Raw genomic sequence first — 72,089 nt, forward strand, 5'->3', positions numbered from 1 at the left:
TATTATTCTAAATTTATCTGGGTCCATTATTAATTAAATTTATGTATGTAATTTAATCTGAACTTGTCTCTTTGACGATTATCGGGAACTCGAGGACTTTGACAGGTAAGTATTATTATGGATAATTATATGAATCTGTTTTTATTATAAATCGTAGTGTACCTAATGTATTGTGCTTTGTAGTGTAGCGGCTATCTAATATGTGTAAATATCTTTTACAACAATAACTTATCGCGTTGGCTCGTTGCCCTTTTCGTAAAATGATGATAAAATAATAAAATATATCGAACTTTGCACTCCGCGTGCTCTTATGTCTGCAAAATGTTTATCAAACTTAAATGGCTCGACTTTGGTCGATGTGCGCTTAACGCTTATAAAATCTTTATAAAATATTTCTTAATAAAACACTCTTAAAATTATATCATTCGAATACATAATAAAAAAGGGTTACAGTTGTGTATACACCTGCTGGTGTACCTGATCCGCACTCTGTCCTGCTGGGCTGGAGTTCTGCGATTGCGGCACTTGCCGCACCTCCTCCTCCGCTGCAAAGAGTTGGCTTCCCGGAGACGTGCTCACCACGAATGGCGCTACACCGTCGCCAACAACCTCTGGACCTCCTTGTCGTCGACCTCCATGTATTGTTCAGTCTCGTGTTACGTGCGAGCAAAATTCAACCAATCTTAAAATAGCCAAGAATGTAATCAATATTGATTAATTATCCGATTTCTGATGGGGAGACGATTCCCAGGCCGCGGCTCACAGGGCATAAAATTACACCTAGTGATAAGACCTTCCTCCTCCTCCAAGACGTAAAGACAATAGAAGTGGTGAGAAGCTCGCGCGGGGGGTTCTTGCCACTTGAATATAAATAAGCGCGAAAAATCATCGATAGTCAGTAGTAGTTGTTGGGAGTCAGTAGTTCAATTGTCAATCAGTTAATCATTTCCTTGCGACAATCTTTACTTGAGCTAATTAAATTCTGACTTCTGCAAATCTCAAGACAGATCTTAATTTAAACCAGATCTTAAATAATTGTTATAAGAAAATTCTTCCCCAAATAAAGGTAATTTTAATTCTTGAAACCAATTTTTTAAATAAATCCTTTAATTCCACAACCCTTAACTGTCGCTGCCAAATAGCGTGGCAACAGAAATTTCCTGATTCTTCCTGATTCTTGTCGCTGCCAAATAGCGTGGCAACAGGAGTTTTCCTTTAATCTAGTTTTATCGCACAACCTGGTCCAAATCCCGGGTAAATTACTTGAATGTTTTGACCCAAAAACGGACCAATTTACATTAACTTGACAGAACGTGACATAAATTTTTGGTGACAGCGGTGGGATACTAAAGGTTGTGTAAAAAAAAAAAGAACAAAGTAAACAGTGACAAAAGTAAATTAAACTAAGATGAATCGTACGCTACGTACTCCACCTTCCGAAACGGAAACAGCAACGGGTACTGGGACAGGAGAGATGGACATCGATGAGTTACGAAGGACCTTGGCTCATCAACAGCAAGTAATTCAACAATTACAACAATCACAAAGTTCACGACCACCGAGTTCAGGAATGGCGGTCATAAATGAAGGAACACTAGGTAATTATTTGCACTTTTCAATCAGAGATGCATTAGAAGCAGTGCCAAATTTTGATGGAGGAAATATTTCTTTTGTATATTTTGTCGAGGGTTGTGAGGAAGCACTCAGCATGATCACGCCGACACAAGAAATAAACTTAGTTCGTGCAGTACGTAACAAATTAAAAGGGGACGCACATAGATCAATTCTCGGGAAAACTTTCAATAAAATGCAAGAATTAGTAGAATTTTTGAGAACTAAATACGGGCCTAGGGAGACAGTTTATGAAGCTCAGGGACGATTAGCTTATTTATATCAGAAAAAGGACGAAAAAGTAGTCACGTATGCAAATCGTATCCGGGAATTAGGGAAACGAATACTTGATGCACAAAGAAGGGAATCAGGACAGATAAGTCCAGAATTTCGAAATTCAATTGAAAATCACCTAAAAACAAGCTTCTTACGCGGTTTAAATAACGAAATTATAATATCAAAAGAAGGAACGTTCGAAGAGGTTGAGAGTCGCGCAATCGATGCTGAAAGGGAATTAGAGACAATTAAAATGATAAGGAACGTTGTGCTTGCTGAGAATACACCCGGTGAAAAGCGAGCATCAACACGACGTATAGAAGCTGAAGTCGTAACCTGTCAATTTTGTCATAAGAAAGGCCATACAGCAGATCGGTGCTGGCAAATCAATAAATTTCAGGGAAATAGTAAGAACGGAAATCAAAGTACATCTGGCTATCCGCAGAACAATACTAATAATAATGTTAATAATAATAATAGTAATAATCAAAAACAACCAATAACTTCAGGGTTACAACAAAACACAAATAATCAAAATTTAAATGCAACAATAATATGCAGGTATTGCAAAAAATCCGGGCATACATTAGAAGAATGTCGCAGGCGTATATATAATAATAATCTCCGTCAGAATTCACCAAATCAGGGAAACGAACAGATTCCCGTGAGGACAGGGGCGACCCCGGGAAATGCCAAAATACGTCCCACACGAGTAGTATCGGGGGAACCAGAATCAGACATCGAAGAGTAAATATAGCTGACATTGAAGATGTACCCTCTGTGAAGTTAAATAGTTCAAATTTTACGGGAAATTTAAAATTCTTAGTGGACAGTGGATCAGGCCCAAATATAATTAAAGAAAATTTTATTACACCTGAAACCATAGTGGACAGAAATGAAATTTTGAAACTTAGTGGAATCACAGCGCATCATGTAACCACCTTAGGGCTGGCACAGATAGATATCTTAGGATGTCCAGTTGTATTTCATTTGGTCGAAGATAATTTTCCGATACCACAAAATGGGATCTTGGGTTCAGATTTCTTTAAACAATTTCAAGTAAAAGTTAATTATGAGCAAAATCAATTAGAATGGAATGATACTTATATTCCCTTTGAAGAAAAGGAAGAAACTTTCATTATTCCTCCAAGATGTATTTCGCAAATGTATATTAGAGTCGCAAATTCAGAACTAAAAGAAGGATATGTACCGCGATTAAACGTGACAAAGGGCATTTATTTAGGAGATGCTTTAGTTACGGTAAAAGACGACAGGGCATATCTGCAAGTAATTAATACGAATGATAAAGAAGAAAGAATATATGTACCCACAATCAAAATATATGAGTTTGAAACAATTAAAAAGCAAATTTCTAATTCCAAATCAAATACAAACTTGGACTGCTTAGGTAGTTCCATTCATAATTCTAATTCCAATACAAACTCGGACTGCTTAGGTAGTTCCATTCATAATTCTAATTCCAATACAAACTCGGACTGCTTAGGTAGTTCCATTTATAATTCTAATTCCAATACAAACTCGGACTGCTTAGGTAGTTCCATTCATAATTCTAATTCCAATACAAACTCGGACTGCTTAGGTAGTTCCATTCATAATTCCAATTCAAACTCAAACTCAAATCCTAACTCAAACTCTGATTTCAACTCAAGTTCAAACTCTGATACAATTCTAATTCCGAATTCTCAAAGCTTTAACTCAAGTTCAAGATCTTGTTTTCACGTAAATAAAGAAGAAAGGAAAATAAAAATAATTAAAGCATTAAGACTAGAACATTTAAATAATGAAGAACGATCACATGTTGAAGAATTAATTGAAAAAAGTTCAGATTGTTTTCACTTGCCTGGAGAAAAACTTGAACATACAAATGTTTTAAAACATCGAATTCCAACGGTAAATGAAATACCAATACATACACGACAATACAGATTTCCAGTAATTCATAAAGACGAAATAAATAAGCAGGTAAATGAATTATTAGATCAGAATATAATTAAGGCGTCAAAATCTCCATATAACACGCCTGTGTGGATAGTACCTAAGAAGCCAGACTCAAAGGGGAATAAACGGTGGAGAATGGTGTTAGATTTCCGCGACCTAAATGATAAGACAGTAGGTGACGCATATCCACTTCCAAACATAACGGAGATATTGGATCAGCTGGGCGGCGCGAAATATTTCTCGGTGTTTGACCTTGCTTCAGGTTTTCATCAAATCAAAATGCATCCAGCAGATAGTCATAAAACAGCATTTTCAACGCCTTATGGACATTATGAATTCGATCGAATGCCTTTCGGATTAAAGAATGCACCGGCAACCTTTCAAAGATTAATGGATTTAGTACTTACAGGAATGCAAGGTAACGAAATTTTTGTGTATTTAGACGACATAGTATTATACTCAAGTTCTCTTACAGAACATGCAATTAAATTCGAAAAATTAATTAAAAGATTACGCGAAGCAAATTTAAAGCTACAACCAGATAAATGCGAATTTTTGAGAAAGGAAGTTACTTATTTAGAACACATAATAGGGGAAAATGGAGTCCGTCCAGACCCTAAAAAGATAGAAGCAGTACAAAATTTTCCAATTCCAAAGAGTGCCAAAAACATAAAACAATTTCTTGGATTGGCTGGATATTATCGTAGATTTATTCAAGGATTTTCGAAAATAGCTAAACCATTAACTAATTTATTAAAAAAGGACATTGACTTTAAATGGGGGAACAAGGAGCAAGAAAGCTTTGATATATTGAGAAATGCATTATGTCATGAACCAATATTGCAATATCCTGATTTTACTAAACATTTTCTTTTAACAACTGATGCATCTGGAACCGCAATTGGTGCAATTTTAAGTCAGGGACAAATAGGGAAAGATCAACCAATAAGTTACGCTTCGAGGGTATTAAATGAAGCTGAGAAAAATTATTCTACAATTGAAAAAGAATTATTAGCAATAGTTTACGCTGTGCAACATTTTAGGCCTTATCTTTATGGTAAAAAATTTAAATTAATAACCGATCATAAACCATTAACCTGGCTTCATAAATTGAAAGATCCTACTTCACGATTAGCGAGATGGAGAATTAAATTATCTGAATACGATTATGAAATAATTTACAAACCCGGAAAAATAAATGCTAATGCTGATGCTTTATCGAGAAACCCTGTAACAAATATATTTCCAATACATCCTTCATTTGACGAAATCGAAGAGTGCCCAGAAGATGATGAAGCAAGACAAAGAAATGCTAATTTTAAACCTTTACCAGTTTCGCCAAGAAGGGGAATGATGATAGAAGAACCAGAGCCGGTAGTTACAGGAATGCAAACACGTAATGCAGAGAAATCGGAAGGGGAAAGCATACCCTTTACTAAAAAGGAATTAGAAGAACCGCCGTTTATTGAACATATAGTCCATGCAGAAATACACAATAATTTAATAAGTCAGATAGATAATAATGAATCTTTAGAAATACACAATAACTCAGTAAATCAGATAGACAATAATGAATCTTTAGAAATGCACAATGACCCAATAAACCAGATAATTAATACTGAATCTTCACCTTTAGAAACGTCAAACATTATAAATAACACTCAAAACGAAACACTTGAAATAGAAAACATTAATAACAATGACATGAATTCTTTAATTAGCGACAATGAAAATATAAATACTTTAAATTCACAAATAACTATACCATCTAATCTTTTAGAAATACTAAATAATTTAACAGGAGAATATGAAAATTATGAGAATTATCAAAACAAGCCTACACATGTAAATCATTGCGAGGACATGAAAATTGTCGAGGAAGGAACCAACAGCGACAACCCGAAAGACGACCAGGAAGATCAGGTTACTGACGATAATGACTCCGAGGAAGAAGAAGAAGTGGAACGAAGCGAAGAAGAAAGAGACAGCGATAGTAAAGAAGATATAGACACAACATTCAATGAACTTACGAATACAGACGAGACCTTTGACAAGACTGAAAAACAAATAATAACGCGAGGACAAAAACACAGTATAATAAATAGTCGTGATCAAATATTTATGAGAAGAGAAAATTATTTATATTTCTTAACTGCAAATGGTAAACCTTGTGACGAAGGATCAAAACAACTTCATAATCAAAATTTGATACCAAAGATTAAACAAAGTAAATCAGGAAACATTGAAATTATTAGAAGGGGAAATAAAATCCATTTAATTTTAATTTGTAAAGAAGATGATAAAGAAAAGATGAATAGAGAAACATTAATTGATCTTACATTTAAATTACGAGAAGTAATAAAAGAAAACTCAATCAAAATAATAAATATTGCAAAAACAAAAGAAATAGATAATATTCAATGGGAGGAAATTTTAAATCAAATTCGAAAAACATTGCTTGGAATTTCAATCAAATTAATAATATGTCATGGGTTAGTAACAATACCGGAAATTCAAAAAAGAAAAGATATTATTGAAGAAGCTCATTCATCGAAAATCGGGGGACATAAAGGAATAACCAAAACTTATAATCGAATTAGACAAAATTTTTATTGGGGAAACATAAAAGCTGATATTCAAAGTTATATTAGTCAATGCTTGCAATGTCAAATTAAAAAATTAGTTAGAGTTAAAACTAAACAGCCCATGCTAATCACTGACACACCATTTTCGTCATTTGAAAAAATATCAATGGATATAGTTGGACCATTACCTGAAACTACCAAAAGAAACTCCTACATCCTAACAATCCAAGATCATCTCACAAAATTTTCCCTAGCTATACCTTTAAAATAAATAACTGCTGTTCAAGTAGCTGATGCGTTATTAAAATACTTTATTTGCATTTTTGGAGCACCTAAAATAATTTTGACTGATCAAGGCACAAACTTCATGAGTAATTTAATGAAAAGATTTACTAAACAATTCAAAATTAAACAATATAGAACAACTGCCTTTTATCCACAAGCAAATGGAGCTTTGGAAAGGTCACATTTAATATTAGTTGAATATTTAAAACAATATGTGAATAAATTTACAGAATGGGATGATTTACTAGAATATGCTACCTTTTCATATAATACAAGTACTCATGAATCCACTGGATATACTCCATATGAGTTGGTATTTGGAAAAACAGCCAGACAACCATCCAGTGAAATTGTTAATGACATTGGAAAAGAAAAGACATATGATGATTATTTATATCAGTTAATGACAAATATTCATGATCTACAAGAATTGGCTCGAGAATGCTTGATTGCATCAAAATTGAAATCAAAATATTATTATGACAAAAAGATTAATCCACAAATTTTTCAAATAAATGATCAAGTTTTTCTTTTAAATGAACCAAAGAAAGGTAAATTAGGAGACCAATATTCTGGTCCACATATAATAACAGATATTTTACCAAATGGAAATATTAAACTGCTTTTTAAAGGAAAGTCAAGAATTGTTCATTCAAATAAAATCAGAAAAGTGAAATATAAATAAGATTAAAGGTGTACCGCGCAACATTTTTAATCTTATAGAATAATATACTAATAAACCTTTTTCTTTAATTGTAATTGATACAGATGAAGATGATCCTGATGAAAATGATAATCTCAATAGCCACCCTATTTCTCAACATTCAAAATATACACGGAATCATTGGATACGACTGCGGAACATCGAACTTCAATGTGACGACTATCTCATTATTGGAAATAGAAGAATGTAACATACCGTTAATAGAACCACATGTAGAAGAAACTAATATTCAATTATTACAACTTGCGAAATTTGACACAATTTATGTAATTCAATGTAAAATCTCAATTTCAAGAACAATTTATTACTGCGGAATGCACTCACATATAGCTACTGTAACAAATGCACAAGCGGAATATATTATAGATACGACGGTAGATCAATGTAAAAATATGCATAGAACTGGAACACTAATTATAAACGTTAATAATGTAATCAACGGGTTAAAGGTAAATCACACAACGTCGCGACCAATCACTTTTGCAGGATCAACAACAACAGACGGACAATGTTTTGGAACACAATATTCAGATCCCTATGGGACATGGCAAAATGTAGTTGTGCAAGGAATAATAACCATTAGTCTAAATTCTCATCAAGCAATAACTAATATAGAAACAAATCAGATACATTTAAAAACAGGGACAACCTGTCAATATTCAGATGGAAATTGTATTGATATTGAAGGAAAATATACTTTCTGGGAAACAATACCCAACGATTATTGTAAATTCAATCATTATGATGTATTATATGAAGGAAAAGCAAATAAGATGGTTAGTAATGTAGATAAAAATTTGCAAATAATTTATTCCTTGTCAACTAAAGATGTTACTTTTGCGTTAACACAAATGGGCGAAGAGCTTCTTTGTGGATATACGTTAATTAAAACAGAGCATCCAAAACTTGTAATTTTAGAAATTAAAAAAGGAGAATCTTTTGCGCATAAGCGCCATATATCAGTAGAAAATTTAGATATTTTTGCTTATGTAAACTCGAAATTCATTTATGTGGAAAGACATATACGCACACAGATGAACCGTTTATACACAGATGTATTGACACAACGCTGCAACTTGGAACGACAAGTAATGAAGAATGCACTGAGCCTAGCGATTCATGCTCCAGATGATTTCGCGTACCAAATTATGAAAGGACCCGGATATATGGCAGTAATCTCTGGAGAAGTTGTACATATAATAAAATGCACACCGGTGGACGTTAAATATCGACAAACGCAGGAATGTTATCAACAATTACCGGTAACTAAAGGAAATGAAACTTATTTCTTAGCGCCAAGGACTCACATCTTGTTTAAAACAGGAACACAGACTACATGCAGCCGTATAATTCCAACAATGTATCTTTTAAATGACGGATGGTATCGAATAACACCAATTTTGGAATACAGCAAATCACCAGCAATAATAAAACCGAACAGTAAACCTACGTGGCAATATAATGATCCTGGACCATTGGCAGCAAGCGGTATTTATACTAATAGTGAACTTGAGAACTTAAGGGATCAAATAATGTTCCCAGCGGAAAGAAACGGAATTTTAAACACAATGGCGCGTGGTGTAAAAGGAGAACCAGTACTAACACAAGGAATATCACTCTCTCACCTTCTGGATGAAAATTCATTGGAAAAAATAACGGAAAACGCTTGGAAGAAAATTTGGGGAACGTTTCTATCTATCGGCAATGCAAGTGCGGGAGTAATTGGATTATACTTCTGCATAAGAACAACTAAATTAATAGTGGATACCATCATACATGGCTATGCACTTCATACTATTTATGGATGGTCAATATATTTAATTGGAGCGCTATGGGACTCAGTGACGAATTTGCTGTTACATCTAGCAAGAGGAACAACACGGAAGGAAAAAGATCAGACATCCTTAGGACAAGAGTCATCAGAAGCAACAAAAACACAAGCAATTTTAACACAAGCAACATTAACACAAGTAATAACAGAAAATGAAAACTCAGAAACAAATACATTACATTCACAACAACATACAAGTAATATTATTTGCTCTGCTCCTGAGATTGAAATAAAAGATAAAACAATTATCCACAATGAAACTCAAAACCTATATCCGCGATTATAAATGAAAAGAAAGATGAACTCTAAAGTCTTTAAAAATCAACAATAGGTATTATTCGAGTCGAGTTTCGGTTTACGTTATAGATAAGAAGGCTGCCCGAGGGACAGCTCGTAAATGTAAGTCAGTCCGAATTCAGACACCGTTAAAGAAGGCTAACGAAAAATCCTTTATAAATCAGTAAAAGAAATCAAGGTATTTATACTAAATAACATTATGTTAAATATATGCTTACACCCGGTTTAAAAATTAACATAAAAATATATATATACATAAATAGTATCAAAATGAGACCGCCGACGCCTGATGAAAGGAGTGAGGAAGAAAGAAATGAGTTCTATGGGCCAATCGACGGGGTACTGCCCGAGAAGCACGAAGATACATATGAAACTATCATGAACGGCGCGTGTCTTCGCGACCCGGAGGGGGAGGATGGAATGATACTGGTCAACTCTTCCTGGCCAAGAACAAAAATGTGCCTAGGCTGTTATCTAGATCAACTGCCATCACTCGAGGAGGATGAGGCAATCCCCGAGGTCAATGGGTATGAAATTAAATGGGGGTACCATTCCCTTAGCTCACAACGTTTCGAGCTCCCACAATCGACTAGATTCTGCTGCTCCATCTGCAAAGAGGTGATTTTGGGCTTGAGACCGGCCCGGCAGTGCCGTGATTGTATTGAAGAGTTCCTTGTACACAAGCAAATGTACGAGAGGGCACGAGCGTTGCGAATAAATTTAGAAATAGAGGTGGTTAAAAGATATTAAAGTATATTTAAAAAAAAAAAAAATAAATAAGTGAATATATAGAATATATATCGATTCTACTAATAATTATATAATTCTATTATTATTATACGCATTATTTTATATATTATTATTATATGCATTATTATAGTTTTAGCTTATAAATTTTAGATCTAGCTTATATTACTCTATCATATATTATTATACGCATTATTTTACTCTATGCATTCATTATATATATCTACACTAACACATTTATTATACTTATATTATTTTCTTTTGCACATTAATTAAAAATTTATTAAACAAGATTTATTTATACATTTTGCATGAAAACCATTACCTAAAATAAATAATGTATAATTTTCGATTCAATTTTTTTTTTTGATAATTCATACGCGGTAACAAACGTACCACGTATGACTTAAGGGGGAAGGTGTTACGTGCGAGCAAAATTCAACCAATCTTAAAATAGCCAAGAATGTAATCAATATTGATTAATTATCCGATTTCTGATGGGGAGACGATTCCCAGGCCGCGGCTCACAGGGCATAAAATTACACCTAGTGATAAGACCTTCCTCCTCCTCCAAGACGTAAAGACAATAGAAGTGGTGAGAAGCTCGCGCGGGGGGTTCTTGCCACTTGAATATAAATAAGCGCGAAAAATCATCGATAGTCAGTAGTAGTTGTTGGGAGTCAGTAGTTCAATTGTCAATCAGTTAATCATTTCCTTGCGACAATCTTTACTTGAGCTAATTAAATTCTGACTTCTGCAAATCTCAAGACAGATCTTAATTTAAACCAGATCTTAAATAATTGTTATAAGAAAATTCTTCCCCAAATAAAGGTAATTTTAATTCTTGAAACCAATTTTTAAATAAATCCTTTAATTCCACAACCCTTAACTGTCGCTGCCAAATAGCGTGGCAACAGAAATTTCCTGATTCTTCCTGATTCTTGTCGCTGCCAAATAGCGTGGCAACAGGAGTTTTCCTTTAATCTAGTTTTATCGCACAACCTGGTCCAAATCCCGGGTAAATTACTTGAATGTTTTGACCCAAAAACGGACCAATTTACATTAACTTGACAGAACGTGACACTCGGCAGCGTCCTGGTTCTCCGTCGGACTCCCCTGAGACCTCTCTGATCGTTTCGCGATCGGTCGGTGCACCTCACTCGGCTGCACCTCTTGCACCTCTGGCTCCTTTTGCACCTCGCTCGCGTTCTCGGGGTCGTGGGACATGATATGCGTCTCCACGGATTATTCCCGGCTTAAATGGGAAACGGGTGCTTTAGCATACGATTCCAGGGTCTCCTCTGGTACCTGAGCGAGGACAGTTTCGCGTTCGCGATACACCCGCGCACGATCACTCAGTATACGAAACGACGCGTCCTCGCGGAAACCGCACGTCTCTTCGACCCGCTGGGATGGCTCGCTCCGGTTATAATCCGCGCCAAGATTTTGATCCAGTCCGCATGGCTGCAGCAGCTGGATTGGGATACTCCGCTCCCTTCCTCCGACGCTCACCGCTGGGAGCTCCTCTTCAAGGAACTCCCTTTGCTCGAGAGTCTCCGCGTGAACCGCTGGCTTGGCACTGGCGCCGAGAACCAGCAAATGGAGCTGCACGGCTTCGCCGACGCATCCGAACGAGGATACGCCGCCGTCGTGTACCTCCGCGTCTCCTCAGACAATTTCCGGGCATCACACCTTCTAGCCGCCAAGAGCAAAGTGGCACCTGTAAAACAAGTGTCTTTGGCGCGCCTCGAACTGTGTGCCGCCGCTTCACTTTCGAATCTCGCAAAACACTACCGCAACACTTTAAGTTTGTTCACAGCACCTGTTTTTCTCTGGTCAGACTCTAAGACCACACTGCAGTGGATTCGAGGGCACTCCTCCCGCTGGAAGACCTTTGTCGCAAACCGCGTGGCTCACATCCAGCTGCAGCTTCCCGACGCTCAATGGCGACACGTCCCGGGGCGGGACAATCCAGCCGACTGCGCTTCCAGGGGGATCGCACCAAGTGAGCTACTGCACCACCCCTTGTGGTGGACGGGTCCAGCCTGGCTCCAGAAGGACTCCTCTCACTGGCCGAACGAGGATTCTGAACTGCCTGCAGACCAGATGCCCGAACAACAAGTAGTGGTGCAAGCCGCCACCGAGAAGGTTGAAGCCGAGCCTGACATGCTCCTCAGGTTCTCATCCCTGCACCGTCTACTGAGAGTCACGGCCTGGTGCTCTCGATGGCGACACTCCGCCGCCCGCACGGCGCTCACGCTTCAACCGGACAAGGTCGACGAGGCACTGTTTCTGTGGCTCCGCGTAGTGCAGGGGCTGCACTACGCCGCCGAAGTCACCGCAGTCACCTCCCACCGCACAGTACCACTAAGAAGTCCACTGGTGCACTTGAATCCGTTCCTGGATAACCACGGCGTGTTACGAGCAGGAGGACGCCTGAAGCACGCACCGCTGTCTCACGATGAGAAGCACCCGATGATTGTTCCACCATCCTCGTGGCTCACTCGATTGCTAATCGACTCCTGCCACCGTCGAACGCTTCACGGGGGAGTGCAGCTCACTCTCGGGCTCCTCCGCCTTCGATTTTGGATCCCTCGAGGTCGGACCGTAGTCAAGCAGATGCTGCACCGCACAGTGGGAAATGACCTGAAGAGTTTGGTTCAAAATAGGATTCCGGCGAAACTACTCGACCGATTTTAACGAATTTTTTTTTTAAATAAAGGTAATAAAATTTGGAAAAAGATTGTCGAGGCGGATTTGGAAAAATGATGCGTATTGCTTTAGTAAAACAACAAATATGAACAATATACGAAATTTTGCATATACGTCCGTATAGATCAAATCTCCGACATAGTTGCAACCTCATATCTTTATGTATTTTGTAATTTCTTGTTAATTCTTCCGTCAATATTTTCATTGTGCTTAATTAAACGAACTCAGATCATACAATAGTCCTATCGAGGATGTGCTAATAACAATTGTGCCTCGGGATTCAGTAGCATAACTTTAGTCTTCCACTTTTTCCTATGATAATTGATTAACGAATCACTGGTTATTAGAAGCTTGCGCGTGATGTCAGTATTTGTGACTACTCTGCTACATTTTCTAGTGTGAAATTCACGGAAACGTTTAAAATCCTTGTTTCGTGCTTCTTGCGCTTCTTCGGATAGTTCCCCAATCGGGAGGAAAGCTGCTTCGATGATTGAAGCACCGTGTAATAAAATTTTATGCACCGTTACTGGCATGTAATACCATTTGTACTTATCAACGTACAACTCGGCTGTTTCGAAACAGTACTCTCCAAATTTCACGGTGTTTATTTCCTCTCCTGATGCCATTGTTTGCAGAATTATTCCAAATCTACGTATTAAATCATTGCTGACGCCAGTAATCTCGGATGCTAATTCTGGATCTCTAAAAAATCGCCTTGCGGTATTTCCAGTGTTGGTAGTTCCCGAGCCGTGTTTGGGAATATCAACGATGAGACCCATTTTTTCATAAAAACCTTCTTGTATCAGTTTCTTTCGACTTTTCAATTGAGCTTTGTGATCTGGTGTACAGGCTGCCCATTTGCAAAAATCAAGCCGATAGCCTATATGTAAAATACATTCCATCAGCCGTATCCATGCATGTAGCGTAGAAAGCCCAAATTCGAAGTATTCCGTCTTTTCCGGCTTTTGCGTTACTTTTGCTAAATCGTTCATCTCAGATGGTTTTGCAGAACAGATATAGCACGTTGCAGCTGAGGAGGTTTCGGAAATAGCTTGGCAAACTTTTCCATCAATCATGGTTAAGGACAAATCATGTGTAACAGTTATTTTGAAGTCACTATTAGGCAACTTAACCTCCGTTGGCACAAGCTTCGATATCTTTTCCTGCAAGGACTGTATTTCGATTCTTGTTCGAACATTAGTTTCCGGTACTTGTTCATACATAATTGGTCTGCACAAACTTGTCGACCCAGGATTTGGATTTTTCCATATCATTAACGGAAGTTCGCAAAAAGTCTGAAGACGCAAAGGCACAATTGATGCCATGAAAACTCCTGCGTCCGATTTTCCCTTCGTTGTAAAGATTTGATTGTACCGACTTTGATCAGATGCGCCATCGCAACCATACTTGTAGAAGCATTTCAAGGTTACATTTTCTGTCGCAAGCATATCAGCACTCAATATATTCGGTACTTGTAGCAGGCGTGTTACCGTAACATCAAGTAAGTCTTGCAACTCTATACGCGCACTCCATTCAGTTATAGCTATACTACCTTCCTTCGGAAGGCATGCTCTTTTAGCGTCTTCGAGTCTTGAGTACAGTGGAAAAACATTTGCGTTCTGACCGTTCAATCGAATACGCAGTGTCTCATATTGATGCTTAGAAAGTTTTGCATCTTCGGCTACCGCTATAGCTTCTTCTTGCGTAAAAGGAACAACTGCTGCAATTTCCGGTTCTTCAACTTCTGCTAAGAGATTTACGATCGCTTCAGCTATCTTTTGTTTTCCGGAAGTACGCAAATTTGTCAGAAACGCATCCTGAATTTCTGTAGGCGAGTAGCTATCAATTATTGACAAGATTTTTCTTCTCTTCGTAGACTTTGAAGCAATCTCATAATCAACTACGGATTTTCTACCTACTTTTGCATCCTGGAAATTCACGATAAAATCTGACATAAGCCATTTCTCATTGCTTGCATTGAATTTCGCCGCATTGTAAAAGGAATTCTTCCATTTCTGTGCAAAAACCGGAAAAAAGCTTCTCGATAACTTCTCTCGCAACACCTTCTCTTTATCCTCATCCAGTGGGTTTCTGATACGAATATACTCTACTAAAACTTCTACATCTTTCTTATCTCCTGACATGTATAAGTCACTTAAGATCTTATTTTGTACATGGATAGTTTCCATATTCACGTCATATATGTGAAAAAAATGTAGGGGAAAATAAAAAAAAAAAGACAAATTCTTAAAAAGGCTGTAAAGAAATATAAGCAGAAGGCTTTTTGCAGAAATGAAATTGCATGAAAAATACAGCAAAAGATAAAAAAATAGGGAATAATTTTTCAAGATAAAGTGAACCGATTAAATATTACGAGAAATGAAAACCGCAGTATAAGAAAAAAAGTATATAGCTCGTCGAAATTCAAGGAGAATAACATAAACGGAAGCCAATATTACCACCAACGAATCGATTTTTTAAACAAAGTTTTATGTGAAAGTTCTTGCTGTTGATCCATTTGTGTATGAAACCGCGAGTGTTTTCGAATGCGAGACACTTTGCGTACTGGTGCCCTCTATTCAGCAAAAATCAAAACTTCCGTGGATTTGTCCATATACTATTCGTATGCAATGTTTGCTATGTACGACTAATCTTATCGCGTATTAAGGATTACACTATATATGCTAACAGCAAACACTATTGTTTTGATATAAGGTAATATTATAACTGCATTAAAAATATGCAACAAAATGTCATGTATGGAAATATATGTTATATTAATCATTTATGGCTAAAATTTGATATGATTTATCTGAGTTCATTAATAGATTCTTTTTAGTTGTGAGGTAGATTATCAGCCCGGTTAAAATTTCTAAGATATATATTTTTAATGTTTGATAAGCATACTTTTGTTATAAATAAATAAAGTCTAAAAAAATGAATATAATTCTTACTAAGCTACATGATAAAAAATTGGAAAAATGTCTGCGAAGCTTTTCGGGTCGCTGATTACAAATCAGGGGTCAGTTATGAAACATTCAAAATGGCGGATCCAATATGGCAATTTGAATTTTCTAAATCTGAGGCACAGATTCGTTATCAGTGATCTCGTAAATCCCCGAGTTACAAATTTCTGTAGTACCTGTTTTTTATGTAAAGAAAAATGTATGCTTCACAGAGTTAAAAGAACGTGGAAAATTTCTAAAACCAAAAATTTACATTACTACTGTATTGTATGTACCATTATTGTGCATCAATAAAACTCTGTAGTTGCAACAGCCAAAGATATGGTTATAGCAACTCAGCATTGGTTCCAGTTATATTCATAGTTGTTGCAATTATATATTTAGTTGTCAGAACTGAACAAAAATAGTTGTCAGAATTAATCTACACAGTTGTCACAACTAGAGGTATACTTGTGACAACTGTAGTAATGTAAGACACAGTGTTAATAATTGAAGACATAGTAAAAGTAAGGCATAGTAAAAAAAAGATCAAATTTATTTGACAAGTTATTTATATTGCATGTGAGACTTTAGTTTTGTATTTAAAACAAAATCATGTAGAATAATAATGTTTGCAATTTGAACAAATTTTTGTGAGAAAATTGTCATATTTTACTGTGAGCACGGCATTTTATGGGTATATTATCTGAAAACCTACATTTTAAATAAGTTCAACGCACAATTTGCCAACTGCAATCGATATTCTTGAAAATCTGGTTCCACTATATGCCATTCTCTCACATCCACGCGGTATATAGGTAATTAGCATATGTTCTCAACTTAAGAATGCACGTTTTCTTTTGTTTATTTACTCCCTACCTTGCACACCCATATAGAGGTATATATTTTAAATACAAATAACATGCCTTTGTCCATAAGCAATACAATCTTATACAATGTATGTCATTTTCATATGGTTTCCTATTCCTTAGCTACTAATAATATAAATAATAATAAGAAATTACGGATATTGAAACATTGTTTAACATACAGATATGAATGTTGACATATTAGGGTGTACTTTCGAATAGATTACATCTCCCTACGTATAAGTTGCAATCTCGTATCTGTATGTATTTTGATGCGTTGATTATGAATATGACCACGAAAATTGGCGACAAGGTCATTTTCAAGACAAAATCTGAATAAAAATGCTTTTTTGCGTTTTTTTTGGCATTTATTTCGAAAAATAAAAATCACAAAAAAATGCGTATATACTCTTTTTTGTAGAGAATTTGATGCTTTATCTATTTTATTTGAAACATTTTTTTGTGTGATTTGTATTTTTGGAAATAAACGCAAAAAACCGCAAAGAAACGCGTTTTTTTCAGTTTTGACCTTGAAATGACCTTGTCGCCAATTTTTATGGTCATATTCATAATCAGCGCATCAAAATACATAAAGATATGAGGTTGCAACTATGTCGGAGATTTATCTATACGGACGTATATGCAAAATTTCGTATATTGTTCATATTTGTTGTTTACTAAAGCAATACGCATCATTTTTCCAAATCCGCCTCGACAATCTTTTTCCAAATTTTATTACCTTTATTTAAAAAAAAAATTCGTTAGAATCGGTCGAGTAGTTTCGCCGGAATCCTATTTTGAACCAAACTCTTCAGGTCATTTCCCACTGTGCACCGGTGCGTCACGTGCACACGATGGCGAGCGGCCACCCCGCAGCCGCTTATGGGAAATCTTCCTCGAGGACGAGTCACTCCAGCGCGCCCGTTCCTCCGGACCGGCTTGGACTACGCCGGCCCCATTCTCATCCGCACGAGCCGGGGACGAGGGCACAAGGCCCACAAGGCCTTCATCGCCGTGTTCGTCTGCCTCTGCTCCAAGGCCGTGCATCTCGATGTGGTCTCCGACTATACGACGGATGCATTTCTGGCAGCACTCCGTCGCTTCACAGCACGTCGAGGCCTCTGTGAGGAGGTTTACTCGGACTGTGGCACCAATTTTGTCGGCGCTGACCGAGTCCTGCAAGACCTCTTCCGCGCGTCATCCGCTGACGGCCGTCGCATCGCCCATTTCGCCACATCCGAAGGTGTGAAATGGCACTTCAATCCGCCTGCCGCACCACACTTCGGCGGGCTCTGGGAGGTAGCGGTGAAGTCCACCAAACATCACCTTCGACGAGTCATCGGAGAGAGCACCCTCACGTTCGAGGAAATGTCCACCTTCCTCGCACAAGTCGAAGCCTGCCTGAACTCCCGACCGCTCCAGGCTTTATCTGACGATCCGGACGACATTTCCGCACTCACACCGGGGCACTTCCTGATCGGCGCCCCTCTGCTGGCCGTGCCCGAACCGTCACTCGAAGAGACTGCCGACGGCACGCTATCCCGGTGGCAGCACATTCAGAAAATGCGCGATCATTTCTGGTCTCGATGGTCGCGCGAATATATCCACGGGATGACAGCCCGGCCGAAGTGGCACAGAACCGAGGACGCTCCTGACGTGGGAGCCTTATGCCTCGTACGCTCCGAGATCACTCCACCGAGTCGATGGCCTCTCGCCCGGATTGTGAGACTGCACCCCGGAGACGACGGCGTGGTCCGAGTTGTAACAGTCCGGATATCCACCTCAGAGCTCGTGCGGCCACTGTGCAAGCTCGTGCTGCTTCCCTGGATCAAGGACCAGCCGCCGCCGACGGATGCGTGAGCCCATCGACACTTACGGTCGCTCAATCGTCGTTATCGGCCTTCCGCCAATGTTTAATTGTCTTCATCGGCCCTCCGCCAATGTTTAATTGTCTCCGTTGGCCTTCTGCCACTGTTTAACGTTCACGTCACTCTCGGTTACTTCCGCCTCAACCAAACTTACACTCGTCAATTGTCATCGCTTAACATCACTTCACTTTCCGCGTAGCTCAGAACACGTCACGTATATCGCGATGTTTATGTGCCTCGCGCGAGATCACCGCGCGTTGTGACACTGCGCAGCCGCACCACGCCGCCATTGCTCGTCAGCACCACGCGCCGGAATCGCGATCATTGCGAGTCGATTGAGAATCGAAAAATCGATACCTTCTGCCGCGACTTCCGTCGCCCCATCGAGCGCACCGTCTCGTTTCGTCACCATATGACGAGGCGGGCGGGATGTTTGAGATCGTAACGATTCGCAGAACAGAAGTGACACATTTAGATTATCTTGCATGTCAGCGCACGCACGCATGTAAAAATGTTCGTCTAATATTTCGCCTTAAATTCGTCGTGGCGATGTTCAGTACAGCATGGATCTTCCTAGCATTCGCATTCTGGAAAGTTCGCCGACATTCGCTCGGCGAAAACAAAATCAAGCAACCTAGCTAACACAAAAGAAAGATCAATGCTATAAACATTGCGGGTAAAAACATGCAACGATCCCTCAGGTCGTCACGTGAAAACGGTGACGTCCGCACGATGACGTAGGGCTCCGATGGCCAATCACCCTCCCGAAATTAGGGGAAATCTGCCTGGAGGGAGTTTCGCCTCGGAGGTGATAAAAGGACCGCCGCTACGCCGCGGGATCGATTTCGCTCGCAGATCACCCGCCTAGTTTTTCGATACGACCGCTTAGATAACTTTCGCTTTGCAATACGCACTCGCCGCTTTCGCCGTGCTAAATTCTGTGCGCGCTCACGGCACTCTGCCTGAAAGGAACTTTTGTAAATACTTGTACATATTTGTTTGGACATTATAAACTTTGTTTCGTATTTCTAACTCTTTATTTTACGTGCGCGTGCTTGTCCTCCTTGTGCTGTCTCTACCCGCGGCCTCCCGCACAATACTTACTTCTCGGCAAAAAGAAATCTAGTCAACAACCGAGTGCTGAGTAAGTTGCAATTCTGTGCACAAAAACATTTGTCTCAGAGGTCTTAACATAATAAAATATGCAGTCATCCTGCATATTGTTTTCAGGCTTAAGTTAGAATTGCTGAACCATGTATCACATCTAACACTTCCTTTAAATGTGCATTGTTTCTTCATATATTTTTTATGTGGATTCCACGGGCGCATCTCCCGCGCAATGACCAATCTAAGGAAGCAGAGTGCAGACAATATTACCCTCGACGCTGTGAGAACTCGCATCCGCATTCTCGACGACCTGTGGGCCAAGTTTGAGTCAAACCACGATCTCATTCGGACATGCTATAGAGATCTCTACATCGAGAGTGAGTACTATAAAACCGAATTTTTTGACACCATCGAGAATGCGTACGTACATCAGCACAGCTTGCTCACCACTTGCGCAAACACCCTGAAAGCCGCGACGCCCCAGGTGCCAGCTGGGCCAGAGCAGAGTGGCGAACGCGCCCCCAAGACATCGCTGCCGCGTATTACATTACCGCATTTTTCGGGCGCGTACGAGGAATGGCCGTCTTTCCGGGATCTCTTCCTGTCGGTCATCGGGGAGAATTCGTCGATCTCGAACACTGAGCGGTTTCATTACCTCCGTTATTGTTTGAAAGGGCCCGTTCATTAACGGTGACCGGAGACAATTACGCCCGTGCATGGGCAATGTTAAGCAAGCATTTTGAGAATAAAAAGGAGTTAATACGCTCCAACTTTGCCACGTTTACCGCCGTGGCGAAGATAAAGGGAGAAACCGCTGAAGAGCTGAGCCGCATCCACAACGCCGTCACAACCGCAGTCAATGCTCAGGAAAGCATCGGGAGGCCCATCGAGTCTCATGGCATGGACCTCTTCAACCATTTAGTGGTTGAGCTCTTCGATCCGCGAACGCGACTTGAGTGGGAGACTTCCACCTGCAACTCCGTCGATCCGCCGGATCACGCGAAACTCACAGACTTTATTTCAAAGCGCATTCTCACTTTGAACGCCGCGTACCCGAAGAACATTGTCAACACCGCGAGTGAGCCATCTCGGTCCGCGAAAACGCACATCGCGAAGCGCACTGAGCCTTCGCAGTGTCCGCTCTGCAACGGGGAGCACTCGCTCATGGGGTACCCCGACTTCAAGGCCAAGCCGGCCAGTGAGAGAAAGACAGTGGCCGAGACAAACAAGCTATGCTTTAACTGTCTCGGCAACCATCCGGTAAGTGGCCGGACTGGAAAAGTGTCAGTCCACCAGGAACTGTATGACGTGCAACTCGCGTCACCACACGATGCTCCACGACGCGTACGGTTCCGCGACGAAACCCGCCGTTGAGGTCAGCACGCTGTCCGCCATCGGAAAGACCGACGACCGCAAAGCGATCCTCCTCGCGACCGCGCGTGTGATCGTCGCCGACCGTCAAGGTGATCCGCACGAAGTTCGGGCTCTCATCGACCAAGGCTCCGAAGTGTCGATCGTGTCGGAGTCTCTGGTGCAACGGCTGCGCCTCCCGCGATCGCGCACCCGAGTGTCTATATTCGGCATCGGTGGCTCACAATCGGGATCCACTCGGGGCAAGGTGTCAATGAGCCTCACGTCGAGGACCACCGGAGCCACGCTCACCGCTGTCGCGTTCGTGCTTCCGCGCCCCTCGCTTTACCAAAGCTCCGCGATCAAGTGCAGCACCACGTGACCTCATCTGCGGGGGTTTCCTCTGGCCGATCCGCTCTTCGCTGCCAACGACCCAGTCGAGCTGCTTCTGGGCGCTGAGGTGTGCTCGGCCATCCTGGAGGATGGTCTCCGCCGAGGAAAACCGCAAACGCCGATCGCGCAGAAAACCACCCTGAGGTGGATTCTGTCAGGGGGCTGCGGTGCGACCTCTCTCCTTGGTCACCGCAGCTCACTCCACGCTCACTCCGCTTTCGTCAAGCTCGCTCCCGAGGAAGAGGAGTGCGAGCAATTCATCGTGCGCCCCCACGAACGCACACCCGCTGAACGGCACGTCGCCCGACTGCCGTTCTCTTCACCTCCGCAGAACCTCGCCGAAACCCGCAAATCCGTCGACGATGTCGTGACCGGCGAAGACCCTGTCGACGACGCGATCGCCGGGCAAACCAAACCGCGCGAACCCTGCACGGCGGGCGGGATCCCGTTGCGTAAATGGGCCGCGAACTCGGAGGACTTTCGCGTCGGGATCCCTCAGAAACACCGTCGTCACCGCGCACTCAAGATCCACGGCTTCGCCGACGCATCCGAGCGAGACTACGCCGCTGCCGGCTACCTCCACATCACGAGGCACGGTTTCACCACACTTCACGCACTCACGGCCAAAAACAAGGTGGCTGCTATCCAGCGGGTGTCCTTCGTACGACGTGAACTATCCGCTTTGCTCACCATGTTAATGCGACACGCTCGCGACACTTCGAGTTTGTCCACATTCAGGTCCACAGCTCCACTCTTCCTCGGGTCAGACGCCCGCGTCGTGACCCTTCACTGGATCAAAGGCCACGCATCCCGGTGGAAGACGTCGTTCGTGCCCAACCGGGTGTCCCTCATCCAGCGGACTCGTCACAAGGCTCAGTGGCGGCACGTTCCCGGACGAGACAACCCGGCCAACGGCGCTTCCCAGGGGATCGCTCCCAGTGAGCTGATCGACCATCCCCTGAGATGGACGGGCCCAACTTGGCTGCAGGAGAACCGAACCTGGTGGCCGGACGAGAGCGACGAGATTCCCGACGCCGAGCTGCCTGAGCGGAAAGTCGTCGTGCAATCCGCCGTCGGGAGGATCGAAACGGAGCCTTACACCCTCCGTCGATTCTCCTCGCTGCACCGTTGTATTTCTGTCCGGCTTCTCGCGTACACTTCTGTTTGTCTTCTCTCGTATTTATCTGTCCGTTTGCTCGCGTTATTAAATGTCCTTTATCGCGTTGTCGTGTCAGTTCGCATCTTTTACTTCTACCGGCCACACTTCGTCGTTTGTGCCATGGCCTTCTGCCACCTACTTCGTTCACAGTGCACTGCTCACTCCACCTCTCACTGCACTCACGGTAACACGGCACTTCACTCGCGGACTTATTCGCATGTTTGCGACTCAACTTACGCACGAATTCACGCTCGCGACGATACACGTGATCACCACGTGCTCCGCGCGTCGTCGCTCACCGCCATCGCGCCGTCGCTCGCGCGAGCCTCGATCCATCGCGGCCATCGAAAATCACTCAACACCGCCGCCGACGGATGCGTGACCCCACCGACACTCTCTGTCGCTCAATTGTTTTTGTCGGCCTTCCGCCAATTTACGTTCACTTCACGGAAGTATTTTTGTAGGCCTTCTGCCATCTTTCAAAGTTCACCGTGCGCACTCGCGTATTTCGGCCGTCCGCCTCAATTCACCGTAATCTCGCGTCACTTCACTTCACGTTTCACGGGCACAGAACATTTCACGTCACTTATTTTGCGATTTGCGTATATATGTTCCTCGCTCGAGATCTTCGCGTGCTATGACACTGCGCAGCCGCGCGCCCCGCAACATGGCCGCTCACACTCGCGCCGGTGTTGCGATCATCGCGAATCGATCAAAAATCGATACTTGCCGCGACTTCAGTCGCTCCATCGAGCGCACCGTGTCGTTTCGTCAACACTTGCCGAGGCGGGCGGGATGTTTGAGATCATGATAATCACGTGTCAGCGCAAGCACGCTTTCGTTGAAATTTAGAGTGAAGTCGCATTAAAGAAATCATTAAAGCAATCGCATAAAGATATCGTATCAAGTATAGCATGGATCTTTTCCTTTATTCGCTTTCCAGAACATTCGCTAACATTACAATAACACTGCCACAGCTAATCAGTCGCACAAACAAAGTCAAGTAACCGCTCTTACACAAAGGAAAGATTCATGCTGTAAACATAGCGATCGAAAACAAGTAACGATCACTTCGAATCGTCAAATAAAAACCGTGACGTAAGCACGATGACGTAGGCCGCCAATGGCCAATCACCCTCTCGAAATTATTTGGTGATCAGCCTGGAGGGAGCCTCGTCTCGGAGGTGATAAAAGACCGCCGCTGCGCCGCGGAACCGCTCTCGCTCGCAGATCACCCACCTAGTATCTTTATACGACCGCTTGTACACCGCTTAACTCCGCATTTCGCTTAACTATTAGCACTCGCTAGATCTCGCCGCTTTTGCTGTGCTAACTTCTGTGCGCGCTCACGGCTTCTTTCCTTCTCTGGAAATTAACGAACACTGTACATATAGACATTGTAAATATAGACTTTTATTTTTCTGCATTTTCTGTACTTGCTCTTTTTGTGGTCGTCCCGTTACCTCGCGCTACACCGCGCTACCGCGTGCTCTCGAGCAATGTTCTATTAAATAGTTTATTAATTTGTCTTTATCGTGAGTCAATGCCAAAAACTCGTGCAGCTGCATTTTGGCACGATGACTTATGATAAAACAAAAGACTATCATTTCGAATTACGTTACACTTCTGACTTACCAACCAAACAGTTGTCACGTGACCTCTTGCATGCGCGTGCGGCCACGGAGCATGCGCATGTGGCCGTGGGACATGTTCGTAGTCGCTACATCTTGTCGGTATGACAGGTCTCATAACCTGATAGTCGTCAACTTTAACTGTTAATATCTCGCTTTGCGGGGCAGAGCGACACTTTTTTCTGCCGGATTCTTTCGTTTCACGCAAAAACGCGTCGATTAAGTTCAACGAAATCGGTGAGGAGGCCCAAATTCTGCATATTTACCGGACATTCTATAGAGGATGCCGCGTCGTATCAGCTGGGTCGTTATTATTCCTAGGTTCGTGGCAAAGATTTTATAAGTCTGCAGGGCCGTGGACATCGTGAACCATTCGTTGCTCAGGCGGAGCGCGTCGAAGGTCAAAACCTCCTCTACGCGCAAGGTTTGGTGGCGCTGCACGTAGTTGGTGGTGTACTGTACAACGTCGCGCAAGTACTGCTGCGCCTCCCGTCCGAGGCGCCGCACGGTTTTGCCGCCGTCCACAAAACCGCAGCACACCGCGTACGACGTCAAAAAGCCCGAATCAAAAGGGCGCGCCATTTTAGCCGTCGAGTTGTAAACTTGGACGTGGGTCACGATATGGTTGGATACCGTCGGGGACGCGTGGTACGCCATGTATCCGTATCGCGAGGTAAAACCTGCGCGGTATCGCTCTGGTTTATCGCCCAATTTAACGGCATCCATGAATAGCGACGTAAGCGAGTCGTCGTCGCTGCCGTCGAGTTTTATCATCACGCCGTCGTCGATCGTTAGGTTGTCGGCTCTGTGTATTTGTATAATGTCGACTTCCGGGTGATCGACGTCGACGATGGAGTTTAAAAATGTTTGCGCCACCGTTTTTTTCAGGCGCATGCCGTGTTCCGCCATGTAGAAACGCGCAATTCGCATTCCGCACAATCTACGGAGATCCGTCCTCGCCAGTTCTCGGGACATCAAGTCGGTGAATCGCGCATAGTCTTTCTGCATAACGCTGTATGTACAGTCGACGTTAAATTGGAGATATCTCAGCCCGGTCTTGGCCGTCTCGCTGAAAGCGTTGAGTTTCGTAGCGGCTTGTCCAACGACGAGCATTATAAACGCCGCCGCGATAGTCGGCAATCGACCGTTCTCTGGCGGCATTTCTACAAAGAACTCGCTCTCTTCGGCGATTTGGAACAACACCCACAAATCACGACCGTCGATCGTACCCAGGCAAAACTCGTACCACTTGTCGGTGGCACGAGCCTCCTCGGGAAACGTCATAGGTGCCGTCGCGAGGTGCTCCCGATTTCGCAGCAGCGGCGTCGGCGGCGTCGTCGTCGTCGTCACGCCGCTATCGTCGTTTTCGTCGTCGGAGGGCAATCGTGCGTTTGGGAACGACAATCTTTTCGACATATACTTGGTCAGTTTTGTATTCGAGCATTGGTGCATCTTGTGCGGTTTTGCGTATATCTTTGTACAGTACGTGGATCGGAACGCTGCCATCGATCGACAGCACACAACAACGGAATCTATATCCAAAGTAGTGACGAGGCCGTTGCCAGTCGGACCGTCGATTTCAATCGCCAGTGGTCGCAGCCAGTTGTCCTCGCGCAGCGAGTTGTCCTCGTTGCCGCTGCTGCCGCTGCTGCGGCTGGTGCTGCGGCTGCCGCTCGCACGCATCTCATCAGCTCGACGCTCGTCGTCGTCGTCGTCCAACCGCGGTGGGCTTTGCCGCTGCGACGTCGTCGCCACCACTTTTTCTCGCTGCTCCCGCTGCTCTTCTTTTTCCTTCTCTTCGTCTTTTGCCCCGTAATAAAAAAGTCTAGGCATAATGGCCTCCTCTTCTTCCGCAAGGTCATCGACGTGGTGGACACTTTCGTCGTCGATACATGTCGTCGTCGACAAAGACGGCGGCGGCGGTGTAGCAACAATTTGCTCTTCCCGTTTGGGCGTCCCGCGTCTCGGAGGAGGCGTTTTCTGGGTACGCTGTTTCCGTCTTACCGGATAATACTTTTGTAGAAACGAACGTTGTTTCTTTGCTAGAAACGATACCGCCGTTGGTGAATGTTGAAACGTCCGCGACTGGGCGGGTCGCGTATAAAAAAGAGGTTGGTCGACTGAAAATGTGATCGTCGACACGACACGTGGCAATTGTCGTTGTTGCGGCGGTGTCTGTAGCCGCTGTCTTAGTGCCTGCGCCGTTTCGGGATAATATCTTTCTATCTCGTCCCAGTTTGGGACAGACGGCGGCGGCGGCGGCATCAGCATCAGATCTCGAGAACGACGAGGACGATCACTCGTCGATCTCGTAGATGGATCGTCGTGTACGAGCGCTTGCGCTCGCCGACGATGCAACCCTATTCGGGGCTCAAGGGGTATTTATCGTAATTATAGTTGTTAGTCATTTTTTGTGTTTGAAACCCACCCGCTGTGGCTCTGGGTGGTAGGGCGCGCCCCACGGCCGACCCGGTCCCGGGACCGGCCGTGCCCCGGTGTACTCACCTGAGGTACCACCCTATGCCTCTGGCCCCCGGAAATAACATCGGGGGCACTGGGCTCCAGCCCCCTACACACCCGTGGGCGAGGCAAGCCTCCTCCCACAGGCTTTCGGGGGTCGCCGGTCTCCGACCCCCGAGGCACCACAGCTGGCGCCGCCACGCAGGGGACCCCTCGGACGAATGGGGCACAAGGAAGCTGCAACCCTTCCAAGGCCTTGCCCGCCGAGGCAGCCAGCGTACCGTGTACTGACGACCCACCCGGCTAGCTTTAGAGGATGTTGCGGTCGTTGGTCTGTGGGTCTCCTCTACGTCTGCCGGCCCGTACATTCGTGCGGCAGCAACAAACCCGCCGGCCCCAACCCCGGAGTACGTTCGGGTGGCCCGACGGGTCACGCGCGCGCCGTACCTTTGGTGGTTCCCTTGGCCCTACACACACAACCTTCTAGGCTACCCCTCCCAGCTCGTTTCTTCAGGGTGTGGTTTTCCATGTGAAACCGCAAGGCGGCAGGCGCTGGTTTTGGTCCGCCCGGGTATTTTATTTCCCCGGTACCCTCCGGCGCAAGCCGGCGAGCGTTCCCCGATCCGCCACCTGGGGAGGCGCCCGATGGGAGACCAGCAACTCCACACGGGTTATCGACATTCTACTCACAGCGATCATTACTAGTCTTCGTTCTTCTTCAATTTTGCGTTCAAAGACATGCTCACGTTTTAAGTTGCTATCACCATCATACATCGGTTAGGTTGTGACCGGATTCTTGACTATCATTCAGATAATCCCTTGAATATAATATAAATTTGCCTCTTACCGGGCTTAAATCGGTCGCCACTGTGTTTTGAGATTAACACAGAAACTATGTTTCGTATTACAAGCCTTAATATGGCCTAAATGCCCTCCTTCCTGTCGTAGATGTCCACGTCGCAGACTGTTCCCGATGGCCGACGTGCCACGCCCTTCCACGCCGCCGTTACCCCTTTACGTCTTGGTTACGCGTACGCGAGACTCTCGAATCGGATAGGATATCTCGGGTTAATTAAGTAATGAGCTTAATAAAGCTAATGAATTGTAATCACTTTGATTAATAATTAACAATGAAATATATTTAATACTTCTCAAGTACATTAAGTACGCACAACGCGAACACTCGCTCGAACAGGATCAACAAAGAAAATAATCATTATAATCTCCAAAAGTTACTTTGATACCACCTCGTTGACACATAATGTGCCCAAGTGCACTTTGGTACTAAACAGCACTGATAACGTTATAATATACATTGTGACCTTGCAGTTTTGCTGCATTGTGGCAGCGCCCCACCGCCGTCACAAGGCGCAGGTTTCGCGCCCGAGGACGGTCCAAAGAGTCGATGCGAGATCTCCAGGGGCATAATTAAGTGCGTTTGCTTGTTCTGATCCCCTTTGTTTCTTTATTTTATATTAATTTCGTGGCGCCTCACCGAGACGAGACACGGATTTTCGCCGAGGGAATACAAGGGACAACGAGAAATAGCACGAGCCAGGAGATTCGAGCCGAGAGATCGATCGACGAAAGCGGACCGCGGCGAGGCTCGCGGGCCGACGGGCATAAGGGAGCGCAGGACACGCGCGCGGCGCGTGACACAGCGGCGGACGGACCCGTAGAAGCAGGGCCCCGGGACGCCAGGGCAGAATGAACTTCACCTGCCCTCCTCACCTGCAGACCGGACTCTGGGATGGACGGCCGCCATTCCCGGACCGAAACGGAGAAGCACGGAGACATTCGCGTCCCGCCCGCTGCCGGGAAGGATTCCGGCGAAATCGCCGCGCGAGCGAGGAACCATTAAGCGCCCTGCGGGAGCCGGGATTGACGGCCCTGCGCAAGGATACGTCGCGAGCCTGCGAGCTCACACCTAATTGATCCGCGCTATAGCGTCGAGGGGCCGCGTACGCCCGGGGTGGGGCGCGCTATCGATTCCGCCATCGAGCGAATTTTTGGCGACACTCTCGGATCGTCCTCTGACGAAATATATCACGTAACGTGGCGCAGTACGTCCAGCTTTCGAGCCGTTTCTGACGACGACGTCCGACCAGACCTTTGGCGGCGAGGAGTTTCGAGGAGAGCAGACTTCCGGTGAGGTTGCCTCGGGTAATTTCGCGTACATGTAAAGCCACGACACCGCTCTCCGGGTCGCGCTCTTGCTCGGGAATAATTTCGGTAATTAGCGTTGTGTGCTCGCCGACAAGGCGTGATTTAGCGATCGACAGCGAAAGCGAGGGGCGCCGGAATGATCTCGTGGCCACGGGATCGCGACCGACAATTACGAGCTCCTGGAGATCACGATAGATGCGTCAATGACGGATTCCGAGATCGCGAATTCGCCATTTCTCGCGACCTTCGCGTTCGCGACCGCGTGTTTCGTTGTGCGTCGTAGTTCGTACGGTCGGGACTTAGATTTCACACGCAACATTAATCGCGTTAGAATATGACTCGCGTCAACCCATTAATTGCGTTAGAATATTAATCGCGTTAGAATATGACTCGCGTTGACCCATTACTTGCGTTAGGATATTAATCGCGTTAGAATATGACTCGCGTTGACTTGGTTGTTTCTCGCGTTAGATTAATTGCGTTCAGATATTATTCACGTTGACTATTACTCGCGTTAGATTATTATTCGCGTCATTATTCGCGTTTCGAGCGTTCCTCGAGTTAGAATAATTGCGTTCAGACATTACTCGCGTTGAAGTATTATTCGCGTCAGAATATGGAATGTCGTTCGCGCCAACGGATTATTTGCGTTAGGATGTTATTTGCGTTGCCTCATTATTGCGCCCATCATTTTTCGCGTTAACTCCGTATTTTCGCGTTAGTTATGGTATTCCGTGTCATGCCGAATGCCCCGGCACATCCTTCTGCGCGTTAGAACGTCGCTGACGATAGCGTGTGTTGCGTTCGGTCCTAATTGCGTTGGGACGTTGCTTGCGCTATGATTATTACTTTCGTTAGATTAAGATAATTTGGCGACAGAATTCCTGCGCGGCTTTGGACGTGGCGTTCACGCGCTCCGAGCGTGACGCACCACCATTTCGCGATATTTCGCGTTTACCTACTTCCTAGTGACTCTATTATTTCGTGTTTACTCCGATTCTCTCGTATTCGGCTGTCTTTTGCCGATACTCTATATTATTTGTAAGTTTAATTTTCTACTATGGTTCTTATTTGGTAACAGCGCATTCCGCGCGTTTACTGTAAAATAACGTAATCTTCCGTTCATTTCTGACGTCCGCGTTACCAGTATTGTTTGTTTCACTTCTGACGTCCGCGTTACCAGTATTGTTCGTTTCATTTCTGACGTCCGCGTTACCAGTATTGTTCGTTTCATTTCTGACGTCCGCGTTATCATTTATTTGCTTGATTATGGTAGTGATGAAAGCCGAACTGGCACTGAATTGTTGTGCCGCGCCTTGACTGGGAGCTCAGGGCCGGCACCGGGTTCTTGAGATCCGCCGAATAGGAGGGAGAGAGGACACTGGCGATATTGAGCTTGTAGTCGAGTTTAATAAAACAAATATTTTTATTGACGCACTCGTTGATTTTTCACTACTCTGACTTGCGGGTTACAATATACTATTGATACGTTGACTCGCGGTACGCGCTCGGTTCTTAGACTGCCCGCCGCTCATTGGAAGGGCGGGCTTTTTATCGCGCTCGGTATTGCTGACTTACAATTAGATGTCAGCGCTTTTGACTTCGGATCAAAGGTCTAGCGGCTGGTACTGTCCGGAATGCCCATATATGGTCATTGCCGAAACTCGTGCTGCTCTGCGCGTCAGCGGTTCTCGTCGCTAGGGTCGGATTTCCTATAGGAGGCAACTCGGAGTTGCCAAGTGCAATAATTGATCTCTAATACGTTGTGCGTCCACAACATCCCTTCCCCCGCGGAAAAAGAAAAACTGAGGTATTCGAAGTTTTTCGTTATTTATTTATTTGTGTTTTTCTTTTTCTTGAGAGGTTACAATCTAATTTTCTTATATGCTAATAAGTATGCTGTGGTTTCACCCTTTAAATTCTTAATGATTCCCTTTTTTCTTTATTACATAAATGATTACAAGTATAATGCTTACTACGGCTACAATTATGGTCGCGGAACCTACAGGATATATAATATTCTTATTTGCAAAAACGCTTGGTTGGTTATTTTCCACTTCTTTTTTAATTTCATCTAGACTTAAACTTAATTTTATTAATTCCGACTGATCTTTGATTACTGGTTCTAACTTTATTTCTTTTTCGGAATCTAATTTGTTGTCAAAAGTTATACTTTTTTTTATGGTATTAGTTACCTCGAAAAAACCTAAAAGTGGGTGGGTAGTATCTTTATTTAAAAAAAAATTAAAACCCAAGTAGTACATACTCGAAAGAAAAACCAAATGGTAGTATCATTAATTTTAAATTCAAAAATATTAATAAAACCCAAATGGTACGTAATATCTTTGTACCTCGAAAAAACCCAAAAGTGGGTGGGTAGTATCTTTATTTTAAAAAAAATTAAAACCCAAGTAGTACATATAACTTTGTGTGTATTCCCACCTCGAAAAAAACAGTGGTAATATTGTACCTCAAAAAAACCTAAGTAACAAGTGGTAGACGTAATCTTTGTATCTCGAAAAATCTCGAAAAAACCTAAGCAGTAGTATCTTTACCTCGAAAAAAAAAAAAGTGGTAGTATTATACCTCGAAAAAACCTAAGTAACAAGTGGTAGACGTAATCTTTGTATCTCGAAAAATCTCGAAAAAACCTAAGCAGTAGTATCTTTATCTCGAAAAAAAAATTAAGTGGTAGTATTATACCTCGAAAAAACCTAAGTAACAAGTGGTAGACGTAATCTTTGTAACTCGAAAAATCTCGAAAAAACCGAAGCAGTATTTTTATTTTTATTTTTATATTCCAAAAAATTATAACTCAAGTGATACACATCACAAAATTACGTTACCTTATCAAAGATGAGTCGCGCTTCAAGTGATCTATTACAATTACAAAAAAGAAATGATCTCTTTTTAAATTACAGCGCCAATTACAGAGAGAACATACACTGAGAAAAAAAATTTGTCAATCCCAAGAAATATTTAGTCCGATATGTTCAACTAAACATTTTAGTTAGTTAACTAAACATTAGTTGAATTTTAATTAATTCTTGATTTAAGAAACGAAATAAATTGTTGAAACAACTAATATTTAGTTAACTAACTAAAATGTTTAGTTGAACGTATCGGACTAAATATTTCTTGGGATTAACAATTTTTTTTTTCAGTGTATATATTGCCTCAAAAAATAATTGTTGTTGCATTACTTTAAAAAATCTTTATATTGTGTCAATTAGAAAAAGAATGTATGATGACAATTTAATAAAATTAAAACATTTTATTTATGTTTAAATACAAAGTTTATTTTCAATAGAATAAAAGATTGAATCATGAAGAATTACAGAGGTAACAGTACAAAATACAAATATTTTATTATATTTAAACCCAACAAGGGAATACAAGGTATTTAAATACAAAGTTTATACATGTATTTTAAAATATTTAATCGCAAAGAATTACAGAGGTAACAGTACAATATAGAAAATAAAAATATTTTATCAAAATACATAAATTTTTCTTATAAAAAAACTTGGCGCTGCTAGAGAGAGAGAGAGAGAGAGAGAGAGAGAGAGAGAGAGAGAGAGAGAGAGAGAGAGAGAGAGAGAGAGAGAGAGAGAGAGAGAGACCTTTTACAAATGTAAATATTACTTATTCTATACTTATTCTATACTTATTCTATACGCTGGAGAGAGAGAGAGAGAGAGAGAGAGAGAGAGAGAGACCTTTTACAAATGTAAATATTACTTATTCTATACCGCTATATCGCTTAAGCTACATTATTCACCGTCTCACACACACACACACACACACACACACACACACACACACGCACACGCACACGCACACGCACACGCACACGCACACGCACACGCACACGCACACGCACACGCACACGCACACGCACACGCACACGCACACGCACACGCACACGCACACGCACACGCGCACACGCGCACACGCGCACACACACACCCATATCACTCGCTCGCACATAGGCCTAGTTTACACCGGTCTTTTGATACGCGTATCAAATAGTATATTTGAGCTGATCAGCCAATAATCAAACTAATTTACTAGTTATTTACTATTTAATACGCGTATCAAGTAATTGGTGTAAACTAGGCCATTCACACCACGCTGACCTAATTTCGAGGTCTAGCAGCGCCAAGTTTTTTTATAAGAAAAATTTATGTATTTTAATAAAATATTTTTATTTTGTATATTGTACTGTTACCACGGTAATTCTTTGCGATTAAATCTTTTAAAAAACATATATAAACTTTGTATTTAAATACCTTGTATTCCCTTGTTGGGTTTAAATATAATAAAATATTTGTATTTTGTACTGTTACCTCTGTAATTCTTCATGATTCAATCTTTTATTCTATTGAAAATAAACTTTGTATTTAAACATAAATAAAATTTTTTAATCTTATAAAATTGTCATCATACATTCTTTTTCTAATTGACACAATATAAAGATTTTTTAAAGTAGTGCAACAACAATTATTTTTTGAGGCAATATATACACTGAGAAAAAAAATTGTTAATCCCAAGAAATATTTAGTCCGATACGTTCAACTAAACATTTTAGTTAGTTAACTAAATATTAGTTGTTTCAACAATTTATTTCGTTTCTTAAATCAAGAATTAATTAAAAGTCAACTAATGTTTAGTTAACCAACTAAAATGTTTAGTTGAACGTATCGGACTAAATATTTCTTGGGATTGACAAATTTTTTTTCTCAGTGTATGTTCTCTCTGTAATTGGCGCTGTAATTTAAAAAGAGATCATTTCTTTTTTGTAATTGTAATAGATCACTTGAAGCGCGACTCATCTTTGATAAGGTAACGTAATTTTGTGATGTGTATCACTTGAGTTATAATTTTTTGGAAATAACAATACTACTGCTTCGGTTTTTTCGAGATTTTTCGAGATACAAAGATTACGTCTACCACTTGTTACTTAGGTTTTTTCGAGATATAATACTACCACTTAATTTTTTTTCGAGGTAAAGATACTACTGTTTAGGTTTTTTCGAGATTTTTCGAGATACAAAGATTACGTCTACCACTTGTTACTTAGGTTTTTTCGAGGTATAATACTACCACTTAATTTTTTTTTCGAGGTAAAGATACTACTGCTTAGGTTTTTTCGAGATTTTTCGAGATACAAAGATTACGTCTACCACTTGTTACTTAGGTTTTTTTGAGGTATAATATTACCACTGTTTTTTTCGAGGTGGGAATACACACAAAGTTATATGTACTACTTGGGTTTTAATTTTTTTTAAATAAAGATACTACCCACCCACTTTTGGGTTTTTTCGAGGTACAAAGATATTACGTACCATTTGGGTTTTATTAATATTTTTGAATTTAAAATTAATGATACTACCATTTGGTTTTTTTTCCGAGTATGTACTACTTGGGTTTTAATTTTTTTTTAAATAAAGATACTACCCACCCACTTTTAGGTTTTTTCGAGGTACAAAGATATTACGTACCATTTGGGTTGTATTAATATTTTTGAATTTAAAATTAATGATACTACCATTTGGTCTTTTTTTCGAGGTAACAACTACGCGTGTACTTGGCGCCTTTTTTTACCTTTTTGAAAAAGGTAATTTTGTACTGATATCATGCATTTTGTAGTGTTACGCATCTTAGAAACAGTATATCTTTATCTTACAAACAGTATGTACAGATTGTAAAGCTCTATAAGCCGTATATATTTTGCGATACAAGACTTATGTCGTGACTTATGATTGCGATTATTCGCAATCTAGCTTGAATAATGCTAATAATATAAACACATTAATTACCACTTAGATTTTATTAATTTAAAATTAATGATACTACCACTTATTGTTAGTTTTTCCGAGGTAACCATGCGTGTACTTGGCGCCTTTTTTTACTTTTTTGAAAAAGGTAATTTTGTACTGATATCATGCATTTTGTAGTGTTACGCATCTTATCTTATAAAGAGTATATCTCTTATAAACAGAATATACAGATTGTAAAGCTAAAGGTGTTACAGACTATTATTTCTAATCTCACCACCACTCTCATGGTCTTTTATAATTAAAATACAATCATTGATATGTAAATTTTAATAAATAAGAGATAAAATACAAGTGAATTTGGTTTAGAATATCATTGCTAATCATGAAAATACATTGCTGGACATTGTTTTTATGTAAAATGTGTATTTATATTAAATAATAGTTGCTTAATTTTTATTATCAACTTTTTGTAAAAATAATATATAAATATTTCTAGCACCCGTAGGCCATCGTTCTTGTTTCTTAATCATTTTTTTCCATCATCAATTTTAGTCCAAGATGTCCCTTCTCTACACATACTTGCATAATCGCCATTCTCAATACATGAACCATCATGAAATATACCATTCATTACTTTATACTGCTGTTTAGCTATTGATACTTTAGCTGTTGATATGCCATTTAAATTAAATTTCTGTGGTATTTTTGTTACTTTATTATCTTGTAATGAAAACAAAACTAAATGAATAATAACTATTTTTTTTGTCAACGTTAATTCATTTTTAAACATTATATCATTTCCTGCACAATGTTCGCATGATTTGTCATGTGATTGACACCAATGTGAAAATGTAGTTTTTAATAAATCATTAAGATCACATTTTTTCTTCAAATTTTTAATAGAAATTAGGACAACTATATTGTTATCAGTAATAATAACTTTTGTATTACCACATGATTTGCACCGACTAGTACAAGTAACTTGATGCTCTACCAGATTTCTTACATAATCATATTTTGTACAAATAGCAGTAAGAAATTCGACGGCATCTCGTTTAATCGAAAAGTATTCTTCTAAACTTTTCCGTATTGCATCAGTATTCAAATTTTGCATATTACTTTCATATCGCTGTGCTAATTTACTTAAATCATCTTGTTTCTTAATATTAAGCAATTTTTTTCTAATAATACTTAAATGCAATAAGCATTGTAATACTGCATTTGCACAGTGCGAATCTTTATCTGTATTTTGAAAAGCACGTATCTCTCAAGCAGTACTTTATCGAGCTTCTTGATGTGACTCTTGAACGGAAGCAATTCTTTTCGACAATGTCCACGGAACATCTTTTACTTTTCGAAAACGTTGTTTTGAAATAGTAATCATTTGTGCTTGTGGTATAAATTGTCGTCTTAGCCGATTATATTCGGTAATAGCTCTATCACTAGCTGTTACAGATAACGGATCAAAATTAATTAAATGCAATCCATCCAGAGATGTTACTCGGGATAACGCAACATATGCTTGACCATGACTAAATACAGAATTACCTATATCTATAACAGCGTTTCGCAAACTTAATCCTTGGCTTTTATGAATGGTGATGCCATAACTCAAAGATAATGGAAATTGTTTTCTAACAACATACGCTTTATCCATATCCATTACTTGAAACTTGACACTTACTCTTTTAATAAAATACTCCAAACCAGACGGTAAAAGAAGTTTTATCTTTTCTACATAATCAGTATCCTGCACAACAGAAATAACTTTAGCAATTGTACCATTTACAAGGCCCAAAGTGACATCAATATTGCGTCTTATCATGACTTTAGCTCCAATTTTAATTGTAATTTGTCTTGAAAGTCCAGCTGTTCTAGTATTATCATCATCATTATCCGTCAATTTCTTTACTACTTGCTTTCTTATATATTTACTACATTCAAACGTATCTTCAGCAATTAATAATATTTCTTTTGAATCAATACGGCTTAACATTGCAGTGTTAAGAACATCGCACATATGACAAGTAGGCAGTAAACAAACGGTATCAGATGGCAAATTATCAATAAAATTACATAATTCGTATAATCTTGTTTCGAAAGACTCGCCTTTAAAAGATATTTTTTTTTTTCGAGAATCTCAAAATCAGATTTTGTCAATAAACCAATACGAACTCTCGAGAGTAATTCACGATAAGATTCATCTCCTTGCTGGCGCATATTGATCGTTAATTCGTCATATTTAAAATTTTCCCACTTTGTAGACGCTATAGAGCCAATATATTTATCAATTTCTTTCTTTGATAATCGAACAAAAACAAAATCTTCACGTACAGGAGGTAATTGAAGCAGATCTCCAAATAAAAGAATATGCTTTTGACCAAACCAACCATCTTCAGTATTGAATATTTGAGATAGTCGTAAATGTATATACGCTAAAGTTAAATTAGATATCATTGACACTTCATCAATTATAATAAGATGAACATCTTTGAGCTCTGCCCGTAAAATTTTCAAAACGTGATCAGATAATTGTGTATACTTGGGAGTATCACCATGTGTAACGAGTAACTGGCACACTCTGTGAACTGTCAAACCATCGATATTGAACGCTGCTATACCAGTAGGTGCTGCTACAACGGTATCCTTGTTGAGAATTTGTTTTATCCAGCATTTAATTGTTTTAATTAAGAAACTTTTGCCAGTACCTCCTTCTCCGCTAACGTATTTTAATAATTGTTTATTATCCGGCGATGTTACGGTGTACAATATATCGGTGCTAGAAGAACTGGGCACCAGAACAAGACTTCTCAAGCGAATTAATCAGGCTTACCTCCGCTACTTTGGACACATCGCCAGACGAGGAGACACAATGGAGAAGCTTGTGGTGGAGGGAAAAGTTAATGGAACGAGACCAAGAGGAAGATCACCAAACAGATGGATAGACCAGCTGCGGCCCCTGGTGGGGAGTTCTATTCACGGGGCGACTCACTTGGCGCTGGATCGGGGGGCTTGGAGAGACAAGTTAAAAGTGTGATCACTGTAGCGTCACCATGAAGCGCCACCACGCCCTGTCAAGGGCAAAAAGGATTGAGGAGAGGATGTTACGGTGTTGATCACATCGTCAAATACTTTTCTTTGATCTGCGTTCAGATTTGAAATCATTTCAGATACATCGATTTCCTGAACTAATTTTTCACCAAGATCCTTAAAATCTTGCATCGCTTCACCAGCCTCAATATTTTGAACACCTATTGGATTATCAGGATTATCTTGAGACTCGTGCTGTTTTTCTAAATTATCTAAACGTTGCTGAACCAATTGCTTCGCAGTTTCAAATGCTTTTTGAAATTGCTCTGATTTTTCACAATAATCCAATGCTTTCTCAAGATCTAACTTTCCCTTGTGAAATGATTCTGCATAAGTATCACATCCATTTTTAAGATCTTCCAGTTTCCGCCATGGTTTAAACATAAGCAGTAATGAAAAGAAATAATTTTCCGGCCGCGTATTGACATCATATTTATAGTGATTAATAATATAGTTACGCTGTCGTGTCGTTTCAGATAATAACCATTATTCATCTTGTAGAATTCAATATTTTTACTTCGTGGTTTGATTTTCGTAATATCATATTGCTGTACAAATTCATATAAACACAAGGATTCAAGTTCTTCCGGTCTCCGTGGATAATGATCATCTATTATAGATGGACAAAATATGTCTGTGGAATCTCCATCAAGAGCTTCAATTTCCTTACAGGTTTTAACTTTTCTATGTCGTATCTGATTAACATCTAACCATCTAATACTCGTATTTCGATCAGTCCCATATAAAGGATTACCTAGCAATGTATCAGCAGCTTCAAGAGCTCCACATTCTCTATTACTCATGGCTCGAAAAGCAATCTTTCAAAGACGGCTCGCCAATGATTCATTTTTCTTATTTTTACTATCAAAGATAACATCAGATATTTCACTTTTTCCTAGTTTATTTATATACTTAGTAATATACCAAGTAAGCAGCGATGCTTTTTCACCGATAAATTGTATATCCATATTTCCTTCCCATGCAGTAAAAATGATAGGATTATAATCATTTATACAGGTTTCAGTATCTATTCGAGGAAGGTCATAAAGCCTACTTCTATTTTTTAATCGTTTCCTACCTGCTATCGAACTTATGACATCTCTCAGAATCAACGTGTCTGTAACTGGACGAGGAAATCCGAAACGACAGACGCGAGTCGTTTTACGTCCTGCTTTTTTAGAACAAAGACAATAATCGTTATGTTTGTGTCGTTGATACATATTGACTCGCCTGTATAACAATGGTGAAAGATTTGGATCTGGCATTTTACAACTTATATGTTGCAAAATAAATTTAGAAACCTCTTCAACAGAAAATTTACCGATAATTGGCGCGTCTTTAATCCAAATTAATAAATGAAAATGTTGTATACCTCTACCTTGGTATTCTCGTCCCCAGAAGTAATGTGTTACTTCTCCGATCGGGTGATCTTTGGAACAAATAAAATCAAGCAGCGCTTTGAATTTATTATCAAGAAACCTCGACGTCGACACGGGATCTTTAGCAACGAGTACACTAATGGGCGTCGAATCGTTAGGCCATCCATTTACTTCACGAATATATGCACCTAAATCATCCCACATCCATTCACCAGGACTAACTGTAAAGAACCATGTCGCAGGTCCGTATTCTTGCGTCATAGCATTTAAATCACTTCTTGGTCTACGCCAGTATTGTTCCGTATTTCTTAAAGTGGCAAATATCGAACTCAAGTCAGATTCCATATCACCTTTCTGCAATGCTTGTAAATATTCTTTAGCCGTATAACGTTCTCGTGAATCAGTTGTATACAATTTATGATAAATACCACGACTTAATTGACGAATGTTCGCATCATTTAACAAGAAAAATAAGAATTGTGGACTTAATCTAAATTGTGAATGTTTGGATGTCAAACAACATTTAATAAATTCATGGCTGTGAAGTTTAATCTGTCTAGTTTCGTGTCGTCCATTAACACCAAAAGGAAATAAATCTGGAAAACACAATAGATCTAAAGCTTTCTCACGATTGTCCAAGGGCAAATCTTGAACTTTTAACATTTGATATAAGGCAGTAGCACTTTCACATGATTTTTTTTCATATAAAGGATAAATAGTGTATTGCTCGTAATAACTATCTTGACTTTCGTCAAGAATCTGGGTTAACATCGCTTCACGCTGATTATTTGAAGTAGCGTCTACGTTATTTTTTGTTTCTTCCATTGGAACTTTTGAGCTCAATTCTTGTTCGTCATTTGATAAAATAGCGTCTATGTTATTTTTTGTTTCTTCCGTTGGAACTTTTGGACTCAATTCTTGTTCGTTATCCGAAACAGATTCACTATCATTTTCCGTCTCTTGTGCTTCAAATTCATTATTATCCAGTTTCTCTAAACATAATCCATCGTGAGTTTCTGAGAGTGTTATATTATTGTAAAAAGGATTGTTACGTTTGAGCCATGTTAAAGCCTTGTGTACCTTTTTACGATCTACGTATTCCTCCCAAACAATTTTGGATTTTGTCGGAACACCTCTAACACGTACGAAGTACATTTCATGATTTTTATTAATTGGATCAGTATCGGAACATAATTTGTTCCATGTCTCTTGTAAAGGTAATGGTAAATGAAACGTTCTACTTTTTACTTTTTGTACCATATTTCTATGAGGCAGTTTTTTGTTAATAACAGTTCCCATTTTAACAACAGTTTGAAAAGCTTTAGCTCTTTGTACAAAAAAAATTTAAAAATTTAAAAATATAAAAATTTTTTCAAACGTGTTAAGAGATGATATTTCTTCGGGTGTATCATGTACAAATCGATTATTTAAAACGCAATACGCAGGCATTAATCCGTTACGGAATTTTCTTACACAATAAAGACATATGTATTGTGGGGTAATGTTATGTCTTTTTAAATGCGCCATTAAATCTCTCCAAATTGGAATATCTAATTGCGTTTTAAGCTTATTAATTTCAGAGACACTTTTCCTATAACAAAGTCTCTCACATGATGCACAAACATATCGAGGTGTGTCCATGCAGCGTTTGGTAAAAGCCTTAAATGCGTTGCTATAGCGAGACATGATATCGTCATCACTCAAAATAGTACAACTCTGCTGATGTTTGTACATATTTGCTTTTTCTTGTTCCAAAGTTATAATTTCATTTAATGTGTCTAAATCAGCGGAAGTTAAAGCCTTCTGCAGATTTAACATTTTCCGATAGAAACTTGTCATTTGATAAATTAAACGTTTAATATGTCTCACCTTTGGAAAATGGGGTGATAATATTTGAACACAAAGAAACATCGCTTTGCAAAGTTTCGTATCAATGTAACAAGCATGTGTGTGACCCTTTTTATTTGAATTTTTTATTGTACATGTATGAATCTTTTGTAACAATTGTGGCATTTTATTTAAAGTACATGTACTTATAGTTTGAAGGAATTTTCCATAACGATCGATTAAAAACGGATCATCAATTTTACACAAAGTATTACATTCCCATGATTTTTTTGTTTGTGCCTGCTGCAAAGGTATTATATTCATAGTTTGACCTTTTACGTTCATTACCAAAGGTTGTGACGAAGTAATGTTACGATATGTGTCGATAAAATAATTTTCAGACGAAGCTGTATGTCGCGATATGCCACATAATGCACGTATTTTATCGTCAATTGTAGAGCATTCTTCGGCAAGAGTCAAACACACTTCTGATTTATTTTTAAGTGAAGCTAATATTTTATGGATATTACGGACAAAACTGTCTCGAATATGCATACACCAACGTACGATTCTTTCGGCTTCTAATCGTCTTTCAATATGATTTCTAATATCAAGTTTCTTTTCAATATCTTCAATTGTCACAGGGCGAAATTTTATTATATAATTTCGTGACCAAAACTTTGCATATTTTCTAGTAATATTTTTACCAATATCGCGATTTTTGTTTGCAAGTACGCATTTAGACTTCTTTCTCTCATAATATCGCTTATTATAAAGCCATTTACGATCAGAATATTTTCTTTGTCTATCTTGTTCTTGCTGAGAATGTATAAGATATCGTTTTCGCTTATTAAGACGATACTTTTCTAAGTTGTCTTTATAATGTTTTCGCTTATTAAGACGATACTTTTCTAAGTTGTCTTTATGTTTTCGCTTATTTTAAGACGACACTTTTGTAAGTTGTCTTTATAATATTTTCTTTGTCTATCTCGTTCTTGCTGAGAATGTATAAGATAATGTTTTCGCTTATTAAGTGAATTCTGATATCGACGCCGTTCTTTAGCACAATCATTTTTTTGACGAGTCTTGTTCCTCTCGACAACGTTTCTTAGCGTGATTAATTTTAGTATTATTAACACAATTGTTTTCTGAATTCTGATATCGACGCCGTTTTTTAGCACGATCATTTTCTGACGAGTCCTGTTCCTTTCGACAACGTTTCTTAGCGCAATTATTTCCAGTTTTACTAACGTTTTTACGGGAATCTTTCTGAGATAAATGTCTATTTATACGTAGAGTAGTCGTTTTAGCCTCTCTATCTCTTATTACTGCTAATGGAAGCACTGCCTGAGCATCACTTTGTGAATCTTGAGGAAAATGTTCAATTGTATTCGATTCGAAAATCTTTAACAAATGTGAACGCATTGCTCTATGATCATATCTAACTTCGTCAGGTTTAATATCAAACAATAACGAAATCGTAAAAGCTATAGCAAAAACTCCGCAATCATTACAGTTTGGTTGATATTGCACAGTAGGAAATTCGACAGGATGTTTCTCAAAGTCGTACGTTGGAAATAATTTTCTCAAGAATACCTCGTGATGTTCGTGCAATTTTTTTTTATTTTGTGAATCATAGATATATATTTTTGTTGTATCGTAATAACTACATACCCAATGTCCAGTTCGATTTCTAAGTTCTGGTTCTGTACAATTTAATGGAGCTGACGAACTGTGCAATATTTGTATATGTTTTCTATCTTCTGGTATACGTTGAATTAATTGAGGCAATTGGATTCGCCATGTTCCGACAGGTCTATAATCTGAACAACTTCGCAAAAGTGTATGAAAATGATCCATATGATCGTCCATAATCCATTCGCCTTGAATAATTATATCTTTTTCTTCAGGGTTTAAAATTACTTTTTTTTCTAAATTCTGTTTGGATCGCTGTCGCTTTATAATAGCGCGATTGTTTAAATCCTGTTGTTCTGCACGAAATTTTGTAGCATAATTACTTTCAAAATGTGTCTCTGCACTTTTAGCAATCGCTTCAGTTTCTGTCGCTTTTATTATCGCTAATGAAAATACTCTTTGAGAAACAGCACATTGTGAATCTTGAGCACGATTATATGGTAAACTCTGATTGCATCGTTGCTGTTTTGTAGCGCGATTTTCTAAATTCTGTTTTTCTGCCCGACATTCTTTAGCGTAATTACTTTCAAAATGTCTTCTCATGCGTTGAGCAGTCGCTTTAGCCTCTCTATCTCTTATCACTGCTAATGGAAGTACTTTTTGGGGATTAGCACATTGCAAATCCTGAGGAAAATGTTCAATAACATTATTTTCCAAAATTTGTATCAAATGTGAACGCATAAACTTATGTTCATACTTTACTTTGTCAGGTTAAATATTGAATAACAATGAAGTAGCAAAAGCTATAGCAAAAACACCACTATCGCTACTGTTCGGTTGACGTTGCACAGTAGCAAATTTGACGGGACGTTTTTTAAAGTCAAATGTTGGAAATAATCTTTCCAAGAATTGCTTATGATCTTTATGCAATCTTTTATTATTTAAGGAATCATATATATATATGGGGCATTCTCCGCGTGTCGGAGTCCTCTCCTGCCCACTTCAATTTTTGACATAATTCAACCAACCAGGGCTTAAAATTTTCGTTGAAGTGTCTACTTTTTAATGCCATGTGGCCTTTTTTGAAAATTCAAAATGGCGGACTGATGCAGCGCCAAGAATGAAGAAAGTAAAAAAAAATTAATTGTATATCTTCTAAAAAAATGCAGAAATGTCACTTGATTCGGATGAAACTCGGTACTAGGGGGTTTTCGAAGTCGTTGATTCCGAATCTGGTCAAAATTTGGAAATTCAAAATGGCGGATTAAATATGGCCGCCCGTAATGCAGAAATGTCACTTGATTCGGATGAAACTCGGTACTAGGGGGTTTTCGAGGTCGCTGATTCCGAATGTGAAGTCGAAATTCGGAAATTCAAGATGGCGGATCCAATATGGCCGACCGAAATGCAGAAATGTCACTTGATTCACGTGAAAAAAACTGTCGTTTCAGTAGCGCCAAAATCTGTTGCTCTGAGACCGACAGGATAGTTTGAATGATTTTATGGTACCTTCTTTAAAAAATACGTGTTCGTAGTTATAAATTCGTATTCAACGACTGAAGAACCACCGGAAAAGCAATTCTGTAAAAGCATGTACGGCTCTCATCGCCTCCTTTCGTGTTATTATTAACTAACTAAACTATCCATTACTTCAAGGAAAAATCGTAATAATAGTTATAACAACCAATGCAAAATTATTGTTAGGGATTTTTGAAGGTCTCTAAATACGAATGTAATATCTAGATCTTAAAAATAATACCGTAAAACTGTTCTAATCATCCTATCGGTGTTACAGCGACAGCTTTTGGCGCTACTGAAGCGACAGTTTTTTTCACGTAAATCAAGTGACATTTCTGCATTCGGTCGGCCATATTGGATCCGCCATTTTGAATTTCCGAATTTCGACTTCACATTCGGAATCAGCGACCTCGAAAACCCCCTAGTACCGAGTTTCATCCGAATCAAGTGACATTTCTGCATTACGGGCGGCCATATTTAATCCGCCATTTTGAATTTCCAAATTTCGACCAGATTCGGAATCAACGACCTCGAAAACCGCCTAGTACCGAGTTTCATCCGAATCAAGTGACATTTCTGCATTTTTTTAGAAGATATACAATTAATTTTTTTTACTTTCTTCATTCTCGGCGCTGCATCAGTCCGCCATATTAAATTTTCACAAAAGGCCACATGGCATTAAAAAGTAGACACTTCAACAAAAATTTTAAGCCCTGGTTGGTTGAATTATGTCAAAAATTGAAGTGGGCAGGAGAGGACTCCGACACGCGGAGAATGCCCCATATATATATTTTTTGTATCATAATAACTACACACCCAATGTGACGAACTATACAATATTTGAATGTGTTTTTTATCTTGTGATATAGGTTGAATCATATCAGGCAATTGTATTTGCCATGTTCCGACAGGTCTATAATCTGAACAACTTTGTAAAAGTCTATAGAAATGATTTATATGTACGTCCGTAAGCCATTTGCCTCGGGTAATTATATCTTTGTCTGCAGGCTTTAAAATAATATTTTGAGTCTTTAGAGGCATTGTATAAAATAGGCGCACAACAGATTTCTTAAAGCGCAATTAATTTTTATAGGCGCAGAGCAGCCGATTTTTATGGGCGCAAAGCAGCCGATTTTTAAAAGCGCAAAGCAGCCAATTTTTATGGGCGCAAAGCAGCCGACTTTTAAAGGCGCAAAGCAGCCAATTTTTAAAGGCGCAGAGCAGCCGATTTTTATGGGCGCAAAGCAGCCGACTTTTAAAGGCGCAGAGCAGCCGATTTTTATCAGCGCAAAGCAGCCAATTTGTAAAGGCGCAGAGCAGCCGATGTCAGTTGGCGCAGAGCAGCCGGTTTTTATCAGCGCAAAGCAGCCGACTTTTAAAGGCGCAAAGCAGCCGAAGTTTAAAGGCGCAAAGCAGTCGATTTGTAAAGGCGCAGAGCAGCCGATGTCAGTAGGCGCAGAGCAGCCGGTTTTTATCAGCGCAAAGCAGCCGACTTTTAAAGGCGCAAAGCAGCCGAAGTTTAAAGGCGCAAAGCAGCCGATGTTTGTAGGCGCAGAGCAGCCGATTTTTATGGGCGCAAAGCAGCCGACTATTAAAGGCGCAAAGCAGCCGACTATTAAAGGCGCAAAGCAGCCGATGTTTGTAGGCGCAGAGCAGCCGATTTTTATGGGCGCAAAGCAGCCGACTATTAAAGGCGCAAAGCAGCCGATGTTTGTAGGGGCGCAGAGCAGCCGATTTTCTGGGCGCAAAGCGAGCCAGACTATTAAAGTAAAGGCGCAAAAGCAGCCAAAAAAAAAAAAAAAGAAAATTAAAAAGGGGGGAAAAAGAAGGAGAGAGAGAGAGAGAAAGAGAGTGGAGAGGAGAGAGGAAAAGGGAAAGAGGAGAGGAGAGAGCAGAGAGAGAGAGAGAGAGAGAGAGAGTAGAGAGAGAGAGAGAGAGGAGGAGAGGAGAGAGAGAGAGAGGAGAGAAGAGAAGAGAGAGAGAGAGGAAGAGAGAGAGAGAGAGAGATGAGAGAGAGAGAGAGAGAGAGAGAGAGAGGAGAGAGAGAGAGAGAGAGAGAGAGAGAGAGAGAGAGCGAGCAAAAAATATATAACGATGGATGCATCAAGCCGCAGTAGTATGATTGAAAGTCTATGTGCAGCGATACATCTGTGTAGCGATCGATACAGTTAACATCTGGTAAATGTGCAAATTAATATTTAAAATTATTGGAATGTGATGTGGTATAAAATATTATGACATCATAATTTTTATATCAAAGGTTTCCACAGTATGGAGGATGCTGTCCGAAAACACTTCGTTGATTTACGCCGTACGATGCATTACCGCGCCTGCTCAAAATGTCATAAAGCATTGTACATGACATTTCCATGCAACATGTGCCCAATTTGCATGAAGTGAAAAAAAAACATTATCGCGAGTGGAACATTATATATGTATATATATATATATAACGTGCGCAACATGGAATGGACAAGTGACGAGAACTCTACAGAGTTTCCAGACTCTGAGGATGAGTATATAATGGGAGGTGTCGCCGATGGTTTGCGTAAAGAAGATCAAGGTGTGAAATTGACGGATGTGCGACGAATATCACCGGTACAGTTTCTTCGCGATCGCGAACTAGGTATACGTGGAACCGGTCAACGCATCGCTAGACAAAGAGTCGTTATCGATACCAATTTTCCTTATAACTGGAGATCTAACGTGAAACAAAAAGTGTATCGACGGTTGCGGGACGAGTGCGTTAGCGAGGAAAAATCACGTGCAGCTCGCCGTGCTGACGTTGTGCCATATTATATTAAGCCTATTGTTGACTATCGCTATTGGGCGACTAAAATTTATCAAAAGCTCGACGATTGTGAAGCAACATACATTAAGATTCATACAGGTATTGGGAAATACGTTGAATTGGTGGTGATGAACAATTCGGTACGTATGTACCCTTGCCGTATCATTGATCCTAATCATCTATTGATGCTTGAAAGAACTTATGAACGTGACCATGATGATGATGATGTTAATAATTGGGAACTTAATCGCTTTAATGCCCCCTTCTTCAGTCTTCATCGTTTTATGCTTACGCACTATTGCGTTCAACATTGCAAACGATATTGTTCAGCGTGTGATCGAGTCACGTGCAAGTGCTCCATCGAAGAATGTGACGTGATCTAAAAAATAGTGCAACGAGTGCTCATAAATTCAAGCATGGTCCTCGCGAGCGAGTACAGGGCAACAGGGGATACAAGTATCAGTGGGTAATCTCACCGTTAATATCGACCGAATCCAAGAAGAAAAAATCCGGAAAAGGATTATTCGCGCCTCGCGCGATGACGCTAACCGACAATAAGATCGACTACGTGCACTGGGATGACCCCAACGAGCTGGTGGATCGTCTGCGATTGCTCGACGTGTAAAGTGTTTGAAATATGTAATACATATAAAGTATATAATAAAAAAATATGAAATACACATATGTAGATTAATATAATACATACGTTACATCCATTAATATAATACATACGTTACATTACATACATACATTTATACATTTATATGTTATACTACTACATATATTACATATATACATATATACATTGATAATTCACACGATTCATGGATACACAAGAATAATGTATTGTAAAAATGTATTACAATATAAAAACATATTATACATACAAATGAGTCATTTATTTTCATAAATATCTAAATGTAATTACAATATATATTTACAATGGTATTTTATAATGCCCCCATGGCAGCGTCTCGGTAGAACCGGGTATAATGTATCGCTTATCATCGTACGGACTTAGAGCTATTTTCGTTTCGGTGTACACCTTGTGTTGTTTGGATCTTATGCACGCCTGCTGTGATTCTTAAAGGCCAACCACTTGTCGTTATCGCTCGGTAACTTGATCGCGCAGTCGTTCATCTCCTGACAGTCGACGGTGTGGGCTTCCAATTTCTCGCTCGTGTAGAAATAGTGCAAACATCTGTAAATAATGAAATTTTTTCTATATTTTTTTACGTAAAAATTATTTTTTATTATTTATTAGAATGTATACTCACCGATCGCAAAAGTATTTCTGACCACGGTGCCTGTTGATTTGCGAGCTCACGAGGCGGGATAGGTTCTTGATCCACGCAAAATGCCCACCATTGTTGTCTCGTGGGTCCTGCACGTACAGCAGATTTACATGTCTGTCCATCTTTCGACCAGTAACCCGTATTGGCAGGATAGCAAGTTCCTTGTTTTTTTTCTCGATGCTGAAGACGTTGATTGATATATCGTTGTGATTTTCAAACTGTTTAATTTGATCCATCGTCATTGGAAACTCAATGTCTGTAAGATTTAGCACCGACGTGTAATGAGGATACGACGATTCCCGTTCTGCATTTCTTTGGGCTGGATGCAGAGCAGCCACCACTGACCATGCGAAACATGCATTATCCATTGATCGCACATTTATCACCGCTCTCTTCAATTTAATTTCTCGCGGTATTTCTACAAAACACATTTTATTACACGATCCTCTTCCTGACACACTTTATTGTACTCACGACTTCCAATTCTCGACTACTGAGCGTATGTCCCAGATTCGTCATTTTATATTCTACTAATAATGCATCGTTTGCTTTTTTATCATATCTAATTTCACCGTGATCTCAGCATCCGTACATTTGCGCCTTCCGAAAAAATGCAAAATTTGCAGTTTTACACGTGTGTGATGAAATCATTGCGGGACACGTATGTTCTTGAAAACGATATCGCGCCATTGACTTTCGGTGATTTGATCTGTATCAATGCAGCAGCCGTACATCGGCGCTATTTGCAAAATTTGCAGTTTTGCACGTGTTCGATGAAATCATCGAGACACGTCGCGACATGTTCTTGAAAATGATATTGCGCCATTGACTTATGTGAAATTGCAAAATTTGCAGTTTTGCATGTGTTCGATGAAATCATCGCGAGACACGTAAAACACGTCTTGAAAAAAAAATCATATTTGATGCTATTGCCCGATGATGAGGCGATCTCATTACGAATGTTCTTGACAAAGATATCACATTTAACATATATGTGGATTGTGGTGGTGGTGGTCACCATGCAGCAGCCGTACATTGGCGCTATTTGCAAGATTCACATTTTTGTATGTATAAATAGTCTACGAGGATTCTAGCGCGCGCAGTCAAGAGTTTGATACGGTTCGAGTACGTCACAAACAGCCTCCAGATACGATGAACACTCACGGTGTGAACTACTACGTTCCGATTCAGGATGAAACGTGCGAGAAACAGCACAATGAGTAAGTACTGCTAATTTTCGTATATACTTGTGCAAAAAAAAACTTTTATAAACATAATTGTATTTTTTCAGTTTTGATAAACCCCGTTATACGCCTCGTATTTTGGGAAGGAGATTTGCCTTGACATCGACAGCGTATAAATTTTTGGATGTTGGAATCAACGTGGGACCTATGTCCTCTGTGGATATACTTATTGGTGATAACCGAGGCAATCGGATAATTCTGCCTCATGCAACGTGGGTGACATTCATCGAAAAACGTGCAGATATTCAGCGACTCGTGCAGTCACCAGCGCCATCATCGCTAGCGTTTCGAGATCTGGAACTCGTTAAAATACGTGACGCAGATATTGTAAAATTGACATCGTGCGACACCAGCTTGTACATGAAACCGTCAACCGTACTCCTCCTGTTCGAACTAGAACATTGCGTCGAGAATGTGTATTTTTAACTATGCCAAAATGTTCATGGCGTAAGTGAAAAATTTAAACAATTTGTAACCATTTTACGCCAAAATTGTATCACCAATAAATGTAATGCAGTTAGAATCTTGCATGAATTTTATGATAAAAATTCAATTATTGATTGTGAACTGTTGGCGTATGCTGCAGATAATATTATACACGATGCATTACATGAGAAATAAATGTATATTAAAATGCATATCACTGTATCTAAAATTATCTTTCCTTCTGTCTACCGTTCCCTTGTCCACCGTCAGCGGTTTAGAATTACAGAGCGGTAACTCTCGATAAGAATGCGCGTGCCGCACTCGTCGCCCGATCATTAAACGTTTTTCTCATCTGTCTCATATAAATTATTAAATATTCTTCCTCTTATTTCCAATAAATAAATCACTTAAAATAATATAAAAATGATCTAACTATAATGGGTGACGGGAGCGAGAAGACGTGCGCGAACGGGGAATTTTTCCAAGCCCGTCCTTTTCGATATGTATGCGTGTTTTTGTAAAGCTTATTACGGATACGACTGCTTCGATACGCTTTGCACCGTGGTTACATTCCTGACAAAAGGACCTTTTGTTATCATCGATTACTCGCGACAAAACGAATCTGTCAAGAGCGCCACCGTGGATGTGCGAATAGAATTTGACTGCAAAGAGAATGTACCGGCAAATACTACCGCCTATTGTCTCATCTTGCATGATCACGTAATCGAATACTGTCCATTGTCGAACGTAGTGCGCAAAATCATGTAAATTGCAATATCAGCGGGTATTGCGATATAAGAAGCACTGATGTACCGCGATAAGATACAGATTGCTCCGTCGTTTCGTCATGATCGTACCAACGTTTGTCGATCTGCAAGGCTTCACCGTCGGGATGAAATTTGTCGTAAAGGAGGTGGCGGTTCTGAGAAACGGGACCGTTTTGGCGCATTACATTTTTACATGTCCCATGCCATGGAGTCTCCTCATGAAATCCGACAAATCATGCGCTTCTTGGTTGATTGCAAATCACCATGGACTACGATGGGAGGATGGAAACGTGTCATACAGCATGGCGAAACATTTAATTACATCGGCCGTGCTTGGAGAGGGCGACGAGACGTCGACTCTTGTGTACGTCAAGGGATGCCAGAAACGAGAATGGCTGGTGGATCTACTTGAGAATAAAGCTAGAAAAAATCTAAACATTGAGACTTTGGATGCCGATTACGAAGATATCGAATCTTTAAATAATCTAGATGTTACTAATACTATAAGATGTGAAAAACATGTTAAGAATTGCGCATTACAAAATGTATTAAAAATATTTAACTGGTGGTCGCGACACCAGAAAAAATTATGATTTTTTAAATAAACTATATATATGTATATATAAAATGTTTTATTTCCTTTTTCCCACATAGTTTGTAGTATAATATAGATGTTTTAGCTGTTCTCAAAAGCTGTTTTAGCTGTTCAAAAGCTGTTTTTAGTTGTTTGATAGTTGTTTGATAGCTGTTTTAGTTGTTTTTAATTGTTTGATAGCTGTTTGATAGTTGTTTTTAGTTGTTTTTAGTTGTTTTTAAAGATGTTTTTAGTTGTTTGATAGTTGTTTGATAGCTGTTTTTAAAGCTGTTTTAGTTGTTTTTTAGTTGTTTGATAGCTGTTTGATAGTTGTTTTTAGTTGTTTTTAAAGATGTTTTAGTTGTTTGATAGCTGTTTTTAAAGATGTTTTAGTTGTTTGATAGCTGTTTTTAGTTGTTTGATAGCTGTTTTTTAGTTGTTTTTAGTTGTTTTTAAAGATGTTTTAGTTGTTTGATAGCTGTTCAATAGCTCTCTTTTTTCTCGCGAGGATTATTTTCGCATAACATAATATGCCACAGATAAATCACGCGCATCCTCGCTTCTCATTATATTCGATAGCGGTTCAGAGTATCCACCCGCGATTGCAAGATGCAACGGTAAGTAGAAGATTATTTTTTATGACAGCTAGTTTTTTTCAATGCCGCAGATAAATCACGTACAACCCTCTCTCTACATTTTTCGTTCCTTATAAATTGAGCTCTACCTCGGGTCAGAGCACCGTCTCTCTTTGCAAACATACGGCTTATTACATGCATTTTGTTACATAACTGCTATATAATGGCTTATATTGAAGATGTGATTCAAATATCTTATCCAACGACTGGGGTGTGTATAACAATTCGCGATTAAAGTGCAAATTTGTAAATATTAACTGGTATATAACTTTTACAGATAGTATGGGTTGATAACATATCTATCGTTGAGGTGCGCGTTACAGACATGGTGAAAATTCGAATTCTTCGTGGCCAGGTATGTATACTTCGTATCTTTATATTTTTAACATTTTTTAATTTTATGTAATCTGATTTCAGCGACGGTTCAGCGATTATATCGTGATGAGGTGAGAATCGATGGCTTCTCGAATTTGGAGCATCAAAGGTGGACTCGCTATTTCAGATCGATTGATCGTGAAGCCAACGATCTAATATGGGAGCAGAGCGGCGAGGAAGACATATTCGATTTACAAATTTTGTTTGGAATGCGTATCTACGAGCCGGAAATTTGGTAAAATTATTTCGAAAATACTTCAAATACATTATTTGAAGAAATGTATAACTTCAAAATATGAAATATAAAATATAAAATAATTTTTAAAATCTGTTTTCCGTTATTTCGCCGATTCCATTCCCTTTAGATAAGCTAGTAATAGTGATGCTTAAATAGGGCAAATAATTTTATAAAAATAGTAAAAAAAAAAGATTATATATGATTCATATAAACATTATAATTTAAATATGTTTAAAAAAGCTTAACATATAATATTATTTATACATTAAATAAGTTTAAATATAATGGAGAATGAATGAACGAGATCACCCGAGTTGGAGCGTGAGAGACCGCGCGAACGAGAAGACGCGCGCGAACGGGGGACGGTGGCGCGAGAGAACATCTACGAGGGGGAGATAACGCGAGCGGGAGCGTGCCGTGTGACGTCACGCGGACCGACGCGGCCATTGCACGCGGACTCCGCGGCGCGGCGAAAACGCGAACGCGGGTCCTTTCACCCCGCGGACCCCTCTCCCGCGGCGCCCGAAAACGCGAACGCGGGTCCCCTCACCCCGCGGACCCCTCCCCCGCGGCGCCGGAAACGCGGGTCCCCTCACCCCGCGGACCTCTCCCCCGCGGCGCCGGAAACGCGGTTCCCCCCTTCCCCGCCCGCGGGGCGGCAAACAACGCGGTTCCCCCCTCCCCCTCCCCGCGGCGCCCGAAAACGCGGTTCCCCCCCCTCCCCCGCCCGCGGCGCAGCAAACAACGCGGTATACCCCCCCCGCGGTATACCCCCTTTCCGGCCCTCCCCCCGCGGTATACCCCCCGACCCTCCCCCCGCGGTATACCCCCCCGCCCCTCACCCCCCCCCCCCTCGAGCACCACCACTTTGGTTAGAACGCCCATAGCTTACCTACTCTTAATTTCAATAATTACTTAATTCTACTTTTGTTCAATTAGTTAAAGGATTATTTCAGTTATCAATAGATTAGACCTACTGGGGATACACTTAAAAAAACATGTCAACAATAATATCTTATGGATGACATAGAAAACTACTGTTTATAAATTATAACATGCATTTTCAAAATACATACCTCAAGACACGCAAACACACAGTTGCATTGAATGCCAGACACAACCTATAAAATATATAAATATTTAATATATATATATATAACTATACGCTGAAAGGGATAATAAATACCCTCTACTTACTTCTTTGCTTTATTATTATCGTGTTTAATATCGATCGATTCACTGCAGTCAATCAGATCGTGTCACTGACACATAAAGTTCAAGCTACAACCATAAAACTTAAGAAATCATGATAATCGCACAAACTATCACAGTCGATAATCCCAGGTCGATAATCGCGTATCGATAAATAATACGTGTTTGCAATTTTAATGATGTGATGTATGGTATGAAACGCATGCGCAATGCGGAATTGGCAGAACGTTTGAAAATTGGTTCGATCATTTTTTACGTTTATTCCGCCGATTTCTTTATGCAGCGGAAAACGTGGAAGCGTAATCTGTGCATGCCAATAATATACATTATTTTGATAGATACAATAAACAAATCTACGAAAAGGGTCTTGTGATTGGCTAGCGTCAATTGCGCTTCCGCGAATTTTACTCCATGGGACATTAGAATAAATTAGAAAATACATTTCAGCAGAGCGCAATTGGCGGAATGTCTGCGATTAAACGGACTTCGTTCCAAAAAATCCGCATTGCTCATACGTTCCGTACCATGAAATCGCACGATAAGGCCGATTTATGAAGGCCGTAACTGTTGATTTAAGCCGTAATTAAACCCTAAGAAATTAATTAATCACAGTCGATTATTCTTCTCACATTCGACTGTCATTGGTCAATTTCTTAGGGTTTACGGCTTAAACCAACGGTTACGGCCTTTATAAATCTACCTTTAAAAACAAAAAACGATCTATTGGCGCTACATGAGCGCGGGTCCGCTCGGCCTCGAGTCGGCCATATTGGTAGCGCGGTAGCCATCGGCCATCGACGTCAGTCCACGATCGCGAGGGTTTCTGTGTGCGTGTTTGACTTCAAAGTGTGCAAGTCGGGAATAAGGATCTATGGCCGTGACAATAATCGCGAGGACGTGGGCAGGGAGTGCAGAGACTGCGTGATTTCGATCAAGGAATCCACGAAAGGAAAGCAGCAGGAGAAGCAAGAAAGAACGGAGGTTGTGGACGGCGCGGCAAGGTGCGAGGACGGCAAGGACGACGCCAACGACGCCGAAGGATCGTCATCGAGGAGAGAGGAGGCAATTGCCTCGATCGAACCAGATTCGACAGTGCCGAACGCGCGACCGGCGAATGGAAAATCTTGATAAATTTAAGGAACTTAATATGAATGTAAGTATACATTTAATAATCTCAAAATCTCGGGTACTTGCAACTCGTCGCGTCGCGTAATAAAAAAGTCTCGTTCCGCGTGTACTTGGCGTGAGACACTACCGTGTCTCTTGAGATCTCTTGAGATATCTTTTATGCATCTGGCTACGTTCTGATATTCGCTGTCAACTTTGTGAGTTTAATCTAATATTATATACATGACGTAAAATATAGATAGATAGATTCAGTACTGACAATGAATATTAGAACGCCATTAATGCATGCATTTGGCAGCAATATAATACTTTTTTATTTTATTTTTTAGGCAAACGATACAGGAGATGTGGAAATGAATGATAGTGATATATCCGTACAAGATGCAGAAATGGCAGAGTTGAAAGCCGAAAACGAAAATTTACGGCAAAAACTCGCCGCGATAATGGCACAGGTACAGGCACAGGTACCGGCACCAGCACCGGCACACACACCAGCACGGGCACACATACCAGCACCGGCACAGACACCAGCACCGGCACAGACATCAGCACCGGCACAGACATCAGCACCGGCACACACACCAGCACCGGCACAGGCACCGGCACCAGCATCGGCACTGGCACCGGCACCAGCATCGGCACTGGTACTGGCACCAGCATCAGCATCAGCATCGGCACCGGCTCCAGCACCAACATCTTCAACTTCAGCGAAACGTAAGTACAAAAAATCAACAATTTATTACAGTAAATGGTAAATAAAAATTTGTAAAATAAATTTCTGTTTGTTACAGCAAAGAGATGGCAACGAGCAGGGCGTAACCGCCACATATACACAAGAGGAAGGGGAAGAGGAGAAAGGGGAAGAGGAGGAAGGGGAAGAGGAGAAAGGGGAAGAGGAGCAAAAATATATACGCAAACCATTTACTTCAGACTCCTTCTGTTTTCGTGTCGCGGGTTGAAAATTCCGTTTAATCTGTGCCAAATATCCCCAGAAAGTATCCTTTTGTTCCTTCGTAGTAGATGTAATGTTCGTGATGTAAAAGCGATGGCGCCGGTCGGTACATTTAGTAGACCGAAAAAGCAGCAAGTCCACGATCGCTCGTCCTCTCTAACTTACTCGTCAATGCGATACTTTTTTTTCGTTTACACGCGTCTATATATTATGTGCATTGTATTTTTTTGTGTTTCTTTTCTTTATGCGAGTATTTCTTTGTGCGAGTATACTGATACTATTACTATTATTAATACTATACAACTTTTTTTCTACGATGACGTTGATTGGTATACGAAAGCGAACATGTGTTTAAGAGTTTAATGCATACATATCTACGCCTGCAAGAAATTAATTTTAAGTACTTTTTAAGTATATAAGTAAGTTAGCGAGCAAAGTAAGATGAGACGGTAAGAAGTACAGAATTACAATTAAGATTTTTAGTTAACCTTCTAGCTGTTAGGATAAATATAGGAATTGTTTAGCAGAGTATGCAATTTGAAATACATCCAGGTTAATATTGTCCATATGTACGATAAATGTGAACGGTACTCCGTAACTATATTGCGTGTATATAAAATAATAAGATTTTATTTTATATCTATATGACATATATCAATATTTTCAAAATAAAGCGGTATTGTATTTGTCAGGTTTCTGCTGTTATAAAATCCTATTTGCCCTGCTATTTATTGACGATTATTTAATTATAAAATCCTATTTGCCCTGCTATTTATTGACGATTATTTAATACCAATAAGTTATTGCCGCTGTCAATGTCATGTATATCATGTATAAACATATCGAAACAGAATATATTTGATCTGAGATATTTTTTGTATCTTTAATAGCTATGAAAACTTTAATGTCTACGTTAGGATTTAAAAAAATTTAGCAATTATACCGTTCAATAAAGCAAAGTTTTAGCTTTAAGAATCTGTTTTTTGAATTGCAATACGATGATTTTTAAGAGAGTTATGAGCAACCACGATAAAAATACTAAAAAATAAAAAATAATAGTAATCTTTCAAAAGTAGAGATTTCAAGCTTTTTTTAAATTTAAATTTTGTTCATTTTTAACAAAGTTACAGCTGCTTGAATTTTGCCTATTTTTAAAGATGAATTTAATGTTCTTTTAATACCTGACACATTGAAGATAATGAAAGTGCTTCCAGCATGCTCGGATTTTAGATTTCGAGTATCGTTAAATTTTCTTTTCCTGCGTTAAAAACTAAAGCTACGATTTATTTAAACATTATTGGTGCAATAACTAGGTAAAACATCAATTTAAACATACATGTGTAGTTTAGACAGGATATAAATCCAGGTCAGAATTATAAATTTCTTAAATGTACCAGCATTCAATTATACAGTAAATAATATTTATTTACAGTTACAATAGATTATACATATTAAATAAAACTTGGATTTGGTAAGTATGAAATAAATAACAACATGTATAAGAAACGTAGCATATTCACATTGTATGTGTGTGTTCATATGTGTATGGTCAGAGGTACGAATGTATAATACTGACGGGTTATTACTGTTTAAAAATATCTTCTGCCTCATCTACCCCAATGGTAGTTAGCTGACGACATCTTTCTTCTTGTCGTCGTATCCCCGCGGCTCTGCCTCTTGGTCTTCAAACTGTAAATGTGCTCATGTAGCATAGCGTTTGATTCAAAGCTGCACTATGCGATCGTGTTCTTCTCTATTTTGTAGGTATTGCGTGGCTATACTACCTACCAGTGGATCAGCTGTAAAATAAAATTATGTGAAATACACGTAATAATTACTAGATGTTAATTTTGTTTTTGTTAATTAAAAATATTTATTGTGATGGATGCCAAAAATAAAATACGTTTAGATGTAACAATAATCTATAATGTCTATTTCTACCAATGCGGATTTTATCTCGAACTTTAATCTCGGTTTGATATACTTTTTATCTTTTTCTATATGGAGGGGTTAAAGCCATAGTGGTGTAAGTCACTTTTTTTAACCTATCGAGTTAAGTTCATAGATGCAGTCTACACATGCAGATATGTTGAAAAAAGAAGAAAAAAAAGTGGTCAAAAAAATTGACTTACACCACTATGGCTTTAACCTCTCCATATATAGTTCTTAAAACTAGAAAAGGATTTGTTAATGGATAATGTCATGTATAATTTTACGTAATAGTTGTATTTAGTGCAGTAAGCAAATAATTAATATGGAATATTATAATATGAATATATACAACGCATATTTAATACATTTAATATATATTCAAGATAATTGATTGTAAATAATATGAAGCTGAATTAAATTGTATTATATTTTACTACATTTCTTATTTTACACGTTACAAAATAAATAAATGGCTTATTTACACTTGCTATTCTCAAGTATTTTTAAAATCTGCATGTAACAATATTCAGATATACTTCTATAATAACTTATTACAATAGAAAATAAAACGTAAATTAAGAAACATACAGTTTTATATCTTCTTCTATGAATGTCAGAAAATTATCCACGAAGAATATCTAATTCCTCAGGTGTGACGTGCATTCTTAATTTCTTTCTCGCGTATCACATCTTGAATTTGCGTGAGAAGTTGAGGCGCTACTTCAGCTGCGTCTATGTAAATGCTTCTTGCCCATGGACACTGTGTAACGCTCTCATGAAAAATCTCTTCTCCTTTTTTCTCGCATAAATTATGTTCACGCGAAAGGAGCATATACAGTCTCCATAGCAATGGACAACATTGGGTCGATGGTATCCTGAAAATAATTTTAAGTAATATAACAAAAGCCTAAAAGTTAAACCTATGGATAAAATAATATAATATGGAATTTTAAGTAAAAATGGATTCAAATTTATATATCTAAAATCTACTTACACGTAGGAGTTGATAATAATCTCGTTGATTGGAATGTGGCTTGGATCAGTCAACTCGCGAAACTGTAATATAATAATAAATTGATTAGAATCACTTCATACGATTCTTTCACACGATGACGGTTAATGTTAATTTCCGATTACCTTATTATTATGTTTCGCGTGTTCTATCTTGTCGTCATGACGAAACATCTGACCGAGACATTGCGCTTCTTGGCTACCTGTATCTCTTTCTCGAAGCTGGATCGGGATTGGTATTGTCTATAACTATACTTTTTCCTTGATTCAAGTATTGTTGGACTGCGGCAATGCACTTCTGCCAGCTGCCTAAAGTGTCTCTGTTGACGTATCCGTATTCCTTCAGATAATTCTTTGCAAAATGCGATTTTCCGGAGTCTGGACTGCCGACCATAAGTACCACCTGTTAATGGATATCTATAAGCACGAGGAAAGAGCGGGCCTCCGTTCACATTTGACGTTCACGTAGATATTCGTGTTATGTACGATGCTTCTGTCGAAATCGAGGAATCACATGCCGAAAAAGTTTTACTTAGGTATTTATCATTAAAAGAATACTTTGTATAATTCTCTTTTATGTTATTTTTTTATTTTTTCTCATTAGATCATGGTACCAGAGGAACAAACACATTTTTCCAGCGAGTAGATGGGAACCTTTTGATCCAACGAAAAGTTACGACAAGTATACAGTGTCGGATAAAAATAGGAAGAAAGATAAAATCTGACAAACTTAGATTCAACGAATTGTCCAATTTCGTTTAAAGGATTCAGATTCAAAAAACTGTAAATATTAATAACCAGATAAATAACTTTGTTTCATCGTACAATTGATTCATTATACAACAGATTGTAATAATATATATATTACAATATATATACGCATATATATATATATAGCTACATTGTATTTTTAAGGACTGTGATTTTAATTCATTTAGTTATGTGATAATATTTAATTCATTTACTCGATTATGTAGCTCTACTAAATTACAGTCCTTTGAATCTAAATTCTTTAAACAAAATTGGACAATTCGTTGAATCTAAGTTTATCAGATTTTATCTTTTTTCCTATTTTTATCCGACACTGTATACTTGTCGTAACTTTTCGTTGGATCAAAAGGTCCCCATCTACTCGCTGGAAAAATGTGTTTGTTCCTCTTGTACCATGATCTAATGAGAAATAACATAAAAGAGAATTATACAAAGTATTCTTTTAATGATAAATACCTAAGTAAAATTTTTCCGGCATGTGATTTCTCGGTTTCGACAGAAGCATCGTGCATAACACGAATATCATCGTGAACGTCAAATGTGAACAGAGGTTCGCTTTTTCCTCGTGCCTAATCGCAATATTACATACATTAAAATAACATGCTAACATTGTGATATTGCTTCATAAGTTTTATCATTTAGTATCTTTACCTTAGTTACAATAAAATCGTAAAACGTATAATGGTGCGGTAATATAAGAAAGATCCTTCTTTTAACATACATTAACTGATCTGCTATTACTGTTTTAAGCTCGCTGAATTCACGCCTCAGAACTTCTAAACATCTCTGAAGAAGCTGATAGATAGAATTACCTGTATGTGAAAATTTAATTTATGCAGTAGAACATTATATATCACGCCAATGTTACTCCAAAAGTGACACTGGAGTATTTTAATAACTTAAAAATTCTCTAAATCACTAAGACATTCACCTTTCTTCATTATAACACTCCGACGATGGCCAGATCCATCCTAATAACTGAATGTGATCTCAATTTCTTCTTCCTTCAATGCGTTCTGCATTCTAGCCCATTCTTGCCTCAATTCTTCCTTAAGTTTATTTTCCTCCTCCTCCTCCTTTTCCCTATCTGGCAAGAAATTTGGATTTACATCTGGATTTTTCTTAATCTTCTTAATCGCGGAGCCATCAGATTGCACATTTTCTGACTGCGGGGATTTTTCGGCATTGTCTTCGTCAGAAGACATCTCAGCTTAATCTTCGTCTTCGTCCAGATTAAAAGACAAAGCTTGAATCTGTCTCTTCTGTTTGTTCTTTTCTGTCTGCTTCGCCGCTAGCGTTTCTTTCCTTTTCCTGCTCTTTTTCACGTTCCTTCTATCAAAACATAAAACACTGGGCAAAAATCACATAACATTCAGAGCACTGGGCACAAATCACACATATATATACATATATATTCACGCCAAACCGCATATATAACATCGTGTTATTCTTAACATTTAGGAAAATTATTTCATATTAACTCAATAGGCGTTAAACTTGCATACATAGGGAACTTTCCAGCAAGTGACACAAGCCGACACAAACGTCGTTCTATCTTTCTTTTTTGGCAATGAGTAACAAAGACAAAACGATACCTGTGTCGACTTGTGTCGCTTGCTGGAAAGCTCCCATAAGTGAATCTCGCGTTTTATGTAAAAAATTTGTAAGAAATCGGTAATCTAACCTATACTACGTTTACGCGATCGTTACTTAATTCTGTAGTAACTTACGAACGATACAATAATTCCTCCGCATAAACGGGAGATTTTATAGTAACTACGATAATATCGTTCGTATAAGTTACTACAGAAGTAATACTCACGTAAACGTAAACTATTATAATTCCTGTCACATGCACTTAGTCGCGTAATAAAAGAGTCACGGTGCGGTCTCGCTTCGCGTCGTATAATAATAGGATAATTACATGTAAATAAAACAATTACCTTGAATCAGAAAAAATATTAATCGTCGCGTCGCGTAAAGAGTCACGGTCAGTATCGCTCCGCGCGTACTTGACGCGAGACACTACCGTGTTAGGTTAACTGACTGTGACAGCGCACTGAACTGAACGCACTGTCTGCACTGCGCGCAGTACACACACGTATGCATATGTGTACATATCGATACATATCGAAACTGGCGATACTAACACCGCCAGCCGCCAGTGTCGAAAAATTGAAAGTTACATTCACTGATATATATATGTCATAGAAAGAGCGTCGACGTAGACGACGACGACGACGACGTATCTTAAAATAAAATCTTCACATTTTGACTTTGCGTCGCAATATCTCCGCTCGTAAGGCACGTAGCGGAAATATTACAAGAAAACCCCCCCCCCTAATTCGACCCCAAGCTATTGATCACGCCTACTTAGAACTTGATCCGTTCACTCGTTATCGAGATCTCAACATCTCGAGTATATCGCAACCCGTCGCGTCGCGTAAAAGAGTCACGGTCGGTCTCGCTCCGCGTATACTTGGCGCGAGACACTACCGTGTCTCTTGATATTGAATTCTGGTAAGTACATTTGTACATATTTAGTATAAATTCGGTTTTTTGTTTCTAAAATTATATCTGGTGTAGTTATTTTACAATTATCGCGTAATGTTATTTTTCCGGTTTTTTCAATCTTAATTTTATTTTCTGGCAGCTTATTACATTCCCCCCAGGGGTCGGGGGAGTCACCGGGGGCCCTTAGGGGCCCCTAGGAGCCTCCCCCGATACGGGTCTTGCGCACCCGGGGTCCCGAGCACATCAGCACCGTAACCTTCGTCAGTCTTCGGGCTGGCGGAGGCCGGGGAGTCCTTCGGGACTCGCGAGGTAGGCGACCTCTATAATAAGTTCGCCCGGCCCGGATGGGGCCGTGAGGGATGAGCTTTTGCTCTTCCAACCATCCTCCCAGGGGTCGGGGGCGGCCTCCGGAGGTCCTTCGGGCTTCTGGTGGGCGTCCCCGATACGGGTTTGGCCAACCCGAAATACTCGAGCTCGGGCAGGCTGGGCTCGTAAGGTGAGGAAGCCAACCAGCCTAGGAAAAGGAAAACTTCGAAATAAAACCATTTCTTTGAAAATAATGATGGGTCCAAAGAAGTGCAAGAACGTACCGCCCCAGGGTGACCGGACACCCAGGGGCCGGCGGGAGGGGGTATCGTCCCAGCCCCCCTCCCGTCGTCATCGGACGATGGGCTACCCGGCGGGTCCGGAGCGAGCTCGCCGGGGGAAGCGATGATCGCTGCCATTAGGAAGGAAAGTGGAGAGTGTGATGGGCCGTGGATGGCCTTACCTTTGAAGGGGATTAGGGACAGGGAGAATCCCGCGGAAGCGGAATGGAGGGATGACATATTAGGATGGTGGAAGGGAATCATTGAGAGGGGAAAGAAGGATATCATAAAGTCGGATTTCTTGGAGGTGGTGTTGGAACAAATGGAGGTTGACCTGAATAAGGAGGAAGTCCATATTCAGGTTGTTATGGAGGTAGCGGCTATAGTGATGGGAAAGATGTGCAGAGCGAGCGATGAGAGGGAAGAAATTTTACGGAGGAAAAACGAGCAGATTGCCGCTCAGGAGGTGGAAATAAGGAGGCTGAGGGGGGAGCTGGCAGCAGCTAGCGAGAACCCCCCAGCAAATAAGGTGGATACTCGCGACGCGTCCACCCAAATAAGGATGCACGCTCGACTTAGAGGGAAGGTTTGGAGGCCTCCATGGGGGAGTCCAAGGACGACTCCATGGAGGTGGAGGAGGAACCCCTTCCGAGAGTGGAGATGCGGGACGCGGCCGAGCAGGCTGCCCCCCGCACAAGGAGCAGGGAAAATGATGCCCCGGGGATGGGAGCATTCGGTGATCGGGGGGCTCGACGCGGGGCTTAGCTCTCGCGTCGACGCCCTCGATCACAAGGTGGATACTCTGGTGAGGGAGATACGCTCCCTCACCAGGCAGAGGAGGGGCGCTCCTCCTGCCGGGTGGACCAGCGGGGTGGACGCCTCCCAGAGTAGGAAAGCTTCCAGGACGCTCCCTCCTCCGTTGGAGAGGCCGGCGGGGGTGGGAGTGACTGGGGGAGGCGGTGGGGGGGGCGCCGTGGCTCCTGCTCCTCTGTCCGCCGGGCGAGAGTCCGGCGGGCGTGGGGGCGGGGGGGCGAGGCGTGCCCCTTCCGCCATTGGGCAGAAGAAGAGGGCTAAGGCTGCGGGGCTGGCCCCGCCCAAAACGACGGCGGTGTCTATCACCGTCCCTGAGGGTGGGGCGGTTTCGTACGCCGACGTCCTCAGGACCGCGAGGGAGAGGGTCTCCCTCGCGGACCTAGGTATAAGTGGTGTTGGCTGTCGGTGGGCTGTCACTGGGGGCCTCATAATAGAGGTCCCCGAGGACAGCCCGAGTGAGAAGGCGGACTTCCTGGCGCGGCGGGTAGCTGCTGCGCTGGAGGGGTCGGGGGTGCGAGTCGCTAGGCCCGTCAAATGCGCGGAGATGCACGTGACGGGCCTGGACGACTCCGTCACCCAGGAAGAGGTGGCGGCTGCTATTGCCGCGGTCGGCGGCTGCGCAGTGGGGGACGTGAGGATCGGGGAGATACTCCGTCTCCCAAAGGGAATGGGGACGGCTTGGGCGCAGTGCCTTGTAGGCGCTGCGTCGAGGGCCTTTAAGGAGGGGATCCGGGTGGGCTGGAGCAGAGTCAAGTTGGAGCTGCTCCAGACCCGGCCCCTGAGGTGTTTTCGGTGCCTGGAGGTTGGACACGTCTGGGCCCGATGCACCTCCTCAGTGGACCGCAGCGGTCTCTGTTACCGCTGCGGTGTTAGCGGCCACCGAGCCAGCCGTTGCACTGCGACGGCCCCGAGGTGTCCGTTGTGTGCGGACTCGGGGCTGCCGGCTGGGCATAGGCTGGGGGGGGGGCTAGGTGCTCCCGCCCGGTGACGGAAAGGAGGGAGGGGCGGACCCCGAAGAGGGGGACCGCCTTTTCTGCTCCCGGGTCGAGAGGGAGAGGAGGGACGGGATGGTCTGGGAGCCTTCGGCTCCCCGGCCGCCCCGCCCCCCTATTTGACAAAAGTAGAGCGTGGCTGGGGGGGGGCCTGGGTGGGGTTGTGAACGGACGGTACAAATTGAGCCCGATCCGCGCGGTTATCTTCCCATCGAACGGTCGCCACTCGGTTTGACCTCTAACTACCAAAAAGGTAAGTTCGCCTTTCGTCTCGATTATTCACAAGACGCTAACGTTATTTTATTTGTTTTAGGATGACGTCCCAGGATGGATCATCACCACTGCTCTGGTTCCCAGGATCCTCGCTTTATCGCATACCGGATCACCAAATGTCTCGCTAATTATTATTATTAATGTACTAATACTCTTCTTTTGTTTCAGGTTCCTGCCTCAGATGGATCATCGCCGCTGCTGGACTTCCCCGGATCCTCGCTTCATCGCATACCGGATCGCCGCTGGACAACGATGGATCATGGCCGATGGATAAGGTAAGTAGAAGATAAGTACGAATAATTGTATAATTAATCTTGAGACTTTGTTTCAGAATTAACCATTCTTTAATTTCAGATCGTTATTTCAACTCTACAGGTCGTTTCACAATTTCATAATGGTGCTTCACAATGGTGTCGCCGCGCTTCGATGTGGATCGCGCTTTATGTATTAGCTTTCCCATAATCGCTGATTTTATTTATCCCAGCGTATTAAATATAACAAGCAACGTTGTTCGTATAATATCTTGTAGTCGCGAGACCCGATGTCCGCGATGGTAGTATACTCGATACGCACTTATTCGTCACCGCTGTATTCGGCTATCACTGAATGTTACTTTGGTAACTAAGTACCTCTCGCTATTGTTGAGCGAGTATTTAACGCGCAATTACGCGGGAGTTCCCGATTGTTAAGTATCCCCGATAGCTATCGTCGTAATCTATGTTCGCACTATATGCTACTATCTCTAGACACGTCCGTTCGCTATGGCTATACTCGAGAAACTGCCACGAGCAATGGCTCTCGCTTTGGCTCCACACTATGCTAAACCATCCCTAATCTCGGGTTGTTATTCGCCGCTCGCTGTGACGTCAGAACTTTCTTTTTTCGCCTATTGTATTCGGCACGTACGCCCGGCTCGATCACGCGAAAACAACATGACTATCACGCACTTGCCACCTGACATGTTTCCAGAACGTTCTACGCGGTTTCCCGTGGAAATTTCCACTTGCGCCGCGACGTGGTGACCCTCCTCTATTGGCGCCGCTGCACCAGGTTTCCTCGGTAGGCCGATTTCGTGCGCCGTTGACGCCGACTCGTGCGCACCTCGTCGGAGATGCTCCTGATGACGGTTCCTGGACAATTCCCCGTGGAAGATGTCCGGGTGCACCCGTCATCGCCTGCCGTTGACGCCGACCTTTTAGACGTGCTTCTGGGGCGCTTACAATGCCTCCCCGGATAGTTGTTCTCGGCGAAGGTGCTCGCCAAACTCCCTGGTGATCGGGCGATGGCGCCGACCCCCTGGGTGCGTGTACCAGGTCCTTGGAACGTCGGTCCGGACCTTTGTTCCTATGGAAGACGTTACGGATGGTAAATAATGCTCTGCTAACGATGCCGACCCTGTGGCCGTGTGTCCCAGGTCCCGCTGGTTACGATTTCGTCCTCAGTTTTCGTGGAAGATGTTCCAAAAGAGAACCAATTATCTGCCGACGACGCCGACCTTGCAGGCTCGCCTACCAGGTACCGAGAGTTGTGATTTCGCTCTTTGTTCTCGTGGAAGATGTTCCAAAAGAGAACCACTTGTCTGCCGACGGTGCCGACCTTATAGGCTCGCCTACCAGGTACCGAGAGTTATGATTCCGACATTTGTTCTCGCGGAAGATGTTTCAAGAGAGAACTAATTATCTGCCGACGACGCCGACCTTCTGGGCGGCTGCCCCAGGTCCCACCGAGTGTACGTGGACCCTTTGTTCTCGGGGAAGATGTTTTCCTTCAGAGTTAGTGTTCCGCCGACGGCGCCGACCCTATGGCGGTATACACCAGGTCCGGCTGATACTCCTCCGAACCTTCATTCCTGGAGATTGTCGCGGTTCACCTAATATGCGCACGAATTATTGCGCCGACTTTTGTGCGCCAAAATAAACGTCATTGAGACAGTGAACCGTCTAAATAAAATGCAAAATAAACCTGTCCTACTCGGTCAGCGACTTATTAACCAAAACTTAACCTAATTAAGCCGCGTCGGCTGAACACGCAAAAGATAGCCATATGGGCTTATCGCACTCTTACGCGTAAGGAAGAAAATCAACTGCCATATGGGCGTAACGCTATCTTAAGGCTCGTCTACAATACATGTAGTAAGACGGACGTAAGAAGTAAGAGTAGGAGTAACAATCTTGGCGTAAGATGCTTACGCTGGTCTCGTCTAGAATACAATGGAGTAAGTGTAGAAATCGTAGTGTGTTGTCAGTAAAAGAGGTTATACTGCTTAGAACCACGTTGTTAGTAAATGAAGTTACTTTGTCAATAAAATGGAGTTCTATGAATTAGTTTTAACAAGTGTATTTACAATCATGTTACATCATCATTTAATATTATTGTGGGAACGACGAAGACGAAAAGGACGAGGTTGTGGAAGAAGAAGGTGGTGGATCCGTCCTATAAATCGACCTAGGGATGAGTAAGGTTATACAACAAATATTTTGAGAGAAATGGAGACACAAGATCATGAAGAGTTTTTTCAAAATATGCGAATGTGGCCGGAGCACTTTAATTGGTTACTTGACGTTGTACAAGGAAAATTAGAAAAACGAAGCAAGAGAACACCATTGGATCCTAAACTGCGTTTGCAAGTGACATTGTTGTGAGTGATGAATCCGAAATTAATTAATCGTAAGACACAACATTAATCTAATAACAATAAATAATGTGTGTAGGTATTTGGCGCAAGGAGATTCAATTTTAAGCAAACATACTGAATTCCGCATAGGAAAATCAACAGTACGTGCAATTATACCAGAAACCTGTCAAGCAATTTGGGAGGTACTGCAACCAATTTTCCTTCCAGCTATGGATGAAAATTCATGGAAAAAAGTGGCTGATGGATTTTTAGAAAAATGGCAATTTTCTAATTGCATCGGTGCCATTGATGGCAAGCATGTTCGGATCAAAGCTCCTCCTATGTCAGGATCTCAGTATTATAGTTACAAGGGATTTTTCAGTATCGTGCTCCTGGCCGTTTGCGATGCAGATTACAAGTTTACGTGGGTGGATATAGGACAATATGGTATGTCATTTATTTAAATATAAATTAAATATAAAGCTTAGCATATAATACTGTAATATTGTAATATTATACTTAATCTAAATATTGTATTCCATATAAGTGTACAGGTATCAAGTAATGATATTTTTATTTCTAGGCTCAATAAGTGATGGTGGTGTGTGGGCCAATACAGATTTTGTGCAAGCTCTGGAAGAGGAAACAGCTAATTTGCCGCCACCTATTCCACTTTCTAATACAAATATATCGGACCCATTTCCTCACGTTTTTGTTGCTGACGAAGCATTTCCCTTATCAACGTATATGATGAGGCCGTTCCCTACGAGGAATGTTAACTTGTCAGACAACAAACGTATTTTCAACTACCGGTTGTCTAGGGCCAGGAGGGTTATTGAAAATACGTTCGGCATATTGGGCGCAAAATGGCAGATTTTAAATTCCACTATGAGTTGTTCCCCAAAGAATGTAGAACAAATTGTAAAAGCTCTGACATGTCTCCATAATTTTATGATGACTTGTGCAACACATGCTGAATATTGCCCTCCAGGATTTATAGATGTTGAACATAGTAATGGAGACATTCAAGCAGGAGCATGGAGGGCACAGGTCAATCACACAAGTTTCCAGCGGCTTGGTAGAATAGGAGCTAATAGAAGTGCTCGTATTGCAACTGAAATGAGAAACAAGTTAATGCAATACTTTGTATCTGACATTGGCCAAGAACAGGCACCATGGCAGTATAAAAGAGCATTTCGTGGACGCTTTATTAATTTGCCATAATAATTTATTAAGGTACTTTGATGCATATTAAATATTTGACATAATGAATATTAATTTTTTTGCGTTTTTTTTTGTATTGCAAAACATTGTATTGCGTTTTTTTTTGTATTATCGATTTTTTATATCCGAAAATTTATTGTGGATGTTCAATAATGTCAACGACTGTATAAGTTATCATGTATATGTATTTAAATATCTATTTTGTACATTTCATAATAAAGTATTATATGTATTATGTATATTTACGCTATAAAATAATTATATCATTAATACTATTACATAATTAATAAGTACAAAACAAATTAACGAGGGAGGATTTATACGCTATAAAATAAAACTCATATCATTAATATCACTAAATAATTAGTAAGTTCAAAACAAATAAACAAGGAAACATTTTTACGCTATAAAATAAAAAATCTTTTATCATAAACACCATTAAATAATTAGTAAGTTTAAAACAAATAAACAAGGAAACATTTTTACGCTATAAAATAAAAAATCTTTTATCATGAACATCATTAAATAATTAGTAAGTTCAAAACAAATAAACAAGAAAACATTTTTACGCTATAAAATAAAAAATCCCATTCGGTTTCATTTATTGATAAAGTTGTTGATGCAAGAAAGAATAGAAATGAGACACTCCATCTGGCTCTCTTCAGGTACTTTGCTTAATCCGAAAGCTATGCTACCCATCATATTTTGGATTACAGGAGTCGAATTTCCATCTATGGGCAGTTGTTGTGATGCCGCTGGCATTGGATTTTTCAGTGCAGTCTGTAATGTACTGGCTGACGAGGACATATTTTTAGAAGATTCCATTATCACTGAATCAATTTCATCATTTCGAGCTGTTCCTCGTCTTCTCTTCTTCACAATATCAGCTACTGGCGTCTGTTTCTGTGGAGTAATGGCAGAGGCCATAGCTTTCAATGCACTTGTGGATGCATTGTCCTTTACTGCAGAATTCTCTACAGAGGATAGCTTTTCATCTTCGGTAGTGGATCCTGTAGTCAATTCTGAACCTGTATTAATTACAAAAGCATTAATATAATAACTTTAGTATAACATTAGTATAAAAAGATGTTGCTAAATATCAAAATGTTCAAGCATAAACACCAGTATATACGTAGGGAACGTCCCAGATGCGCACAGTGTAAAACGGACACCATCAATCAGATTAGTTAGGTTGTGACCGGACGGCACGAGTTAGGCCCGATTCCGGCGGATAATATTCCTATCAAACGGTCGCCACTCGGTTTCACCTTCGGCTACCGAGAAGGTATGTTAGTATCAACGCCCCGATTCTTCGCAAGACGCTAATATTATTTCTTTCTTTCAGATCGATGTCCCTGATGGATCACCGTTGCTGCTACCCGTCTCCGGATCCTCGCCTATTCGCATACTGGATAATGGTAAGTATCGCTAATAACTTAGCCGCTAACTCCCTTCTTCTATTTCAGATTGGCACCAAGGATGGATCGCCGTTGCTGCTACCCGTCTCCGGATCCTCGCATTACCGCATACCGGATGAAGGTAAGTCTCGATAATTATTTTAATTATTTACTAATACTTTTCTTCTGTTGCAGGTTCCTGCCCAGGATGGATCGTCGCTGCTGCTGAGCTTCCCCGGATCCTCGCTTTATATCGCATACCGGATTGCCGCTGGACAACAATGGATCATCGCCAAAGGACAAGGTAAGTAGAAGGTAAGTATAGTTAATTTTATAATTAATCTTGAGACTTTGTTTCAGAAATAATTATTCATTAATTGTAGATCATCATTTCAACTCTACAGGCCGTTTCACAATTATCATAAGGTGCTTCACAACGATGGTATTGCGCCTCGGTGTGGATTGCGCTTTTTCGATAAAAGTTGCACAATTGATTAATTCGCGTATCTCGGCTTATCAGTTTCGTCGATACAATGTCTTTTATTAAGATAATTAATTTCGCCTGAGTGCTCGATGCCCCTTGGCAATCACTCCAAGATCACGTGACACATACGTGATTATCACTCTCTCATACAATGTCCGTGCGCACAATTAACGCTGGAGTATTCGGTTGTTTTATACAATAATTAACACCGTCCGCACAATACTTTGTATTCGCGTAACCCAATGTTCGCGGTTGTTATATACTCGATATGCACTTCCGTTAGTTAACAGTGTATCCGAATTTCAACTCGACGTATTCGGCTAACACTCGATTGTAATTGGCAACTCGATGCCCCTCGCTATTGTTAAACGAGTTATTTTACGCGATAGTACGCGGGAGTTCCCGGTTGTTAAGTATAACACGTATGCTGTGAGTATAGAGCGTGATACGTCCTTTCGCTACGGCTATACCCGAGAGACTGCCTCGAGCAATGGCTCTCGCTTCGCCTCCCCACTATGCCGAGTCGTTCCCACTCCCGAACTTTCTCTTTTCGCCTATTGTATTCGGCACGTACGCCCGGCGCGATCACGCGAAAACAACATGACTATCACGCACTCGCCGAATGCCCTATTGCGCATTTCGCCTTCGCGATTGTTCTAGAAGGTTCCCGTGGAAATTTCCACGCGCAGCGCAATGCGAGAACCTTCCGCCGTTGACCCCGATGCACTAGGTTTTCACCTTTTGGAAATCTTTAATGTCGTTGCCGCCGACCCGTGCGCACCTCCTTGGAGATGCCCTTGATGACGATTCCGGGTGAATTTCCTGTAGATGATGTCCGGGTGATCTTTTGGTTGTCGGCCGTTGACGCCGACCCCTCGGATGCCCTGCTGGGGTGCTTATAGTGCCTCTCCTGGCCTTCGTTCCTGGGGAAGATGCTTTTCCCGGGAGCTTGGTCTGACGATGACGCCGGCCCCCTGGTAGGGTGTCCCAGGTCCTCGAAAGATGGATAAGGACCTTTGTTCCTGGAGAAAATGTTTTTCCCGGGAACTTGGTCTGACGATGACGCCGACCCCCTGGGAGGGTGTCCCAGGTCCTTGGGAGGTGGCTGAGCACCTTTGTTCCTGGGGAAGATGTTTTTCCCGGGAACTTGGTCTGACGATGACGCCGGTCTTGTGTACGTGTATACCAGGTCCGGGGGATGCTCCTCCGGGCCCCTGATTCTGGAGATTGTCGCGGTTCACCGCTTACGCACCATAATAGTCACACCGACTCACGTGCGCGAAACTAAAACTTCTTCTGTCGTGAACCACCGAAATAAACGTTTGTATTACACGTGCATGGAAAGTAGCACTTTCCGTGTGTGTTTTCTGTGCGGAAAGTAACGATTTGCCAACATCTACCTACAAAATATTCTACACGTCATATCCAAAGTCATATTTAACGGGAAAACCGTGCCCTAAGACTTATACCTCACGGGTTCAAGCCATACCTAACGGGTATCAACGCCATCTCGCAGCGCACACAGAAAACAACTACCGAAAATACTGCCACTTCGCCTCTTCCCAACACACACCTTGCGACCGCTCTCTCAACTGAGGGCGATCGTACGCAAGCAGGGATCACCGCGCGTGGT

General features: G+C 40.9%; 4 protein-coding genes across 4 annotated transcripts; all 4 read left to right on the plus strand.

The window, feature by feature from the left end:
• Nucleotides 1-11,575: 11,575 nt before the first annotated feature.
• LOC139782938 (uncharacterized) lies at nt 11,576-13,015 on the plus strand. Its single transcript, XM_071722024.1, has one exon. The coding sequence runs from the start codon at nt 11,576-11,578 to the stop codon at nt 13,013-13,015; it is 1,440 nt and encodes a 479-aa protein (XP_071578125.1).
• A 4,708-nt stretch (nt 13,016-17,723) lies between these two features.
• LOC139782939 (uncharacterized) lies at nt 17,724-18,701 on the plus strand. The gene has a single exon (XM_071722025.1). It carries the CDS (start codon nt 17,724-17,726, stop codon nt 18,699-18,701), a length of 978 nt encoding a protein of 325 aa, XP_071578126.1.
• A 1,347-nt stretch (nt 18,702-20,048) lies between these two features.
• Nucleotides 20,049-20,504, plus strand: LOC139782940 (uncharacterized). Its single transcript, XM_071722027.1, has one exon. The coding sequence runs from the start codon at nt 20,049-20,051 to the stop codon at nt 20,502-20,504; it is 456 nt and encodes a 151-aa protein (XP_071578128.1).
• Nucleotides 20,505-67,223: 46,719 nt separating this feature from the next.
• On the plus strand, nt 67,224-68,575 carry LOC139782941 (uncharacterized). Its single transcript, XM_071722028.1, has 3 exons — nt 67,224-67,375; nt 67,449-67,798; nt 67,935-68,575. The coding sequence occupies exons 1-3, from the start codon at nt 67,224-67,226 to the stop codon at nt 68,573-68,575; spliced, it is 1,143 nt and encodes a 380-aa protein (XP_071578129.1).
• The last annotated feature ends 3,514 nt before the right edge of the window (nt 68,576-72,089 follow it).

Source organism: Temnothorax nylanderi, unplaced genomic scaffold (assembly GCF_030848795.1).
Source record: "Temnothorax nylanderi isolate EJ_2023f unplaced genomic scaffold, tnyl_v1.0 TNYL_tig0454_pilon, whole genome shotgun sequence".
Lineage (NCBI taxonomy): Eukaryota > Metazoa > Arthropoda > Insecta > Hymenoptera > Formicidae > Temnothorax > Temnothorax nylanderi.

Coding starts and splice junctions, on each gene's coding strand:
- LOC139782939 (XM_071722025.1), top strand. CDS start 17,724: ATGGGAAATCTTCCTCGAGGACGAGTCACTCCAGCGCGCCCGTTCCTC.
- LOC139782938 (XM_071722024.1), top strand. CDS start 11,576: ATGGGAAACGGGTGCTTTAGCATACGATTCCAGGGTCTCCTCTGGTAC.
- LOC139782941 (XM_071722028.1), top strand. CDS start 67,224: ATGGAGACACAAGATCATGAAGAGTTTTTTCAAAATATGCGAATGTGG. Junction 67,376..67,448: donor CGTTTGCAAGTGACATTGTT/GTGAGTGATGAA, acceptor TAATGTGTGTAG/GTATTTGGCGCAAGGAGATT. Junction 67,799..67,934: donor GGTGGATATAGGACAATATG/GTATGTCATTTA, acceptor TTTTATTTCTAG/GCTCAATAAGTGATGGTGGT.
- LOC139782940 (XM_071722027.1), top strand. CDS start 20,049: ATGACCAATCTAAGGAAGCAGAGTGCAGACAATATTACCCTCGACGCT.